At 27.8% G+C, this 72,089-nt stretch overlaps 3 protein-coding genes and 1 pseudogene across 4 annotated transcripts; 3 read left to right on the top strand and 1 right to left on the bottom strand.

Annotated features, from left to right (window-relative positions):
• Positions 1–20,378: 20,378 nt before the first annotated feature.
• Positions 20,379–22,073, top strand: LOC145841543 (sodium-dependent multivitamin transporter pseudogene; annotated as a pseudogene).
• Positions 22,074–30,880: 8,807 nt separating this feature from the next.
• On the top strand, positions 30,881–32,172 carry LOC145841019 (uncharacterized). 2 transcript variants are annotated; one of them, XM_082948378.1, is made up of 3 exons: positions 30,881–31,112; positions 31,639–31,783; positions 31,887–32,172. In XM_082948378.1, exons 1-3 carry the CDS (start codon positions 30,902–30,904, stop codon positions 31,990–31,992), a joined length of 462 nt encoding a protein of 153 aa, XP_082804504.1. In that variant the 5' UTR covers positions 30,881–30,901; the 3' UTR covers positions 31,993–32,172. The 2 variants fall into 2 exon arrangements, 1 of the variants encoding a protein (XP_082804504.1); XR_014370135.1 differs by lacking the exon at positions 30,881–31,112 and having other exon boundaries at positions 31,636–31,755.
• Positions 32,173–40,302: 8,130 nt separating this feature from the next.
• LOC145840842 (large ribosomal subunit protein bL9m-like) lies at positions 40,303–47,582 on the top strand. Its single transcript, XM_082948184.1, has 6 exons — positions 40,303–40,399; positions 41,368–41,521; positions 42,902–43,020; positions 43,285–43,419; positions 45,634–45,735; positions 46,959–47,582. Exons 1-6 carry the CDS (start codon positions 40,331–40,333, stop codon positions 47,010–47,012), a joined length of 633 nt encoding a protein of 210 aa, XP_082804310.1. The 5' UTR covers positions 40,303–40,330; the 3' UTR covers positions 47,013–47,582.
• Positions 47,583–53,767: 6,185 nt separating this feature from the next.
• LOC145841542 (uncharacterized) lies at positions 53,768–69,009 on the bottom strand. Its single transcript, XM_082948899.1, has 12 exons — positions 66,825–69,009; positions 64,179–65,019; positions 63,860–64,120; positions 62,536–62,810; positions 59,541–59,643; positions 58,581–58,633; positions 58,404–58,447; positions 58,012–58,220; positions 56,768–56,873; positions 56,316–56,489; positions 54,977–55,180; positions 53,768–54,477 (listed from the first exon to the last, which is right to left on the bottom strand). Exons 1-12 carry the CDS (start codon positions 69,007–69,009, stop codon positions 53,818–53,820), a joined length of 5,115 nt encoding a protein of 1,704 aa, XP_082805025.1. The 3' UTR covers positions 53,768–53,817.
• Positions 69,010–72,089: the final 3,080 nt, after the last annotated feature.

Below are 72,089 nucleotides of genomic sequence, written 5' to 3'. Positions count from 1 at the left end.
CGTATGTTTATTTATACTTTTCTGATGTTTACTTTTCTGAAATATTAGTTTTAGTTTTGTTTTTTTAAACAGATATTGAAAACGGCAAATAAACTTACTAGCGTAATGTTGTTTTAATCTAAAATACATACATGGTCGCTAAGCTAATTTTTTTTTCTTAAACTTAATAAAAAAGCTTTAAATTTTAAGTTTATAAAATTTTAACTTACTCGGCAGTACAAGTAAAATTATATAAAATCAAACAAAGCTTTATTTAAACCAAATGGTGATAATAATGTTTAACTTTTAGCACTGAAAGGTTTCGTAAAATAAACAACCTAGTTATATTTTTTAATAAGTCATGGTCAAATATTTTAACTTTAAATTCTTGTTTAGAAATAAGCGTACCAGAAGAGCAAGTTATTGAAAACTCGGTCCAGTGGTTGAAAAACCAGCTGTTTGGCCGAGTTTCTGCGATAAAAAAGTTCAGAACATACCTATCGCGCCACAATGATGCATACAAACTTTATCAATTTTGGATGGACATTGAACACACGTAAGCTGTTATTTCCCTGATACATCACTCAAAAAGATCTCACACAATACTTAAAAAAATGTGGCTGAACACTCAGTATAAAATACATTCAGTTTTTGTTAAAAGTATTGAAGTTGAGCTTTTGCGCTAAAGAACTTTTTTTCAATTTAAAGTCAACAACATTTTATGCAATATAATTTTCAAAGGTACCGTCAGGTGCTAGAAAACCCCGACTTGTTCGCCTGCAACTTCGATGAGATAAAGATGAAGTATTTCCACAGCAACGGAGAGCTCGCCTTCCCGCAGAACTTGCTGGATGCAGCTCACAAGATCATGGAAGATGAGCTGGATGCAGACAAACGCTCCAAGGAATACGATATTTGTTTTGCTTTTTTTATGCAGCAGGTTTTGTACTTTTGTTGGAGCTTTTTACTTTAGTTTACATTATATCAATCTTTTTAAACATATTTTAAAAAAATTTTGTAAAAGACTTTGAAATTTTATGTATGTTTTTAATTTGTTAAGTTAAAGATAAAAGCAAAAAAAAAGTTTCTCAATTAAAATACATATCATTAACGAATGAAAATACAAACTCTATAAAGAACTATTAAGATTGTTTATAAAAGTTTTATATAGTTTTAAACAAAATGGAAGAAAATCCGTTCTTTTTTTTTAGTTCTTAAATAAAGTATACATTTCAAATGTGTTCGTTCGTTTTTTTTAGTTCTTAAATAAAGTATACAGTTCAAATGTTATTTATGCAATGATTTTGATGTTTAAAGTTCATTCAGATGTATATTGAAAGTTTAAATGGGTCTTATTTTAACATAAAGTTTACAAAAAAAAATCAAATTTTAAAACTACCATAAATATTTGAAAGAGGTTAAGCAGAAATCATGCATAACTTTAAACTTGTCCTTTTTTCACAGCTTTGCATAAACCGGTTGTGCAGCTACTGGGTGGTTCATTACTTGCTTTCACAAGATCTACCCGTGGGAGACTCCATGCAACGAATGGACTACAACCTGGCCGTTAGCTTCCTGAGGGGTGAAAACACAGCAACTTTGAAAGAATTAGTTTCGACGTTCACCGAAACTCAGCATGAAGGTTTGTGTTTGTAAATAAGTATAAAGCAAGTAAAAATATATATGAAATGTTGTTATAGAGCTCAGCAATCAGCAAAAAAATGTTGTTTAAACACACTTACCGAATACTTAAAGTTTAACTATCCAGCGTGTAACTAAGTTTAAACCTCTAATGAAAGTGACATAGAATGTCAAGCTGGTCATTTTTGTGTAGGTTACTAACAACAAAAACTTTCGCAAAATACATCTTTGATTTGTAATCAACACAATAAAAAAGACTTAAAAGGGAACCAAAGCCCTCATCAACGTACATGCCTACACGATGTATGATGATGAGGGGTTTGGTTCCTTTTTAAGTCTTTTTTATTGTGTTGCCTAGTTGAGGTCTAAATAAAACAACTCTATAACTTTGACAAAATTGATGTTTAAATTGCATCAAGTGCATGTTTAAATAAAAACTTTATTAAGTAATTTTAAAAGAACAACCTCGAAAAGCTTTTTTACATTTTCAAAATCGTATAACAAAGTTTAAATAAGTAGCTTATCTTAGTTGTTAAGTTATTAACATTTTTTTTAGATTTTCATTTACTTTGGTTTTTAATTGTAATGCTTTTATTTTCAAACACTTTATTTAGAACTACACAAACTTAAATTTCTTTTGATTTCCTTTTAAAATATTGGTCGTAAAAAGAGTATAAAAATTAGAAGTTTTTAAAAACAGATCATTATATTGAGCAAGAAAAGAAAAGTAAACTTTATGGGTGTTTTTGAACTACTTAAGCCAAAATAAATTTGAAGCAGTACTTTAAATAAAACTTATACGTTTCTCAGGATTAAAACAAATTTACTGTCATAAAATTTCAAAATTAATGCAAAATACAAAACTAAACAGGTAATTTAAATAATATTTTTCTATGCCTTTGTTGTACAGTAATTAGTAGCTGTAGAATTTTGTACGGATGTAATTTAATTTTTATAACGCATTAAATCTAACCAAAACTAAATATTCTAAAAATAAAGTAGACTAGAAACAGTTTTATTTATAATATACAAAAACATTGCTATTAATAAATTTATCTTAAGTCTTTCTCAAACTTAGCATTTAAAAACTAAAACGGACTAGAAGCAGTATAACTTCAATAATGGAAGTCGACAAAACTTTTATGGATAACATAAAACACTTTTTTAATAGGATAACCTTACTACAGTTAGAAAATTCTTAACTGTTAACAGTTTAAAGTTTGTATAAGCAAACAACTTTACAGAAACCGAAGAAAAGCTGGATAGTGTGGTCGTCACTCAGTTCAACAGGTGGAACGATTCGGTGGCCGCCAAGATAAAAGTGATCAGCGACAACTTCCTGCGGTACAGGCATTACTTTGAAGATGGTTCCCAAGATGCGGGCAGCTCGGAAAACTTTGTCACCGTCATAAAAGCTAAAAGTGACATTTTCAATAATGGACCGGACAAAAGCGTGGTTTTGAACAATACGGAAGAGACTACTGATATCCTGAAAAGTGAATTTTTAAAAGCAAGCGAGGCGTTCAGCAATTGGAATTTTTTCTTGCCATTGGTCCATGAATTGAATGTAATTGAAAATAACAAATTAGAACGTCAAAATTCGATAAGGGCGGATAGCCTTATGAACTGCAGTATGCTAACATCCGTTATAAAAAGAAATAAGCAACTGGAAAGAAAAAAATCTAGACGGGTAAGTGATATTTTTGTATTTTGTAAATTTGCAAAAATTTTAAGTATAAAAGCATGTTTGTTATTTCAGAAAAAGTATAAGATACTCAAACCAAAAAATAAACAAGTTTATGAGAAAAGTTTAAAGAAATACAGTACTTATCTGCAGTTTTTTTCTTAATAATAGTTGCTTTAATTTAAATATTTTTTGTTTTTAATATTTTTGTACTAAATCATTTGAATTAAAAAAGCTTTGAACAGTATATCAGGAACGCAACTTTTAGTAGGGACGATTATTTAACGCTTCAACTTCTACTTCTTCTGACTTCTATTTGAAAAAGTATTACTTTAAGCTTTACATAGACTTAATACTCAAAGTCAAAAACACAAATAAAAAACACTATATTGAGAAGCTAAAGTGAAATTCTTCTAGATGTGCTCCTGCAACGTAGTAAGATATTAAAAATTCTCGTTTTTTACAACAGGAGCAAATAGAAATAGATGACTTGATTTTAGGAGCGAGTGCGCATAATTTTCTAAACAACTACAAAACTGATAAATATGACAAATACTTGAAAGAAAAAAGTGAACTAGAGCTGTCAAAAAATAGTAGAGTGAGATAAGCTTTATTAGTTATTTATAATGTGTTTATAAGCGCTAGTTATTAAAGTTATTCAATATAAAAATTTCATACGCTTTCCTTAAATACTTGTTAATATTTTGCGTATCGAAAGTTTAAATTTTAATCGTAATCATCGTTTATTATTTTTTTCTTTTTCAAACAAAGTTATTACTACAAAATTATGTTTGAACTTATTGAAAGTAAAATAATAAATTTAAACAATATGCTCGCAGGTTTTTTAACTGAGTTAATAATAACTTAGAATTAAAAGATAAAATGATGCAATAGAAGCAACTTATAAAACTTTATATTTTTAACTAAACTTTAAGATAAGCTTAGATGATAGAATTTCTGACAATCTAGTGACAGTTTCCGAAACCCATGATGAACTTACCAGGTATTTATTAACTTTTAGTAGCTTTTAAAAACACTCTATTGGATAATCTTTTGTTTTAAGATTTTGGTTACTGATAAGTTTATTTCTTAAAAAAAATTTGACGAATTCTATATTATACCCATGTCTTATTTGTGTTCTTCTTTACGCATCAAAAAAATTAATTATAAACGATTATACTTTAAATAAACTAAATTAGAAGTAACACTGTACTTGATATATAAAATAATTCTATATCTTAAAAAATATATAAACAAAAAATTAAAACAATTAAAAACTAGGTATAAAAGCTTTAGATGATATAGCTGTAATAGTGTTATAAATTTTAACTTTGTTAATTTTAAAGGATTAAAATAAAAAAAATTAATAAAAAAAACATATCCTGCATTTAGAGGACCCCAACTAGTAGTTCTTAGATAGTTTAGTATGGATTCAAAAATTAAATTTGTATTTTCAGGTCCAAGTTGTTTAAAGACATCAAGTTGAAAAATGCTAAAATGATTGAGAAATACATGGTGAAGAAAACTATTGTCTTAAAAAATGAGCAAGTTTGTTATTTAAACTTTTCTATAACTAAAATTTTTATTTCAAAACCTAGATTGTAATTTTAAAACACAAACAATCAGTCGTCAATGAAATTATTTGCTGAAAAATTATAAACTATCTCGTTCAAAAGCAATTTTATTCAAAAAGAAACGTAGTTTTTACATGAGTTTTATTTTACCAACGCTAAAGTGTGAGAAACAACCACAGAAGTGCGACGGTTTATAATTTTATATTTGTTCAAAAAGTGTGCAAAAATGGCTTACTCGATCGGGAGGGGCGTGAATGACGGGTGCAACTCGGAGCCTGGTAGGAAGCCCGTCCAGAGCAACCGGGTTTACAGGAACGAGCTGTCGGTTGCTAGGAGCAGGTACGTCAGGATGCAGATGAGGAAGGAGGAGCAAGAGGAGAAAGTAGCCAAGAGCAGGAAGAAGATGCTGCAGAAGGTGGTCGAGATCAACCAAAATTTGATTATAAACTAGGACACTTAATATTTCAGATAGGAATTTTTAGTTTTGTTATACTTTTTAATTCTTATTACAGTTTAATTTTTCGTTTTAATTTTTAAAATTTTTCTAAAGCTTCCTCATTTTTTGATTGATCAATTATTTTTATGAGTATTCTTTTTTTTGAAAAAGAAGTTAGTTAAATTTTGAAAGCATTGATCAATAAAGTTTTAAAATTGAAAAACTGTTGTTAATTGCAAAAAATTGGCATCTTAAAAGGTGATCAAGATCAACAACAGCCCGGTGAGGATCCAAGAAGAGTTCGGGAGCACGTCGGAGGAGGACGAGGCGGAGGAGGAAGTGCTGAATCGGGACGAGAAGTTGCGGAGGCGGGCGGAGAACAGGAGGATCATATCGGCGCTGCAGACCGACGAGGTGGCCGCCAACCCGTTCGAGAACTTTCTGATCGATTTCGCCGAGGACGATCAGATCCTGAAGATGTTCATGTTCTGGAGGGACGTGGAGAAGCTGCGGGAGAAATTTACCTACTGCATTAAAAGTTATGAATTTCACAACCAGTTTGTTAGTTTAAAGAAATATTTTATTCACTTACTAACAAAAAAATTAAGATTTTACTAATAACAAACTATGAACTTGTTTCACGGCAGATAAAATCTTGAACTTTGTCCCAATGACGTTGGTCAAAATTGTCATTTTAATCTTTCTTTATTAAAGTTTTTTTTTTGGAAAAAAAAAACTCAGTCTTTTACAGAAAAAAAGAATAGCGAATCGGTATCTTCACGAAAATGCAGAAAATTGGATAACAGGTCTGAAGTATGATGAAAACCTTTGGAAAAAAATCCTTTCCACCGAAAGCTCCTTGATTCCATACGAACTTATTTCGATACAAATGGAAGCTTTGGAAGAAATAAAACCTTACTTTTATGCTTACTGGCAGCAAGAAATGCAAATTTTCTACCTTAAATCGGTACTTCATTGTTTTTAAAAAATTAATATTTCATCAAATCATTTCGTACTCCAGCTTTAATTTAATTTGTCGTAATTAATTAAAAAGAAAAATGGTAAACGCAACATTAGTTAAGCATTTGTTTTTAATTTGCACAGTTTTGTTTTTTTATTTTATAAGACTTCACAATTTAATAATAAGTAATTTGAAAACATTTGAAATTCAATTAAAAGTTTCTGAATATCTTTGATTTAAAATTTTACCATCCACAGTCATTTTTGATAGAATTTACCCGAAATTTTATAAATTTAAGGTGAACAATTACGACGGTCAAGACGACAAGGCATTGAACGAAACTTTGCGAAGGCAACACAAAATGCAGGAAAATAAAATGAGAGTGCGAAAAGTAAGACTATTTTTAATGATTGTTTTGACATTGAATTAAACATAATTCTGGTCATTAAAATACCAAGTGTTTAGAATATTTAACAAAAGCAGTTACAGTTTTAACTGTTGTACTTTTCTTAGTAAACCTGTTTAAAAAATATTATACCTTTTTTAAAAATTAGAACGAATTATTATGCTTGTGCACAACCAAAGTGGTTTATTTCATAGACTAAGTAACTTTGCTTTTATACTTAAATTAGCACTGTGTTGGATAAGGCAGGTTAGAACAGTTGAATATGACTTTAATTTTTTTACTTTCGCTTTTTGCTACAAATTTGAGTTCATAAACAATGTAAGGTTGTACAGAGTGCGGCTTAAATTAAATATATTGTTTTTTTATTCTTAATGTTATACATTATTATACGAGCATATGTTAATTGTTCAGGCCTAAGTTGTATCTAATCTGTATACTTTATTAAAAAATAGTGTATAAAATATAATACTTGCAACCTCGATCAAACGCTAATAAAACTAAACTTCACTTTTTAAAATTCTAAAGTAGTATGTTTAATATAAATTAAGTTTAACCTGATTTAAAAGATTAATGCTAGTATACTAAATCTTACTCCAGATGCACCAAAACTTTTACAAAATTTTTCACGACAAGAACAAGCTAACAACGAAATTTGGGACTAGCACAGTGCACAGAAAACTGAAAAGATCGGAAAGAATGCAGATAAACCTGACGGACTGCGAAGGAAACCTGAGAAACATCGGATTTTTTCCTGAAAGCGACGAAGAAGAAGATTATAGCCTGGCCAGTAACAGAATTTCGAGCACGGCTAGTAACAGGATGTCGAGCATGACGAGCTCAGTGGAAGAAACGACAGAAAGGAACTCTTTCGCAATTCCTGAACTAAAAGCAAAACAGGATAACATTTTTGAAAAGCTTAAAGGAATAACTCCCAGAGACAAGGCGGTTTTTAAGCAGCTTTTGAAGTACTCGAAAAAACCGAGCGATTTTCACAACCACAGAAAAAGCGTGCTGCCCGCTTTGAAAGTGAAAAAAAAGCATCTGAAAAAACCTGGTAAAATTAAGCCTTCGACTGTTAGGTACAGCTTAACTCCATTAGAAGAAGACGTTAGCAATGTTGTTTTAAATGGAGTTAAAAAAACTTCTACTTTGAATACGGTCATTTCTAAAAAAATAAAAAATAAAAAAGCAAAAAGAATGGAAATTCCGAAGCCAGTCAAACCTTTCTCCCATAGGTTTGAAACCAAACTAAAATGCAAATTTATACCTGAAAAGTCTTCACAACACTTCGACGTTAGTAAGATTGTGGAAAGTTTGAATAAGAAAGCTACAAAAGAGAACTCTTTCAGAGCGTCTAACCTGTCAGCCATTTGCAATGTAAAAGAAAAGCTTCTAGCCAAGCTGAGAAAACGGCTTAATAAAGTTAAAAAAGATAAGCGCTTGGCAAAGAGTGGAAAGAAAACTAAAAAAGTCAAGTCCGGCGTAGAAAGCCTAACGGGATTCGAAGTGAGACACCTACCGGCTCTTCCCGCAAAATTCGTTGAACGAAGGAGCAGGCCGAACATCGCGGATAATTCGAAACGCAACGAAGAAAAAGCAAGAGTTATGGCTGAAAAATACGAAGCGGACCTAAGGAAAAAAAGAAGACAGGATGAGAGAATCAGACTGGAGAAGAGAAGAATCGAAGAAGCGATGAGAAAAGAACGAGAAAAGATGAAGTTTAAGGAAGTAAATGAAGACACTTCGCTGAAAGAAAAGCAGAAGAGAAAAATACCCAATGAGACAATAGAAGAGGATGAACTAGAAAGCTACAGCAGCTATGAGATGGAAGACGACAAGGAGTTAAAGAAAAACCAAATGGCGATGGAAAAAACTTACGAGAGGCTGCGCAGAGCCAACGGTGCGGAAAACGACGCCAACAGCAAAGACTCGAGGGAAGCCGTCGGCTTTCGAAGAACGTCGATCATCAGAGACGATTACAAGCCTCATGAGCCGCCACCGCCTCTGGTTGAAGTGGTCGTGCCGAAGGCGCCCAAGCCCGAGGTGAGCGACTCCCACAGCATGATGATCACACTGAACAAGGAAAACGTCAAGACGTACAAAGAAAACGACATCGACAGAGTGTCCGAGTTGAGCGGGGTAAGAGTTGACAGCAGCATTACATTTTTTAAAGTCGGAAAAAAGGTCGCTAGGCAGAGCCACTGGAAACCTAAACTCAAAAGGATCAGAAGGCAAAGTTTGAAACGCCAAAAGAGTTCTGCTAGCCATGAACCAGAGTTCGAACAAGACAATAACTTCGAGGCAAAACCATCTGAATTGTCTTCCGTGAGCAGGAAAAAACAAGAACTGAGAGTTAGTGATGAAGTGAAGCCAGTTGAGAAGAAACATCATTTTAGTCACCTGAGAGCAAGTGTGTTTACTAGAAAAAAGAATTCTATCACAAGTTATCCTAGTAGAAGAAACACCATAACATTGCGTAATTACCAGCTTAATCAGTACAACTTTAAACACGATAAACAATCAAAAATTTCAAAAAGCGTAAAAAAAGTAAAGTCTAAAGCTTCTCCACCGAACAGCAGGCACAAGTCTACCAGGCTAAAGAATTTATCCGGAATTTTCAGTTTGAGCATCCTCAACCAGCTTGAGCCTGGTTCTGAACATTTTCAGCGTAAATCTCCTACTGAAAACGAAGAAGATTTCAAGAGTAAGTTTAAACCGGAAGAACTGGCCGAAATTAAAAAAATGATACCGCAAGAATTCTCCAAACTTCCTGAGTTTTCTCCTGAAGCTCTGAGAAAAATAGCCAGTCCGCAGCCTAAAGAGCTTAACGCTGATGAGAAAAATATGATAAGCACAATGAAGAGGGCTCATGATTTGACCATGGAAAGCTTCTTTGCAAGTTAGTATTTGTTTAGCTTTATAAAAATATTGTGTTAAAAACAGTATAAATAGCTTTTAACTAGTAATTTTGTTTATATAAAATTTTGTTATTATAACTGTACTTTGAGAAATAAGTAAGATTAAATATTGTTTTCTCCGTTGCTAAAACTATTAAAACAACTGAAAGGTTTTTTCATGTTTATTATTTTAAGATAAAAAAGCTTAAAGGTTACTTTTTATTCAGAGCCAATGTGTTATTTAGGAACATTTAAAAAAAACAAAATACATATACTTAATTTGTTTTTACCGAGCTAAGTCTTATTTCAACCATGTGTTAAAACTCATGGTTTTTGAATAAATTAAAACAGTCTGTTTAACTTTTAAAATTTTCAAAGCAACGGAAAATACATACAAGCAACAAGGTAAAGTGAAACGAAATAATTTAATTCTTCCAGATGAAATTTTCAGCGATGAGGAAGGAATGGTAAAAGCTAAAACACCAATTAAACTAAGACTATTGCCAGGTATTAGTATTTAGTGGAATTATGTAATTAAAATTACTTTTTTTGTTTAACATCTAGATCAGGTACAATAGGCTAAGCTCGAAAAAGCTAGTAGAGAAAAACTTAAATGTCTATGTTTTTTCACAAAAAAGCTTATACTTTAACTGAAAGAAGAACAAAGTCAAATAACATGTCCAGAGCAGTTATTAATTTTGCTGTATAAATAAATCGAAAATTAAGTTATATAGTTTATATAAATTCTTGTAATTTTTTATCGAGTTTTAACAACTCTCACCTCAGTGAGAAAAAACTTTTTTATTTAAATAAATAGTTAATTTTAATGTAACTAAAATTGTTTTACATTGACCTAGGTATTAAAATTAAGAATTAAATGTAATACTAATACTTTTTATAATACAGTTAATATGCATTAAACAACCTCGCTAAAAGTCTACCCGATCCAAATGCGCAATTTATTTTTTAAGTAGGGGAATGTTTTTTTTGCTAATTAAAGAAACCTTCTCCTAGAGTTCTAGACCTTTTTAAATTGCAAGTTACTAGCTTCTATTGAAATAGATTTAGGCTTTAGCAATTTTGAAGCCTTTTATAAAATATTAATGCTTGTTTTATAACAACTGATGTATAAGTTTTAAGAGGTTTGGTAGATCAATGACACGAAAGTTTTTTTTTTAATTTAGAAAAGTTTACAAAAAACTGAAAAAAGCAACTATTTTGATTATGATTTGATAAGCAACAGTGGTTACAAAATAATAATAATTTATTAAGTTGATAAAATGCACAAACATCTGTATAACAAATATAGATAACAAGGAAGAAATCCGTAAAAAAGCCGCAAAAGCATCAAAAGAATATCCAAAAGAAAAACAAAACTTGATTCCGAAAAAAGTGGATTCTCTTAAAACAAAACAAAAAAATAAAGTTCCAAACATAAACGTTTCAAAAGCGCCAGAAATTTCTTTTGAGAAAACCATTAAAAAATTTAAAAAGCATAGACCGCATAATCAACCGGAGTTAGTCTATTTTCAATGAAAGTAATAGTAAATAAAGAGTAATGAAATTATAAAGAAGTAATCCAAGTAAGAAACAAAATATAAAAAAGTAAAACTTTTTGAATGTTAGCTTTAGAATATTTAATTTCCAGCAGTTCTACAATACTTTATGACTAAATAGTTTTGTGAAAACGTTAAAACTCACTTTAATACACAACGTTATACTTATCAACTGTTAAAATGTCCAGAACTTTTCGCGAGGCGATGCTCGACGAATCTCATTTTCAATTTTTCCACCGCTTCCTCAAGTCTCGCCACAACGAAGCACTGCTGGACTGCTGGAAGGCCGTCAGCGCTTTGAAGAAAGACCCGATCGCCGGACCGGCCAGAAAGAAGCTGATCAAATCGAACATACTCAAGCAGTACTTCACTAACGGCAAGGACAAAAAATCAAAGATGGACGTTTACACAAGATCGTGCATTTCAATGATCAAATCTCCGGAAATACAGTTTAATTTTACAATTCATTTATGACATATGATTAGATTAAATATAAGTAACTAAATATACTTCATGCACAATTTTTTGTTTTTAAATGACATTTTTTTTATCAGGAAGATATTTAACAACCAGGCCACTTGTACGTTGGAACAACTATACAGAGCAAAGGAAGCTATTGAACATGTTCTTGAAACCAAATGGTTTCCTCAGTACATCAAAGTGTTTACCGATGATGTTGTAGGAAACATTCACGTAATTAACATTAATTTTGTATAGATAAAGACTATAAAAAAATAATTTACTTAATTTCCGCACTTGAAATGAAGAATAGTTCAAAGTTTCTTTTTAGACATTTAGATGAGAACACAAAAACTTTGAATTACTAATTACTAAAATATTTGAATATCATTTTATTAAGTGTGCTTATATTTAAAAATCAGTTTTGTAGTATGTACTTAAACTTAATTAAATGTTTGCATTTTTCTATGCACCAGTACAAGCTATCATAATTTAACGTAGTATTGAAAACTTGTTTTTTTAATTTTTTTGACAAGTTTTTTTGATTGTCTTGTTGTAATAGTTGATATACTAATATTTTAGAAAAACTTTGCTCGCCTTAGTGTAAGAAGAAGAGGAATGAAAAATTCAAGCAAAAACTCAATCGGAACAGCTAAATATCAAACCATAATTTCTCATAGAATGTTTAAGTCTGCATCTGTTCGTTTTTTATCCATTTAAACAAAAACTAAAAACTTATTGAATGTCTTTACTAAAACTTAATTAGCGTTTGCTTACGTGATGTTCAATAGATACTTTGTTGATTTTTACAATATGCCAACACTTTTAAATTTTTTATAAATTAAAGCAAAGTCTTTTATTAGAAGTTAGTTAAGTATAAGATATATTTTAACTATATGTGTGTAACCCGCCAACGGTTTCGAAACTAAATGAAGTCAAAACTAACTGTCAATATAATTCTGACTGTAGTTAAAAATACTTACATAGCTACACAAACTGGATGTTTAAAGTATATAAAAACAATTAAGAGACGCGCGAGAGTGGCGTTTCGAACGTTTGTGATGAGCGCGACTAGGTTTGTCAATGAGATGCGCGTGAAGGAAAAAGCCAACGAGTTTCGTTCTTTTCTCATTAAAAAGTCCCTGGAAATAGATGAGGACGCGATACTTGAAAAAAAAGAATTGTTAACTGGTTAAACAATGTTCTGTTTTGAAATATAAAATATGCTTTGCCTGAAAACTTTCAATTTTTATTTATTGCCAATTGTAAACAGAATCAATAAAAATAGCTTCAAAAGCATCTATAAAAACTATGGTTTATCTACGCATGTCAACCAGGAAATAAAAATCATTTTTTGATAATAATTGAAATAAAGATGTTCAAATAATAAACTAATGTCCTTTTCAATTTAAATCTTTCTAAAGCATATGTTACTTTGAATTAATAACAAACACAACATAAAAGTTTTAAAGTATTCAGTTAGAATTAAAAACAGTTAAAGTTAAAACTCATTATCTAACGCAATTACAAAATAATAAGACGAACGAACAAAGACTGATAGCGTTGACGTGACGAAGAGCAAAAAAGAGTCGAAGCACGATCTTTTGAAGAGAGAGGGCAATGAAGAGCATTGGAAGAAGAAAGTGATCTGTAACAAGCTGGTCGTTTACAGGTTGCTCCCCAACGACTTCGATTACTGGCTCGAAATCGACTGGTTTGATTATTTGGTTTTAATTATCTTTTTTTATTTATAGAAACATACACTAAAGCACGGTGTTGAAGATTTAATTTAAAAAATAATAATGTATCTGTGAAATTTATAAGGAACTTGAGTAAAATAAGTAAAACTGTGAAACTTAAAAAAAATAGTGGTTGATTTAAAATTTAATTCATTAAAAATTAATTACCTTTATAAAATGAAACAGCTTCTCTGATCAACTATCACAATAACGACAAATTTACAACTAAGCTACTTAATTGATTATAGTTAACTTTAGAATTTACGAGATCTTTTTTAGCTACAAGCGAAACTCAGACATAGCAATTAAGGACCAATCAAGCATTCGGTGGATTATGAGAAAAGCGAGATTGATTTTTTTCAATTTTCTCAACTCAGCCATACGGCCATCACTGAGGGTATTTTTATTATTTGGAAATTTATTCCTTTTACTTACAATAAGAATGTATTGATTGAAAATGAAAATTAACATTTTTTTTAGTACTTAAGTTAAAATAATACTATCTTCAAAACATTTTGAATATTTCTTTATGCTCGATATATTCATAAAAGAAAGTACTTTGAATTGTCGTAAAAGTTGTCGTTTTATTTTCCAGAATTTTTTATTTATTTAAGCAGCATAATAAAGTAGTTTAGTTCAATTAAACAAGTGTTAATTTTAATGAAAAAACTTTTAAAAATAACAATAACTAATTTTTAAAAATACAAACAGCATAGAAACTTTAATTCAGGTGAATGTACCAGCAGAAATGATTGAAAGAGTTCGCAAAGCCACCAACCTTGGAGTTATTTGGAGATCTATATTTCACGAAACATTTTTGCATCTGTTTCCAGTTTTACTTCATTTTTGGAAAGAGTAAGTTCAACTTTATATTTACCGCCAAATATTTTATCGATTATTAACCTAAGCACACAATTTTTTTATCATCACCAGCATCACAAAAGTTTTATTTTTCAGGTTTCGCAAAGCCAAGTTTTCGTATTGGAAAGTAAAGAGCTTGATGACGGTGCAGCAGCAAGAAGCCAATTACAAGGTTAAAAAATTCAACTCCGGACTCGCCCTGCCAATATTTTCCGTAACCAACCTGTGCAACCGAAAACCCGCCGAGAATTACAGGATGGCGTTGGAGAGGAAAAAGAAGGAAAAAATTGAAAAAGAAGCCTTTCTTCATTTGAAGTCCAAAGACATGTCGCGAGTGCAGAACTACATTTCTAAAGGTTTGAAACGACTTCAATTTATTCTCGACTTTTAAAATCTTGTTGTACTTTACAAACATAGTTTGCACTTTGTTTCCTTAAAAAGACTGGTAAAACTTGAAGTTATTAACTTTTTATAGATGAACCAGAGACGCGAATAGACTTTTCATTGACAAAAGGGCCAGTCGTTATAAACTCAGTTGTAAGAAAATCGAGTCCGAAACGTCGTTTACCCTCCATGTTAGTTTTATTTTATTTAACAGAATAATCATTATGATAAAGTATCGAGCTAGTAAGTAGTGTGTGCAGCTTTCAAAAGATTAAATGTTTTTTTATTTATTGGAATGTTGAGAAATTGACTAACCAAGTAAAAAAGCATATAGCTAAACTATATTTTAAGCTACAGTTAAAATTTTAGTTTTACGAGGTTTTTGAATAAACTGTGTTGACTGTTGGTTTCACTTAAAAAACACTGTGATTAAAAAAGATATATGGTCTACTAATAGCATTGTAAATTTAAGACTATAATTATAAACCTTTATGTAAGTTTAAAGAAAATCGAAAAAAAAAACTTTATAGTTTAATCTTTTAGCGAGAAAGTTACAAAAGCTCACAAATTGTCACAAAAACGCTTAATCAACTTTATTCTATTTCCACTTAAGAAGTTTATTCACTTTAAGTTAAAATGTAGCTACAAGTATTAAACAAATAAATGCTAACTAATAACGTAATATTTAAAACAATAAATTATTTTGTTGAGTGCGAAACTTGTTATATATTACAGTTTATGCAGCAACACACCAAACTACCAATCATTTTTCAAATTATTTTTTTTGGGTAAGGAGATTTGTTCACATACAATAAAATCTGTGTGAAATGTTTTTAATCAGTGGTAATAAATTCACTTTTGTAAACAATTAGATATCATTCAAACACTTTTTTTTCTATTAAAAGCGCCACTAATTCTAGTTTGATGTTTTTAACTGCATGCTTTTTTATATTAAAGTTTTCTTCATTGCTAGTAGTTTTTAAACTATTTTACTTATAGATTATTACGTTTTTATAAAAGCTTTTTTAACACTTCAAAATGATACTTTGTTTTTGTTTATCAACGTTAGCTTACTCGCAGAACTAAATAAAAGAAGTATTTAGTTAAGCACGAAGTATTTTTACTACTATATCACAATATTTACATTAAAATGTTTTTTAGCTAGTTTATTGCCACTAAACTTTATTACATACAGTAAGCAAACTTCTATAAATATAATTTTAGTTTTTAAATTTATTCACGCAAAAACTTATTAATACACAGTGGACAGCATACAAACATAGAGAGTAGTAAGATGAGGATAAAAATGCGAACAAGTTTGCTTCACCACGTCAAACCTAACAACAACAGCAACAACAACAACAATAACAACAAGCAACAAGAGTTGGAAGAACTCACCTATGAAGACAACCCGGACACAGAAATTCCCAAGGAAGAATTTATAGCCAGATTCAACAAGGTGTACAGGGATCATATACCCAGTGTGTAAATAATAATACACTTTATTGAAAATTATGAGCGAAAACTTGTAGTGTGTTTTACGGTAGATTATAATTTTGTACTGAAACCAATATGAAAAATAATACAGTTGTTTATACAAAGTCTAAATGAAAGTTGTAGCATAAAGTTTTATTGAAACGTTATTTTTTATTGTTAGTTTTAAAAGCTTAGCTGATTTTTTAAAGTCGATTTTACAACTTAATAAAAGTTATATTTCGCGTATTATTAGTAAAAATTAATGGAAACCTAAAATAAAATAGGCATTTAAAAGTGTTCAAAATTTAGATTTTGACTTTTTTCCAATTTAAATTATAGTAGTTTAAACTACTATTTATACAAAGTTTTCAATAAGCTTTTTGTTTTTTATTGACATCAAAATATGAGAAAACAGTATAAAAGTTCATACCAATCATACATACTAATTTATTGGAAGAAGTATATAAACTAAAAATATATATAATCTATTTTCATGGTAACTATCTAACGAAGTCATGCTATGTTTTACTACGATAGGGATGATAATTTCAAGTTAGTGGTAGTTAATGTAATTAATATAAAAGCAAAAGCATTTATGAAGAAAATTTTAATGGGGCGTAGAAATGCTAAATGATACTCTATACTTTATAAGTAAAGTATGAAAAGGTTTTAAATAAATTTACGATCAGAATCGTTTATACCTGAAATTCTCACGCAATAAGCAACAAAATTAAAATAACTTTAAACATCTGATCTGATTATACTAAAATTAAATAAACAACAAAACAATATTATTTTATTATACTTATATTTGTGCAAAACGGTGAGCACAAAAAAAAACTTTTGGTTAAAGTTAAAACTTAAAGCAGGGTTTCCCAAAGTGGGCGATATCGCCCCCTGGGGGCGATTTTAGTATGTCGGGGGGCAATAACTAGTATGGGAGCAAAAGTTTTAAAATTTTGGTCAGTCATAAAAGTTTTACTTTTTGTCTTGCTATTTTACTAATTTTAGCTTGCTATTAAATATTTGACCCTGAGGTAAAACATATTCAAAACAATTTATAAAATATCTTTTATTTTGACCAAAAATTTGTCAACTTTTAAATTTGATTCGAACTGAAGGTCTAACTGTATCTTATTTGTTTTTAGCTTGTTCTTCTAATTTTAAACTTTATTTTTTTCATTTTATTTGTTTTGTCGACATTAATTGATAAAACAAAACAAGACTCACTTTACAAAGTTTATTTTTGATTAAAGCAAAATAAAGAGAGTTATTTATGTTTAAAACCTTTTAAATTGTTTAATTTTAGATTATATCCGACTCGATAAACGAAAAGTTTTTCGTACGGTTACATGACAATCCAAATTCGGACAACTCAAATTCCGATAATTCAAATTTTTGAAAAAATATTTAAAACATTATCTTTCAAAAATTAATATAAATTTGATAAAAAAACCTTATAAAAACCTACAAACCACTTGTTCTTTTTTGCAAAATTCTAAATATTTTTTAAAATATTTTAAAACTACTAAAAATAACTATATTTTTTACATTATTTAAGCCATACTTAATGTTTTACAAAAAGAAAAAAACGGCTTGTAGATATTAATAGGACCTACATATGTATTTTTTTGTTATTTGCAAATATAAATATTACTTTTTTGTTGTGGCCCTTCCAATTTTTATAAAAGAATTTGAATAGTCATGCACCCTTTTCGTACACCAGGTCCTTAGACCAAGCGTTTTGAGAATTTTTTTATCGTTCAATAAACAACAATATATATATGTCAAAAACAATAACCAATTTTCTATTAGTTATCACATTCTTAATAATTTCATTGTTATTTATTCCACTTGACCATTTCTTAAATTATTAATTGGTGATGGTTCATAAGACCTGTTAAGACCTGACTCTAAAAAAAGACTGTTTCACTATAATTTATCTTCTCCTTAATCTTTTAACTAGTCTTTTTGAAACTTTTACAATAAGTCCATTACAAGTTCTTTATTTATCTAGAAATTATTTTTTTAATATACTTAAAATTCTAGCGTTGAAAGTCTTTCAAACTATGAAATATCTTTTTCTGAAAGTTTGAGGTGTCTAGTTCCAAAAATGAAGGAGATGAATTGATAGATTTTTAATAAATTTTCGGAAAAAATTGCAGTTAATTGAATACCAAGCTCACATAAAACTGAAAGTGGCCTTTTTAACTAATTGTGTGTCAAACGCTTTGTATATTCCTAATAAATTATTTTTTCATGTACAAAAATTCTAAAACGAGTTATTTCAAACTTACCTAATTTGATTTTAAAGAAGGTTTACACTTTTCTCTAAGCTGTACAATATTGAAACTTTGAAGGTTGAAAATATTGTAAAATCTTTTTCTTAAAAAATAATTAATGTACTGTGAAAAAGCTTTTCATTAATGTTTAAATGCAACGCAACATAACTAAAAAACAAGTATAATAATACAAGCATAATTTTTTTGTACTTTTTAAGTGTTAGCACACAAAATTAGTTAAAAGATCATATGTTTTGAAATATCTTTAATTGTTTTTGCTACAAAAACTAACACCAGTACAACTTTGTTATGTAAGCACCATTTAGACTATAAAATAGTTCAATATCCTGTATACTAAACCTTAATTTGAAAACTTTTTAAAATATGAGTAAAAAACCGGTTTTAAACCTTTTTAAAAAAGATTGACTGCACCATGAAGATTTTAAGGAATGGTTACTAGAAGATGTTGTTAAAGAAAAATTTAAATTTAAGTGTTGTGGTGATAATACAGCAATTTCATTACCAAGCATGGGTATCAGAGCATTGAAGTCTCAGAGTGTATCAAAAAAACTTCAGTTGAAAGACTCTAAATTCAAAAATAATGCAATCACTTCATACTGTGGTGGGGCTAGTAGTCTAACAAGTTTTTGGCTACAGCTTCTTCTACAGCTGCTGAAATTGATTAGGCTCTGAAGTGGACTAAAAAAAGCTGGTCAGGAATTTCTTGTGAAAATAATAACACCTTACTCACTACCATGTTTCCTGACAGTGAAATTTCCAAAAAGTTTTGTATGAATAGATCCAAGTATACATACATAACAAACTTTGGCATAGCACCCTTTAATTAAGATGTTTTGAAAAAAAAACAGTTTTGTGCTCATCTTTTTATTCAATATCATTTTGTGAGTGTTTCAATAAAGTTTTGCAAAAAAAACTTAATTAGATCTTGTAGTACGAAGCATAAAGAAAAAAAAAAGTATACTGCCAATATTTTCATTCAGCATTTTTAGGGCACTGTACTGCCGATAAATTGAAAAAAGCCCTATTGACCGAGATTCAAGACTTAAACCTAAAAAATTTGATCCAAATTTCAATTGATGGACCAAATTCCTTTTATTATTAAAGAAGAAAAATGAGCATGAGGTATTAGTAATTTAGGCCAGAAGCAAAAAAAATTAAGGATTTAAAAAAACTCAGGGAAATTCAGGGAAGTTTCTAGTCACTCAGGGCAGATTTTTTGACTCAAAGAGTGGCAAACCTGCTGTATTATTGTTACCCTTAACCCTTGCCCTCGGCCATTATTTTTTTTTTCCTCTTTTTTTTGATTTTTTCTTGTTTTTTGTTGACAGTAATTGTTAGTATTAGATTTATTTCTACTATCACTGTTACCCCTAACCCTTACCCTCGGTCGATTACTTATTTATATATATTTTTTTTCATTATATGTATTTATTATTAAAAATTAATCCTTCGTGCAAAAGAGTCCCTTTACGCATGTTTGATCCCTCGTTTAAAATTGACCTATCTTGCAAAAGTGTCCCTTCGTCCATGTTTGACACCTACCCATAAAACACGCCCAATAAATCATATAACTGGCATATTAAGCCAGAAGAAGGATGTACATTGTACACTGAATAAGTTTTATTTTGAAAGATGCAATTTTAAAAACTGCTTTATTAAAATTCTAACATCTAAAGTTATTATGCTTTTTCTTCAATTTTTTTTAAATTATTGTTCACTTATATAAAAATTATCCAAGCATAGAAAATATGATACTGAAAAAAAAATATCTTTTAAAAATAATCACTCTTTTCATAAACTTGTTACACTGTCAAAAATTTATTTGTTAAAGTTCTCTACAGTTCTACATTAATGAAGTAGATTTTTAGTAAACTTTAATTGTCTAAGAAAATCGTTATGGAAAGGAGCTCTTTGAAAAAAAAAAAAAAATTTATTTGCTATATTAGTTGTTATTTTAGTTTTCACCTGATCGGTTATTTCTATAGAGTTATAAACTTTAGTTTTATAAAACACAAACAGAATATGGACCAAGTCCGATTGAAGCCTTTCGACGTCGTCATCTTCTGTCTCACCATTCTCATCTCCCTTGGCATCGGCGTCTTCCACGCGTTCAGGGGCCAGCGGACCACCAACGAGTTCCTGATGGCCAACAGGAGGATGGGCTTCGTCCCCGTTTCCATGTCCCTGCTGGTCACCATCATGTCGGCCGTCACCATCCTGGGCGTCCCCTCCATGATCTACCAGTTCGGCACCGGCTACTGCGGGTTCACCCTCGCCTACTTTGTCTTCATACCGGCGCTGGCCCACTTCATAATGCCCGTCCTGTACGACCTGCGGCTGACTTCGGCGTACGAGTTTTTGGAGATGCGATTCTCCTCGACGCTGAAGCTGTGCGGGACGGTGTCCTACATTCTGATGATGACCGTCTACATGGGCGTAGTTCTGTATGCGCCCGCCCTGGCCTACAGCGTGGTGACGGGGGTGAACGCGTGGGCCTCGGTCATCACCCTGTGCGTGGTCTGCTGCGTTTACACTTGCATCGGAGGCATGAAAGCGGTCATTTGGACCGACGTGTTCCAGGCCAGTGTCATGTTCCTGTCCCAGGTGCTCGTTTTGTTTCTGGGAGTCGGCAAGCTCGGGGGGTTCGGGAACGTTTTCGAGATAGCGGCGAAAAACAGCAAAATAACTCCTATGAGCTTTGACCCCTCGCCGCTGACAACGCACTCGTTCTGGGCGGTGACGATCGGGGGAACATTTCTGTGCTTGAACATCTACGGCACGAACCAGTCGGCAGTGCAGAGGTTCCTCTGCTGCAAGTCGAAGAAGGAGGCGAAGATAATGATCTACCTGAACCTGCCTTTCCTCATACTCGTCATGTTCCTGGGCTGCTCCATCAGGCTGGTCATTTTCGCCCAGTTCAAGTGCGACAACCCGCTTTCAGACGGAGTGAAAGCTGACCAGCTCCTGCTTCACTACGTCGTCATAGTGATGAGGGACTTCACCGGGTTGGCCAGCCTCTTCACGGGGTGCCTGTTCGCCGCCTCCCTATCAACCATCTCCTCCTGCTTCAACTCCCTGGCGACGGTGACTCTGCAGGACTTCGTCAAGCCCCGCTTCAGGGCGATGACGGACGAGAGGGCGACGGTGGTGGCCAAGTTCCTCGTGTGCGTCTACGCCCTCTTGTGCTTGTTCGTGACTGTTCTCGTCTCGCAGGTGGACAGCATCCTGAAGGCGGCCTTGAGCATCCTGGGCATCATGGGAGGTCCGTTGCTGAGCATGTTCCTCATCGGCATGTGCTCCCGGCACGTCAACTCCAAGGGCATGCTGGCAGGCTTTCTCGTTTCCATGGCCACCACCTTTTTCATTGGCTACAGGGCCCTGGCGTACAGAATGACGCTGCCGCCGGGGCCAAGTCCCCCAGTTCAATTGTCAAAAGATTGTCCGATGTTGAACAACACGATTTCAACTGGTCCGCCAAAAAATTACTACACTGGTTTCTACTTGCTGTTCAGGGTGTCCTACATGTGGTACAGCTTCATCAGCTGCCTGGTTTCCTTTGTCGTCTCCAGCGTTGTTAGCTTCGTGTGCAAGAGCGACGAGATCGTCGACGACTCGTGCTTAATTTACTGCATGCGGAAGAAGTTGCGACCCTCCGACAGCGTCAAGCTTTCCAAGAGCAACTGCGAGAGCGAAACGAAGGAAAACCTTATTCTTTAAAAATTGTTGGACATTTTATTAATTAATGTATTAGTTTTGCTGCTCTTCCGTTTTCCTTTCATATTTTGTTTTGTACGACCTAAACTCAGTAATAGTGTAGACTTTTTATGTAAGTTTTGTTTGTAATTGGTAATCAAGTTATTGCTTACACAAGCGTGTGTTTTAATATTGCACCGACAACAGATGTAGCTTTTCACAGTTTCAATTTATGCACGTTTTAAGTTTTAGTGTCTTCAAACCATTCTATACAAAGAAGTTTTTTTTTGCTTTGTCGAGCTGTATAAAATCTACCTAGTTTATTAACTATTTTTCATAATAGTACATAACACACTAGAGGAGTTAAATGGATAATAAAGTCGATATACTTAGTTAAAGACGATATACTTATTTTTTCGTATTAGAATAACTTAATTTTATTGAAACAAACTTAATTGTGTATAGAAAGTTTTCAAACTTTATTGACTATTTTTTTTTTATGTGTTCTTTTGGTTTTACCTATAAATAATTTTATCGCTAAAGGTACTTCATTTCAAATTCTGTGATTTCGTTCTGACTGTTTGTTGCATGGCTATTCATAAATATTTCTGTACTAAAATGTTTAAATACATTACTGATTCTGTTGATTACACATTTAACTAGCTTTTGTTTTACTGGTTATGAACTGATTTTCTTTTAATTTAATTCTCGTGTTTTTTTGAATATAATTCTAATCTTTTCCGCCCAAGTTAATTTTAGTTTTTGTAGAGAATTTTTGAACTTCTTAATTTATTTTTGTTTTCATTGTATGTTAAAGTATGTTGTAGCTAGTATTTTTGATTAAACCTTCAGTATTAAAGTAGTAATTTATTTTACTTTTTTATGGTTATATTTTACCAAAATAGTCCTAAGTTACTTTTGTTTATGCTGTTTTATAACTTTGTGTTATGTTCAATACAAAGTTGTTTACATATTTTGTCAGATAAATAACCATTAAATACATTTTAAAACTATCTATTTTAAATACTATTGGTAGTGAACATAAATAAGTTTATAAGCAATAAGACTCTAAAAACTGTAAGGTTAATTAAGGGTTTTGCCTTAATTTATTAATTTTCAAAATTTTATTTTACTAAATGTCTTCTTTATTAATAATTCATTAGCGTTTTGTCTACAAAATTTGGAGCAAATAAGTTATATGATAAAATAGAACTAATAAGTATTTTTAAATAATATAAAATTGACAATTACGATTGTAGTAGGTCTGTTTCAAGTATAATTAACATTTTTTAAATTAATTAAGGATAAACTGGTGTATAAAATATACTTATAATTGGTTTTACTATATTCTGTATCTCAATTTTAGTATACAAGATATATTATGTATTGTATTTAAGTTTCTTTTACAAAAAAATTCATATTTCACATGTTAAGTACAAAGCTATTAACGTTAAACTTTTGGAAAATACAGACTTAACTATTTTATTTTGAATTATGCACCTGAAAAAGAACAGTTACGTATTCTTAAACATTGAAATTTTTACTGTAATAATACGTTGGTTTCTTAGAAATATGGGAGTTTGACTATAAATGACTCGTTTGAATTATAAATGGTAGTATTTTTTTTCAAAAAACAAGAAAAAAAAATGTAAGATTAAAATCTAATAATACATTTATTGAAAAAATCTAACTAATTATACAAATATGCTAATACTTAGTATAAAAAGTAATGTTTTTTAAATAAGAAAATTCAAAAAAACTTAAGTACAAAATAAAAGTTGTTTATAGAGAACTTTTCATAATTAGCATACTCATTAAAAAAATAAAAAAAACATGAGTTGTTTAGTTTGCTTATTATAAAAAAATATAACAAGTTTATATGTGCCAATTTATACTTTTAAATGCTTGTTAGCTTGTTAAATTAAAATTTTTATATAAAACTAGTATTGTCGTATTTAGTTTTGTTAATTTTATATTAAACAAAGTTTATCTTTAATGTTTAAGTATTGTATTGTTAAAAAATATTTTACTGTACCTCAATAGCCAAAAAATATTTTTCTAGACCATTTAATTATGACCGTCGATTTTATTAAATACTTATTTAGACTGTTCTGTGTTAAATTAACTTTGAACAAGCAGCGTGATTTATGACTAAGTATTCTTCTTTATCAATATTTTCATAATTCATTAGCCATCCATTGGTTTATTTTAATAATATTGTCATGCAAAAGGATACCGACCTCTTAAAAAGTTTTACTAAATATTTTATTTGATTAAAGGTGATTTAATTAGCTAAGTTACTCTAAATTTTTTTTTTAATTTATAACTTTTGGAACAAGGTGTAGACCATATGTTAGGAAGTCAGAATAATAAATACGAAAACATTATTGAGCCTAAAAAAATCTCAGAAATGATTATTAACATATACTAAATTTAACTAATGTTTTACATAGAGTATGTTTCACATAAAGTTTTACATCATTAAGAATGCTTAATTATTCAATTAAATAAATTCACTCTTTCAGAGCTCAGATAAAAAACACCTGTTCTGTATTAAAGTTTTTGTTTTAGCTGAACGTTTTCAAAGTACTTCAGTTTACCTTTAATTTTTATCAATGAGTTGTAAATAATAATTGTTGTTTTAGCTTGTGGTTGTAAACGAAATAATATTCTTCTGTTTTAAATAAAATTCCTTTTTATTAATATTTTAAGCCAGGGTTTCCTAAAATTGCAGTTTTTACAGCTCAATGGGTAATTTGTTGTAAATTTTCAAAATAGAGGGACTTTTTAAGTTGCTGATTAATTTTTAAATTCATTATTGTTACCAAAATCTAAGCTGGTTAATTTTAAGAGCTCATGCAATGTTAATGCTCAGTTATTAGTTTATTAAACGACAAAAAATACGCTCAAAATATTTGGTCCTAGGAGCTGGTGCACGAAGAATGTTTCGGTTATCGTAAACCACGGATACCTTTTAACGTCTTGTCCAGGACGTTGTTGACTTAACTTCATGATGTAGAGTAAAAATAAAAAGAAATCTTAGTTTTACTGAAATAAACTAAAATATATATAAGTTAAGTTCAATAAGTTAAATTTGTAAGTATAATATTTATATAAAGTTTTTGGAAAACAAAACTGATACTTTAATTAAAGATATTAATGAAACTACTAATAAAATTCCAGCTAATTTAAGTTCTAAATTCTTATGGAAGGTGTTTAACTTATCGTAACATCTTTAAAACAAATTAAATTTACAGCTACGCTAAGTTTTTTAGTGTTTACTTTAATATTTTCTTAATAATTATTTTTACTTATAGATACTATTATTTTGCTATCTAGATTGTAACTAGTTCTTGCTGTTTGTTTTATTACCTTGTGTTATTAGGTCATAGTTAGGATATAATAGTATAGCTTAACAAGATATTACTTTAAAAAGTTTAGATTAAAATATAATAGGTTGATTTTATTTTTTAAGATGAAAATTGGGGATATTGGTAGATTAGTTTAAAAAACTTTCTTTTAACCAAGCAACTTTAAAGTATTCACTTACTTTTAAAACAACATACATGTTTTCCAAGTTTTTTATTTTAGTGTACATGTTGCGATATTTTATATAAAATAACTACTTGTTGTTTTAAAGTAATATTTACTACTATTGAATACAAAAAAAGAACTGACGAGAGTCACAAAATATTCCACAATCTTTTTTTAATACGAGCTAGATTGTTTTAACGTTTGTCTACTTTTAACTTAAATTTATTTTGAACAGCTAAAAAGTGAAAATTAAGTTATTAATACAAGCTAATAAATTAAATAATAAAAACTTCCAAAAAAAAAAACTTCTCAAAAGATAACAACAATTACAATATTTAAAATAATAGATCAAAAAACATCGTATGGTACAACATAGATTATAAACCTCACCTTGCTTTTATTATACTTATAGTTGCATACCTAATTAATTAGTCCTGCTAAAAGGAGAGAAACACTCTAGTTTTTTAAGTGGATTACTTTTAATTTAGAACAAAAGCAGAGGTATGTTTAACTAAATAGATTTATTCGATGGTTAAGATTTGCCTTAAGTATACAGCTGGCCTGTTTACTGTTTATATTTTTTTAGGTGAAAAGTAAACACAGCGAAGTCAAAAACTAAGTTCATTTATTAATTGAAGTACATTTAGTTAAGGTTATAGGTAAAATAAGAGATCAGAAGAAATGTTTTTAAAGTTAACGAACTAGGAAGTAAACAATCTTGTTCACAAAACTAATAGAGGTATAAATGCTGTTAAAATGGATATACAAGTAGTTAAAATTTAGTATAAGGTTTAGTTTTTTGATTGAAAATACTAACCAACAATTTAATGATATTGTTAGTCAAAACTTCTGTTTTTAACTTAAGTTGTAAGGAAAAAACGTTATTAGAAATAAACTTTGATTTTTGAGTGTTATAACTGTTAAAAACAAATAAAAATATAGTAAAGGAAGGATACATTTTGATATTGTACGTTTATATTAAGTCTTAAGAAAATTGGGTATGACCTTGTCAACTAAATTGTTGTTTTAACTTAATTTTAATTTTACTTCTCTCTTTGTTTTTGTTTTTTTATAACTTAGGTTTTGTTTGTTGGAAATATTTTATAATATTACAGTAAGAAGTTGGTACTGCTCTTATTTAAAACTTCCAATTAGTTTATTTGTATACACAGTAATTTAATCAAATAATAGAACTTTTTGTTTTTAGACTTCGAAAAAATTACTTTAATATTTGTTTACTAACATGTAACTGGTTTTTTGTTTTCTTGAAATTTAGCCAAAAAACGAATGTTTCCCTAAAATTTCCTCTTTATAAAACAGTTGTTGTAGTAAAATAAGAAAAACACTAAAGATTCTATATGTTATTAAAACTATTTTGAGCAAAGGCGTCTTTTTTTTACTACATACGGAGAGTGACTAAATTTCGTATACTTTCATAGATAAACTATTGTCTAAGAGTTTTTTGATAAAAAAAATAATAATATAAAAAAGAAAGAATAACTATAAGTGTTTGTTTTGTTTTTAGTAATCACTAAGGGAAAAATAGTAAAAATAATAATTTTTAAGACTAAAATTGCTTTTTGTAGTTCCAATCAAAACAAAAGTCGGAAGTATTTCTATACAAACCTTCAAAATAAATTTTAGAAACTGTTAAATTTTCAAATTTAAGCATATATTAAAAATACATTAAAGGAAATTGCTATAAACGTTTATGTGAAATCCTCTAAAAAACTATATTCTTGTCTGAACGATTTGGATAAGAGAAAAAAAAAACTTTTAACACGATTAATAAAACTGTAGCTATAAACTTTGGTATATATATATATATATATATATATATAGAATTAAGATATTTAACTTGATAAATTAAATCTTTTACACTGAGCCCACCTTAAATGAAGTTTTATGAATTTTTGCCAGTTTAATGTCGATTGGTAAATTAATTTTTGCACAAGCCGTTTTGCATGATTTTTAATAGTTCCAAAATTACGTCATAATCTATTTATGCTAAAATTTTTAACATTCATTTGTGTGTTTTGTTTTGTGCTTTATTTTAAACTTGTTTTGGAGCTGATGAGTGCATAGGCACAAAACTCGAGTCCTTTGAGTTTTACATCTTTAAATAAACCTTTATATATATATATATAACTTATTAAGAAGTTCTTTGTAGTGTATGCACTTTAGCTTATTATTTTTATTTTTTTATATATAAATTACAGTTTTTCTCCAGTTTTTTAATAGCTTACTTAAAACTACTACTTTTGATTTATTGTATAAATAATTTTTTCTATAACCAAAACAGTTACAAAATTGTTAATTACATATATATTCAAATTCACTTATCTGGGCCCCAAATAAAAATTTAATTTAAAATAATTAAAAATTTGTATTTTTGTTAACTTATGAATGTTTTATAAAAACTAGTGTAAGGTGCTCGTTTAATAAACTCCTGTACTTATTTGTTTTTATGAAATATGACTATTCGATTTAGATTGGGATAAAACTAATTATTTGCAAAGTTTTAGTTAACTTTATAAATTTTACTGTTGTTTAAAATCGTTGTAACAAATTTTCGAGGTATGTAGATGTAGAAAATATTTGCTATTAATTTAAAGTATTAAGCTTAATTATATCTAATAGTTTTAAGTTTCTAATAGAGATTTAACTATGGGTGTAATTTTTGTAAAAGTTGGTTTTATTAGTAAAAACGTAAATTTTAAAACAACTAAACCGTCTAGGTATAAAATAGGTTACAAAAAGAAAAGCTTTTATTTACTTGTATTTTCATTTCGTTAAATACAATGTTGCTTAACAAGGTTACAAAAAAATTGTTTTTGAGATTTAATAATTTTATGCTACAAAACTATGATTTAGTGAGCTGTTTTTAAGCTAGCAATCAGTTTTGAAAAACAAAATCAATTCAACTAAAATTTAATTTCCCATCATATGTCTGTTTTTACAGTCAAATTCCGTATCGAAATTATAAAATTAAATACTTGTTTGCATTTAATTTTAAGTAAACGTTGAGTGCATACTAAATATAAAAAGAACATGACTTTTTATTATTATTAATCAGCACGTAGAACAATATTTCATCAAAAGTAGTAATTTTGGAGTAAAATAGTTTCTTCAAAGTACTTTTCAAATTATAAAAAACTTTAAAACTGTAATTAATGGATTTTTAATTGAGAAAGTTTACCGAAAATGTTATATGAAGAATAAAGTTAATATGAACAATAAGTTATATGACAAACTCAAAGAGTTTTTTAAAATTTATAGTTGTAAAAATAAAGTAAGCAAAAAGTTACTAAAAGTTTTAATTAATCTTTGCAACTTATGCTGCCACTTTTTTGCAAAGAAGAGAATATTACTATATTTTTTATAAGCTTTGTTAAAGTGATATTTTTATTACATCTAAAATTCTTAAAAATAAAATTCCAAAACAAAGTCAACTAAAATGAAAATCGATAAACTAAAAAAAACATAATTTCGTTTAAAATATAAGCTGAAACATAAATATAGGTCAATAATTGGACTGCGAACTGAATCCGGCCTACCGGGAAAAATTCTGAAGTACGACGTACTGTTTAGATTAAAAACATCTTGTGCAAATGAAATATATATATGTTATAACAAATGTATTCAGTATTTTGGTTTTATAATATTTCTTTAAAAAACTTGGCCCGCGAAAGACTTATCTGATAAATCTGACACTCTATTACTATAGGTAAAATGTTATGAGTAGTGAAATAATTATTTTTAAAGTGCAATATAGCAATAATAAATTTTCAAGCTTCAATTAAACTAAACCTAGTTCCAGCTGGTCTTGATTAAAGAAATATCCTGTTTAGTAGATCACTTCAAGCAACATAGTATAAAGTTTAGTTTAAGTTTAGTTATATTTTTACAACTTAAAAAAAAAACTAATAACGCATGACAGATATATTCCATGACAGTGATGAGAATACTCGGTGTTCAAAACCAGACACCATAAAGTAGTTTATATTTAGAGAAGTAAAAAAAAACGAAAAAATGACTATGTAAACTTAAAGCATACTGTTTTATTGATACAACCATTGATATACAATTTATTTTTAAAATTATTAGTTCTCGTTTTATCAGCTAACTTATAAGTTAAACAACAAAAGCAATCTATTTTTTTAAATCTAGACTTTAATGTTTAATACTATAATTTTCTTTTACGAGTTTTTATGAATATTTTTTAGTAGTTTTGTTTAGTTATCTGGTTTCTGAGGCTTATTTTTAACTTTGGTACTTTAAAAAGTTTAGTTAAAGTTTTAAAAATATAAATGTCAATAATGTAAAGATAGAATATACAGAAACTTTTTGAAAATTTGTTTTTGCTTAATTCATTATAATATAGTGATTTACTGCTTTATGTTCTTTTAAAACTGTAGAAAACACATAGGAATTTTATCTTTGATTGTAATTTTTGATAATATTTTTTATAAGAATAAGCTTTATAACTTTGTTTAAAAAAACTTAAATAAGAGACTAGCGTTAACTTCATGTTAAATTACACATAAATTTCTGAAAAAACAAATACAGATTGTTATTTATTTAGTGTCTGAAACATATCGGATTACTAGAGTAGGTGTTGCTTTTAATTTAAGCTTTTATAATAGCTGAGCTTTCAGTGAAAATTTGCATTATAAAAATCTTTTGAATAAAACTTTATTTCTATTTGGAATGAAAAATCTATAAATACTAAAAGCACTAATAGCTGATAGTTTGTTTTTTACTGAGGTAGGTTTATTTTATACCTTTTTGATACATTTTACATAAGTTTGTACATCTTTATGATTTATTTACTTTTTAATGAAAGCTTTAGTATTAATTATCAACAAACAAATATTTAGCTTTTTATACGCTTGAATAAAGGACGATTTAGTTTTTAAGACATAAAATAAAACAAGGTTTTTTGAATGACAAAGTCTCTATGAAGCTCGAGTATAAATAAACTTCAATTTTACTGAAATTTATTTTCTATAATAAAAAAAAAAAATTATTATTTATTTATTGTCATCTAACTGAATTTGAAATAAGTATATTTGTTGATCTTAGCTATAAAAAATATTTCAATGTTTTTCATTTATTAGTGTAATTTTTGTTAACTTGTATAATAACTTTAAAGTTTATTGCATTTCCTTTTGTTTAGTTTTTATTAGTTGTAATTTTGTAGTGCTTTTTCGTTTTTGTTTAATTAACTTATCAATAAATAGTTGTAGTACATAGAGAAAGTTTTACAACCTAAATTTGTTTTTAGATACGAAAAAGCAAAACAAAATAATAAAGCAATGAAAAGTTTAAAGTTTTATTTTTTATGCGGCTTCCTCTATTTAAATGTGATGAGATCGGAAAGTTTAAATTGCTACAGTGGAGTATCGAGCAACGCTTTTGTTAAAGCAACACTACCGCAAATACTAGAAGTTACTAACAAAACGTGCGGTAAAAATTTTAACAGATGCATGTATTTCACGGGATTTCTAACTAGCCATTTATCAAGAAGTTGGTTTATTTATATCAACAAGTTGTTTTTAGTCCTACCTGTACAAACATACTACTTAAATTGATAAATTTTCAAGCAACACTTTTTAAAATTATTAAAAATATTACAAAAAACTCGTAATTAAAATATAACAGAGCAAAATAACTATTTCAAAAAAGTTGTAGTGTTTAATTAAGTATAATAAAAACAAATAAAGATTATAAATAAATAAAAGATCCATACATATAAAGTCTAATACACACTAAAAGTTTATTTTTAGAGTTCTTTAATAGTTTTACCTTTTTTAACTGATATAGAGCAAGTTTTAAATGCACGACAACAAAAGCCTTTTTTTTGTTCATTGAAGGTTTAAATAATATGAAGGTTTTTTCAACTTTTTGTTAGTGTCAATTATAAAATATCTCGGTAGAAATTGCTTTTCTTTAGTTTTTTGTTAATGTGAGAGGGAATGTAAAAGCATCAAAGATAAAAATAAATGTAAAAAACGTTTCAATAAGCTTATCAAAATTATAATTTTGTTAGCAGGAAGTTTCTTCTCAAAAATAACATTAGGAGGTTTGTGTTCATCTGAAATTCCTTGCAAAGATGTAACAAATTGTGAAGAACTTATAGAGTATGACAAGAAAAGTACCTTTGCACTTGGTAAGTTTACAAGATTCTACGTATTCAGGTAACTTTCGTGTACTATATACTTATGTGTGTGTGTTAAAATACATATATTTACGATTTAAATCTAAAAATTTATTTTACATATGAAGATGTTGTTTTAACAGAAGTTGCACAATATACTGCTGTGACACCGACCTATGCAACTACCCGGATTCAAGGCATTTACGCAGGTCGGCCAGTGACTTACTCTATTCAAAATTTCTTTTTTGAGCTCAATTGTATTCATTTTATACATGTTATAATAACCTTTATACTATAATTTCATTAAAAAAAATTATAATGTAAAAAAACATTTAGTTTTTTGCAGTTTTTTAAACTTTTTATCTCTTTTTTTATATGCTTTTATTTCAGAGTGTTTCTTTTAGATAGTTTAAGTTTTTATAATTTTAATTCGGAAAAATTTTTGTTGCTAAAAAAAACAAAGCTTATTTGCTTACAATCAAGCAGTTTAAAAACAACTTTTCTACAAGAATCCATATTATTCAAAATTAGATGCATTTAAATGCCAATATTGTATGTATTTCTTTAAGTAGTAAGAAAATATTAAACAGAAATCAGACAAATTAACAAAAAAGCTAAAAAAATAGCATATGCTCTTTATTTTTATTTTTTAATTATAAAAAAAACAATTTACAATTTTTAAAACTGCAGCGTTGTAAAAATTACTTATTATTAAGTTTATTCTATAACCGTTCAGTTTAATTATGTTTTGAAATCTCTTAGTCCATTATTTTCAGATTTTTTTTATAAATTTTTTGATTGAACTTCTACGTTAAAAATTTGTTATGTAAAAAGTAAATACAGCAAATTTATAAGATCTTTGTCAGTTTTTTATTAATAAACTCAATTTATTTCACGATTGTTTCAGGTTTATTTGACTTGTATAAGATTATTTTATCTCATTATGAAAAAGTACAATTTTTATTTCGAAAATATGATACTGTTTACACATTATAAAGTATAAAATTCATTTTTTTGATTATAACTAAAAAAAATTATTAAGTTTATAATGTAATGTAATCTTTTAGCGTAATCAATAAATTATTTTTCTCTTAAAAAGATGACTTACAAATTATAAAACATTGCTTATAGTTGTTTAAATAAGTTGTTTCATTAAGTATATTTTTTAAAGTGAGCATACAAGTAGAAAAAGAAATATGATCAAATAGCTTTTATAATAATAACTTACAATACGTATTAGCATGTGGGTTTTTTAATTTAATTATAAATCATAAAACACTTTGTTGCTTGAATGTTAAATTATTTGGACTTCATTTAGGTCAATAACAAAAGATATTAAATATTTGGTTTATAAAACTCTTTTTAAATTATAGTTATTAGTTTGTTTTCTTATATAACAGCAATTTTTTCAAAAACTCAAAGTATTACTAACCGATAAAACATCCTGCATTAACGTTAAAGTTAATTCATTATTAAAATTTGAATTAACGTTCATGATTAAATAAACATCTTGATGATATCATTAAAGTTGAAAATTTTTTAAACAACTTTACCTTTAGATCAGGGTTTCCCATACTTTTTTATAAAAGGCCCTCTTAATGAAAATAAATAAGCTATGGCCCCCTCCATACTAAAAAACTACGATTAAGAACGCGAAAGACCTTTTTTTTTTTGCTTTTATCATCAACTCCAGAATATCTAGTGCAAGTTTTGAAACTACCGTTAAAAACAGCTAAGACCTTCTTTTTTTAAGTTTCAGATTATGAACTCATGTCCCCCCTGTGGCCCCTTTACTGCTCATGTTTTTGGGGCACCTTAAAATTCTAAAACTTTGTGTACACTGGTGAAGACCAATGGTCTAGTTTTATATGTTAAAAATGTTAAAATATGTTAAAGAAATGTTAAAACAAATAATAAATTAAACAAGAACCTTCTAACTTTTTAAAATCTGTGAAAACTAAAATACTGGTTAAAAATTATATGTACACTAGACTATGAAGTTAAAAAGTTATTTCTCAAACTGATTATTTTTTGCATTAGGTATGCTAATATAAAGAAGCGTGTTAGTTTAGTAGTAATAAAAGGTCTTTCAAAACATTTTTCCACTTTAAAAATTTATTATGCACAGTTGAATATTTTTTAAGTACACTATGAAGACCACTGAGTTGAAATAAATATAATATTCCACGACAATTTAATTACATTAACACGTTAACTGTTTATTCAAAAAAATATATATTTGAAGTTTAAAATATAATCTTTATATTTTTTATGTAAAATGTGTTGGTTTTTTTTTCAGTTTTCTTTTAAAGTTTCTCAAACTTCATGTTTTCCAGGACTTTTTACCTAAATTGTCAAATGGTAAATTGTTTTTATAGAAATAGAGGTACAAATGTTAATATAAAAAACAGAACACTTTGATTCGAGCTTTATTTTTTACTAGCAAAAAAAAAAAAACTATATAAATATCTATCATTAAATGTATATATCAAACTAAACAAAAAGTTTTAAAAAAACTGTAGTAATAAATTTTAAATGAATTAAGTTTCAGATCATTTACGTACTACTTTTTATTTGTTACTTCTAATTCTTATGTACATGATACAGATTTAAACAAAATAGTTTTAAGATTTTTTATACATCCTGTTTAAAGAATTTAGTACTGTATGTAAAAGTGATGTATATAAGTATTTTTGATTAAGTCAAGTTTAAATCTTATGAATAGATCTTGTAATATTTTTATAAAAACTTTCCTGATGAAAAAATATTTTTTCAAAAGGCTTTTAGGTTGTTTCAATTTTTGAAACTTATATTTTTATACTATGTTAAACTAACCTCCGAAATAACCGAAAGTTTATGTTGGGTAGCTTAAAAAAACCTGCAAATAATTTTGAAAAAAAGAAACTAGAAGTGCCGAGTCACCAATTTTTATAATTTTTTACCTATAATATTAATTCTAACAAGCCTTACCTAAACATAAAAATTAATAAAATAAAAAGTAAAAATAGCATGAAATAAATTTAAAAATTGCTGACTCAGCATATGTAAGGTAATGTAAATTATTTGCAAGTTATTCCAGCTACCGGTTTTTCATACCATTTTCTTAGACTTTTTGAACGCTTTTTTGGTTGTATAACAATCAAGAAGCATAGCACAGATTAACAGTTCCTTACTCTTATATTTAGACTTTTTTCAGCAACATATGACTTAAGAAAAATTCCATTTAAACTAATAAGTTTAACTTATTCATGAAATTTATCAAGCTTCAAGGCTTAACAATTTGAAGTATTTTACATTTTTTTTGTTAGGATCTAAATTTCAAGTTGACCAGATAAAATAAATAACTTTCTACTTAGGTTCTTTTATAAGATACCCAATTTTTGTGAAAGAAAAGTCTTTGAAGATAGTTTTAATGAAAATAAATAAAATTTGACTCTTTTCAGATAATTAGTTTTATTCAGAAGGTAGTGATTTTTTTGTTATTCTACTAGAAGTAACAATGTAGCAAGTCAAGGAACAAATCTTGAAAATCTCTGGTCTTCATGTTAAAGAAAATAGATTTTTAGTGAGTTTTTCAATTTCCAAAAAATTTGACTGATGAAAAGGTTTTTTTTTTATTAAGTTTATATAGGTAAAATTTTACAAAGACTGCCGTCTATAATTTAAAATTTTATTTTAGTTTATAATTTCTATTAAACATTACTTACAGTTCATACTTGAAACTTTTTTAATCAATCTTAATTTTAGTAAAAGAGAAAGAAAAATGTCAAAGCTCACAACTACGGTCAATGGAATGGTTTGGGAAAAACCTTCCGGTCATCAAGCTCCACACCATTTGCTTGTAATAATTACTTTGAGCTAACTTTAAAACCATAATGAAATAAAATTAAAAAATATTAAAATTATTAAAAGTAATTAAATTTACATTAATGAAAATAAACTAGTTAAGTAATAAGATTAAGTTGAAAATGGCAAGCACCCTTCTTTAATTCATTAATACCATTATTGATCATTGAAACCATAGGCTTCACACAGTCTCCTCCCTTTGATTTCAATTTTTATGATCATTTATGGTCAAGTTTTTTTGTTGTCCTTTTTAAAAGAGCAACCACAAAAATGCCACAAACAACTCAAAATGGCAAGAGAGAAGAAGTCTAATGTCACTATAAATAACATATTTAGTATAATGAAATTACTGCAAAATCACAGCACCATGTATTTTTAAATAATGTCTATAAGTTGTTAGAATATTTGCATTTAGGTAGTGTAATACAGTTTTTGACTTTAATTGCCATAATTATATGACAGTTGATGAATTTTTGAAGTATTAGTCAAAATTCTACCTCTTTTTTAAAATAGATATTCCAAACGCTTATGATCTATTTCAGCAATTCTTTAACAAGGGTAAATTTCCTTGTTTTAGGTAGTAAACTTTATTTGTTTAAAGTTATAGAAATTAATGTTTATTAATTGACTTTTTAATTTATAAGTTAATATTTTAACTGTATTTTTTTGATATATTAATAAACTGTTAAATTTTATAATAATATTTTATATTTAATAAGTTTTAACATCAAAAAATCAATTATATTTTTTTTCAATGTTTTCTAAAATAAAAAGTCAGACAGTCTTTATTTTGAATAAACAATAAAGTTTTTAGGTTTTCCTGCTTTTAAAATAAAAGCAAGCACATGCAAACCTTAAATGATACATATAAGTAGTGATTTAGTTATGAAGTTGGAATTTGAACTCTGGGATTGCCCAGATGATATTCCTTGTTTTTTAACAATTTTAAAACAACATTGCAAAAATTTCACAAATGCAGATAAGAAAATAGTGGAAAAATTACAGGAAATTTTGGAAAATTTCTTAACAAGAAGTTAGTATTCTTTTGTAGAAGAAGTCCAATTAAGTTTCTTTGATGTCCTAAGTGAACAAAATGTCCTAATCATCAACAACTTGAACAAAAATTTGAAAACCCTAAAGCTTGTCTTTTTTCAACAAATTAGTTTTGTTTCTATATTGGTGCAAGACTAAAAAATTTGTAGACTTTAGATGTTTGGTATATTAGCAAAAAGTTCTATGTGTGTGTCTGCCCTTACGAGCACTCTGTCAAACAGTGTTGATATTTTGATAATTTTAACAATGAGAGTTTAGTTGCCTTAAAAAGTTTGAAGTTTTTCTAAATAAGTGTCTGTAATCACGAAAGAAAGTAAGAAAAATGTGAACGCTCACAACTATGGTCAATGGATTGGTGTTGAGAAATACCTTTCGGTCATCAAGCGTCACACCATACATTTTATAACATTTTTTGAGCAGTTTTAATTAAAACAATAAAAAAGAAACTTAAAATCAATGAAAAATAAATTTATTATTATTATTTTTTTCTTTTTTGTTTTTAAAGTATTATTATTTAAATTAAATCAAAACAGATTGTTTTAAAAAAAGAAAAAAAATAGTGTACACTCTTTTTTCTACCCATTTCTGCCAATATTGACTATGAAAACCATAGTCTACCATGGGCACCACACCGTCTCCTCCCCTTAGATTTCAATTTTTATGATCATGTAGGTTCACATTTTTCTTGTTGCTCTTTTTACAAAAACAACCACAAAAAATTCAATATAAAGTTCCACAATAACATAAAAAGGGAGGAGTGGTGAATATGCTGTGAAAAATTAAAACATATATTTCTTTAAATATAAACATAAAAATAAACATGAGTATTAAACAAAAACTGTAAATCATGCTAATTTAACCTATTGCTGTTAAAAACTATTTTGACTGTGTTGAAATGTTCTCAAAAAACTCTTAACTAGTTTTCACTTGGATGATTATGAATTTGATAATGTTAACAAAATAATTGATTTTGTATGCTCAGAAAACATGTCACTTAAATTTGGAAATTTCAAAGAGGTTAAATTTTTATCTGAAAAAGACATAATGAAGATAGCCAAAGTTGTGAATAGCAGTGATCTGACTATGAAAACTAAATTAACTGATGGTGGTGTAGTGAAGTTTGCTAAATTGAAAAAAATTGGAACTGGTTATAAAAATTGAAGGCTGCAGTCAAGTTACACCTCAAGGGTAGAAAGCTGTTTTGTATAATATTAATTTGTAAAAAGCTAGAAAATTTTTAGTACATTATAATGATATTTTTATATATAAGGGTAAATTTAAACGAATTGAAAATAAAAACAAAAACAAATAGTTTACATCAAACAGTTCCTTACTAAGATAGTTATTTAGGTTTATATCTGAAAAGTTTTTGTTTTTATTTTCATTTCATTTATTTTACTTATACATACAAAAATATCATTATAATGTACTAAAAATCTTCCAGCTTTTAGAAAATTTATATTATACACAGTTATGAATTACTATGTCATTATATATTTTTTCACTATTTTTTTTACTTGGTTGCATAAATGTGTTTTAGTTCTACTAGTTTATTGAAAGTTTATTGAGGACGTATTGTAAATATGAAAACATTTTAAACTAATGGGATGTGCAATAAAAAATTGTAGATTTTTCAAAACTATCATTTGAATTTTTATAAGTAGTTTTGAAAAATTAAAATTTTATTGATAAAAAAATATCTTAAAACTTTGCTTTGATAGTTCTGGAGTTTTTTTTTAACTCAGAGAAAATTTGATGTTTGGTTGAAAACATGTATGAACTTTGATTTAGTACAAAGTTTTTCTAGTTTTTTCTAAAAGTTTTACAAACAGAATACAACTTTATAAACACAGATTTTTAAAAGTTTGCTAGAACCATGTTATTGACAATGATGCTACTTGTTCTCTTTTAAATGAAAAACTTACTATATAAGCTTTAAATTAATAAAAAAATTGCACTAAAAACTTTGTTTTTTTGATATGTTTTCTGTGAAACTTAGTTTGACTCTTTATGTTTTTTGATTTTACATATTATAACATAATTTTTAATGTAATCAAACAAAACTTTAAACAAAATTATTTTAAGTCATTTTGTCAAGACAAACTCCTTAGAGCATTTTATTTTATAATGCTGTAGTTGCTTTTCAAAGTATAAATATGATAAAAGAATATTAGGTTTATGCATTAGTTTGTTTGGATTAGAAATGTAGATTTTTGTATAAAAGACTACCTTTAAAGTGATTCAAAAAATTATGCTTACCTATAAAATAACATAAATGAGTGTATTTTATTTAGCTCGTTGCAATTAATTAGGTAACAAAATTTATTTATTGTACTTGATAATTTATTTGAGGTCAACATTTCAATAAAACTTGAAAAAACTATAAATTGTGTGATTACCAATTTAAATTTCGATCTGAAACTAAAACAATAAGCAATTAATTAAATACAGCAGTATATAGTCAAGAGTGGTTTATCTACTAGGGTACAATTTTTTTTACAGTTTTTTTACTAATAAAGAGGAACAGTCTTTATTTTTATTTTTTTATCAAGTTATTAGTTAATCCTGATTTTAAGTGTAAAACATAAAAACATTTTGTGAGGCTGGTTCATCAGACTTATGCTTTAATTATAAAACTCTCAAACTATCTATATATGAATAGCCCTTGTTTTCAAAGAGTTGTAAAATATATTATTAACAGTTCTAAAAATTTAGATCAGCAAAAAAAGAAGCTTGAGGATTCTTGGCAAAACTTTTCAGTGTACTTATGTTGAAATTTTTTTGTACAAAGCAAACAAAAAGTTTAAATTTTTATTACTAAGAATAAAAAAAAAGTAAGTTGTATAAACATGTTTTAGCGTCTTTAATTTTATTTAAACTGAGTTGTCACAAACTCGTAATTCAGGCTAGTTTAAAACTTAGAAAATACTCAGGCTAATTTTGATTATTTAAAAAAAACAGGCTGACTCTAGATTGTTTGAACATTTTTTTCTTTAACTGAAGCTAGTTAAAAAAATGTTTTTATTAAAGCTTGAGGGGGATTAGTTTTTTTTTAAGTAAGTTTTTTCTTTAATTAAAAACAAAATTACCATTTTTTATGTTTAAAGAATTTAAAAGTAACTTTTGAGATACAAGCGTTCAAAGTTTAAGGTTTCAATAACTTCTTTAATGGTTGCCACTCTTTGAGTCAAAAAAACTGTTCTAAGCAACCTAAACTGTCCTGAGACATCCTGATCTTTTTCAAATCCTTTTTTTTTTATAAAAATCAAGTTTTTCAACAAAATTGTTTATTCAATTACAAAATGTTGAAACTAATCAACTGAATCTCATTAAAAAAAAAATTGGCCTAAGATAATCAGAAATCTTAAAACTAACCTGAGTTAAAAATAATCTGGCTTAAGTTTTATAAAAATAAATGAAGATGCTTCAACTGACTTTTTTTTATTGCTTATCTAATTAAACTAAACTGTTTTGGCATACTAAATCTTTAGATTGCATTTAACGTTCATTAAATTAAGTCAGTTTTAATTAACTGTAATCAACTTATACTTAAAGTTTTAACTACTTAGTTTTTCAAAAATATTAATTTTTTTAAGAAGTGTGAATTAAAGCTGTAAATGTACTATAATTTTTAATTCAGTATGACCAAAAATTATTAGTTTACAGTTGTATTGTAAAAACTTATGAGATGAACTGTAATAAACTACTGGTGAAATCAAATTTTTTTAGAAATGTTTTAGCAACAAGCAGATGCCAGGTTAGTTTTAACTTAGTAAATTTTGAATTTAAATGATACCAGAAATCAACTAAATAATTCTAGTCCCTTTATATATAATTTTGTATATATTATATATTTGTTTTGTCTATTTTTTATGAACTTACTTAAGACATAAAGTTGAAATTTTATGGTTTGTTCAGTAAAAATATTTTCTTTTAATCATCATTAACAGCTTTATAAATATCATAATTTTTTTTTGTTTTTGATAAATGTATAGTAGTAAGTATGCATTAGCAAAACTGTATTTTAGCTTTGTACTTTCTTGTTCAAAAAAACATTAAGAAAATTATTTAGCAAAAAAGTTTATGGTAAAATTTGCTAAAGTAATCGAAAAAAACGTTTTACTATTAGGCGTTTTATTGTTTGTGATAAAACTTTAGTATTTAATTAACATGAAAACCCATTTTGAAAATCTTAGTGTTGAAAATTGGTAAAATGTTTAAAGAAATTATGAAAAAATTAGCTTTTTACATGTCTTGAAATTTATTTTGTTTGTTTCTGATGCTGTCGAAAGTTTCCACCACCTATAACATTATCAATATTTATTTAGTTCTCTGTAATAGATCTATAGTATATATTAAGTTCATGTCTAAACTTTTTGTCATTTGCGTTTATTTGTATTTAATTTTATTTTTTTTGTTATCTTAACTTATATGTTTTTAAAGAAAACACTAAAATATAAATGATTGTAATAGTTAAAAAAAGCTATTTGTTTATTTATGCATGGCAAGTCAAGAACTCAACACTTTTTATTTCAAATTAAAATGAAAATATGTCTTTAGTTTTTAAGTATATAATCATAAATAAGTAGTTATAAAAACTTATTTTAAAAGATAGTAAGTTTATTTAAAAATCTCAATTCATATTAGAATGTTTTAAATGTTTGAAATTATTATTAGTATTAACAGTCGTAATAAATATGAATACTAAAAGATTATTTTTTAAAGGCACATACATTGATTTTCGAAAGAGTATATGAACCAAATCTTCCAAAAGTAGGAGAAAAAGCTAAGCTTAAACGAAGGCATAACATTTTGAAAGTCAAAAGATTTGAAAATGGTCCTAAGGAACTTAAAGTTGTACTTACTGAAAGCTCTAAATGTAAGTTAGTTTTGTGTATACTTTATCAGGGAAGGGTCAAATATACACGAAGACTCTTTTGCTCAAAGACACTTTTGCATGGGTTAAACGTTCTATTATTATTATTTTTCTTTTATTAACTTTAATTTATTGTTTTTTTATGTTACTATCACTGTTACTCCTAACCTTTACCCTTGTTGGTTTTTTTTAATATATTTTTTTTTAATCAGTTTTTTATTTTCTCGTTTTTTTTTTTGATTAACTATTTTTATTAGGTAAATTTTATTATATTTTTTTTCTATCACTGTTACCCCTAACCCTATGTCGGTAACTTTTTTGTTTTTTATTAGTTTTTTTTTCAAAATTTTATATTTAATATATTTCTTTGTTTTTTCTTATTTTTACTATTACTGTTTCTCTCGGCCGGTAACTTGTTTTTTGTTTTTTTCTATAAATTATAGTTTTTTTACTCTTGTGCAAAAAAGTCTTTGTGCATATTTGACCCGTTCCCTGTTTGTCATGAATTGTGTATGATTTTGTGTATGAAATTATGATATTTGTTTTAGTATTTTATCAGTATATTTAACTGTTTGTTATTGCTAGGTAACTAATTTCGTTGAATACTTAACAAAACTTAAAGTAAAATATGAGGTATAGTGTATAAAAGTCGCATAGTTGTATAATTTTCTCATGGAAGGAACAAATTTAAATCGTAAAAAAACAAGTATCTCATTCAAAATATATCTTCTTCTACAGTTTTCAAACAGTATTTTCAACCTTTAAACTCTTATCTGCTTATATAATAATAACTTTATTATAAATATAATAATCTTATTTTAATTATATTTTATATCCGAAATAACTTTTTATCTTTAAATTAAAAAACTATACACATTATGGTAAATTTTTGTCATGTAGTGCTGCTTATCTTTATTTTTTTTTCAATACGCTTCATGCAAGGGACATTTTCTGAAAGTTTTTAGGAACTTAGCATAAAAAAACCTAGGAAAAGATTTATTTATAATTGGTATTTATAATTTGCAAAAAATTTGGCCATCCAAATTTTCTTTTCGCACAATGAAAAAAAATTAATTAACTATAAACTTTTTTAAATGTTGTTATTATTTTCTAAAAAAAATGTTTTGTTCGTGTATTTTATTGGAAAACAACATTAAATTGTATTTCAAGCACTTATATGCCAGAAAAGTTAATGTTAATATTTATAATATAGAAGTATTTGATAGGTTTGAAATACTTCAGTTCAATACTTCTTGCTTTTGCTAAGTGTTAATATTCCTTATGATAATTTTCGCACAGTTCACCGATGAATTTTTGGTAAAACTATAGGTTTTTATAATTGTTAGTTTTTGCTACTGATGTTTATTAAAATGTTTATTTTAGTGTATGGAGTAAAAGGGGAGGTTGTGGAGCTTCCCAAGATGTTCGCAAGAAAACTTCTGGAACAAAAAGAAGCGGTCTACGCTTCCCCGGAAAACATTGAGGAGTTTGCGCTCGATCCGGTAATTCAAAAATACTATTAAGTAACTCAACTTATTAATACTTATATATTTTATAACTATGAATATAATATTTGAGTAGTTTGCAATCGATCCGGTTATTAAAAAATGTTAATAAATAACTCAACTTAAAAACAACATCTTAAGTACTCTATATTCGTATAATTTAGTAAGTTGTATGTTCAATTTTTTTTTTCTTTAAGTAGTCAAATATTTATTATTCTTTTTCGATAATCATTTTGTTTTAAATATAAATAATATTGTTAGGAATCAGACAAACAAACACTGACTGGCAGAAGAACCGCTTTCTGGCTGAGTTCCCACGAAGTTTTCGATTGTCAATTTCCCAGTGACAAAACGTGGACCTTGGACGCTGAAAATTTGTCCCGTTGTTTGCAGAGAGTATGTTTTTTTCTTTTAGCTGTTTTGTTTTAAATTTGTTTTCATGAGATTAAACCCATGATATGATTTTACAACAAGTTAGAAACCTTTAAGATATGAGAGTGTATTTTTATAAAAGAATTGTTAAGAGTTAATTAGCTTAGTTTTTTTCTTAAACTCATTGAAAATTTAGATACTTTTTTGTAACAGGCTAAACTTTAATTTAACTGTTTTCTTTGTGCAGGGTCACACTCGGTCAGGAAAGGCAGGAAATCAGGAAAAGTCAGGAAAAATTTTAAAAAATGACAAAAGTCAGGAAAAGTCTGGAAAAATGGGGGATTTTGAAAAAAAGTCAGGAAAAGTCAGCAAATTTGATAAAATTTAAAAAAAAGTCAGATTTTTAAATTTATAAAATTCCTTGTTTTCAAAAGCCTTCAAATGGTAAAAATTAATTAAAAGTTCTTTAAAGTCAGAAAAAAAATCCAAAATTTTCCTAGAAGTTTACAAAAATATTTAATTTTATTTCCAATGCCTTCATCTGGTATAAATTAGTAAAAAATCCTTTACAAAACTGCAAAAATTTTCTATTAACATGTTTAACAAGTACCCTACTTGAACAAGCAGATTTTGTAAGCTTTTTAGTATTGATGATCTTAGCAAGGACACTTCCATAGTGAAACTGATATATACACAAAAGTTTATCTAGCATAATTTTAGAATCAAAGTGTTTTTTGTTTAAGTAAATAATTGAGTTCTTTATAACTAAGCAGTTAGTTTAGTATTTTATGTAACAAGTTAATGTGTATACTTTACCTCTTTATAATTTTTTCAAAGTTGTTTAAATTTATAAAATAAGTTATAAGAGAGGTATATGCCAAGATTAAGTTTACTTATTATTTGTATTTTTTGTAGAGTAACTTAAGTTTTTAAAGTAAATAAGAGTATATTTATTTGTTACAAGTTTTATACTAAATGATATGAAGAAATATTTTATAAATGAAAGTAAAAATAAATGAGTGCCAAAAGAAAAGAAATGAAGCCCACAAGTTGTGGCTTGATTTAAAGAAAAGATTCTCTTCAACAAGTGTAGGGGCAGCAGATGAGAGCGATTTTAACTGCCAAGAAAATGAAACGGAATGCAGTTCAGATGAAGGAAACCATATATTTATTAGATGAAGAGGTTGAAGTGCTAATAAAAAAACGGAGAAAATAAATTTTAGTACATACATTTAAAAAAAAAAGGAATTGACTAAGTTCTTTATTGTTTTAATGTTTTAACTGTAAAAGTTCGTTATTGTTTAAAGGTTTGAGTTGTGAAAGTTCCTTATTGATTTAAGGTTTTAATTGTAAAAGTTCCTTATATGTAGTTTTGTTTATTTAGATACATTTATGCCAGGAAATTCTAAGAAATTGTGTACTTTATTGTAAAAGTTACTTATATGTCGTTTCGTTTATTTAGATACATGTATGCTAGGTAATGCTAAAAAATTGTGTCTTTTTTTAGACAAGCTGTGTTTATAAGGTAATATATTATTATTTGATGTATTTTGCTGATAGAGCGGATTATTGTAAATACATCAATCATACACATATGGTTCAAGAGATGTAATGGAAGTTTGATGATTGAATGCAGCAAAAAAAAAAAAACTGTTGTTTTAACCTGTATTTAAATTAGGTTGAAAGCTTTATACAGTTTCAAGTGTTAGACCATACATTTTAGAATAAGTTGAAATTAAGAGTTTGATTTAGAAAAGTCAGGAAAATTTTGGTAAAAAGTCGGGAAAAATTAGGAACTTTTTTTCAGCTTAATCTGTGGCAACCATTCGTGTACTTCTTGGAAATCATTTACCTAGTAAATGGTTGTTTTTATTTTGTAATGTATCTCTCTTAATTTTATATGATGATTCATATTAGTACCTAATTAATATTTTACTCATACAATTTAAATATTAATAATTTGACATTCAGATATCTTTAGAAAACATAAATCATCTTGATATTTTAATGGAAAATTTGAATTTGATGAGGCATTTATATTTTCTTTTTAATTATGCTTGTCTCTTCGAATTTTATAACTTTAACTGTTAAATTTAAATACTGTTGAAAGCTAATTTTAAGCTATTTGAAATATTTTTATTGGTTTTAAGATGCAACTTTTATACATAGTGAAAGACAACTTCCATTATTACTTTGTAAAGGAAAACAATTTAAAATTTCTAATTAAGTATGTTTTAGGATTATGATGTACTTATTCCCCCGTCAGCAATAGAAATACCTGCGTATGAAATTAACAATGAAAATGCTTTTGACGAGAAAATTCACGATGCTACTGTGGCAGTTAGTTTAAACGATATATGTTAGATAGAATAATCAGTTTTTTGCATTTACATATTGACTATGTATTATGGTAGTTTCGTTTTTTATTTATATGTTTAAATTTAAATTACAAGATTTCGATTTAAATAAAAGTAAATATATTAAGTTAAAAATAAAGTTTGAGAATGGTTAGATATAGTTTAACGCCTATTATAGAATGTATCAGTTAGTTGAGACATGTTATTCAAAATATATTTTTTTCTGCGTCGGATGTATGCCTAACTACTGTTTGCCATGCAATAGTCATTAATCTAATTCCACGCATTTAATTTTAATGTAACTACTGTTGTTAAAATTGTACTCAACTATTATTAGTTCCTAAAATGATGTTGGTAGTTTGATAACTTAAAAACTTACAATTAAAAAAAAAACCTTTTTGAATGACGACAAATTAAGTCGAAAATGTTTTCATCGTAAAACAGTTTCATTTGTATCCGTATAAAATGACTCATTTGTATCCGTATGCGAAGTTTTATAAGTTAAGTTATCATTGAATACACTTCATTTTATTTTAAGCTAGAACTTTATAAAAAATAAAAGTCTGTCTTTATAAGCTGTTCTTTATATTTTATCTTAAAAAAGTTAGTAACATTTTAACAATAAAGTGTTAAATAAAATATAATTTAAAAGTAAAAAATGTAACTTTTTTATATTTAATTACCTACTAAGACTCTTTGGTTTCTAAAATATTTTGTACGCTTGTACACCTTTATGATTTACAAAAGTTAGAAAAAAAAATAATTGTCAATTGTTTAATGTACGTAATGTACAGTAATCGCCTTTACTTGTTACAATGTAAAAAATCATTAAAAATTTAGTTCTCTCATGGATATCTAAAACGTATTAATTCCAGCAAACACAAAAGTTTGATTTGTTATAAAATCAAGAGTAGCGAAATTGTATTTAGAAAAAGCCAAAAAAAGTTTATTGCATATAACTTTATGATAATTGTTTTTTTTTTGAAACTTTAAGGTTTGCATAACACAACAAATATTCAAAGCTCAAAAAATAATAATTTGCAGCCCTTCTTGTTTTCTATCTGTTGAGAGAATTTTTTTTTTTATAATATGCCTTATCTGAAAATAGTCTAGCATTTAGATTCTAAATACGTTTTCATTTAATTCAATAATTAAAATTAGCACAAAATTACTAAATTTAATAATTATAAATAATAATTTTTTCAGGTAAACGGAGTTGAGAAAGTCACTATACAGTTGAAGTTTGAGCAAAAAAGCTGATAATGTAATAATTTTTAATTGTGTTTAGGTTATTATTTTAAAGTCAATGTATGATAAAATTAGATATTAGTGAACATTTTCTTTATAGTACTAATAGTTTTTATGAGTGTGGAATAGTTTTTAATATATAAAAAAAGTTAGTAAAATTGTTTCGGATAATGCTACTTGAAAAGTAAACATTTATCTCACTTAACTTTATGCTAAACTACGTTTAATTTCAATAGCTTTTAGGCCTTTATTTTCAGTTGTTTATTAAATTTTTCAAAACTTTATTTTAAATCAGAAAGTTTATTTTTATAAATTAAGTTTATATTGGTAAGAGCAAAACACCTAGATATGTATCATTTTTCTGAAATCGTCTTGGTTAGCTTTAAATGTTCTCGAATATCAGAATAAAATTAACATAATCTAAGTTTTTAACATACTAAAGTTTGAAAGCTATAAAAAGTATAAAGTAGAGATTTGTTAGAATTTCATAATGTTGGTACACTTTTGAATTTTTATTTCATGTTCTTCTTTATTTTTGAATTAATCGAATACCTGAGAACTTTTGTATAAATTGTAAGCACTCTAAAAGTTGTTTAACTAATGCTATAATGAAAAAAAATATTAAGATTCTCTTTTATAGTATTTAAAACTTATATATTTTAAGTATTAGTTAAATATTTAGTTTGTTATCCAGTATACTGATATATTTTTATTGAAACTTTGAAAAAATTACAAAGACTAAGCAATGTTTAGATTACAAATGGATAGTTTTTAGTAAAAAAACAGTTATAGAAAGACTAATACAAAACATCCTATTTTTTGAAAAACTTGTAGGCAAATTTTAAAGTATACAAACTAGATTTTTTTAAAGCATATTTTTAACTTATTGGTAAATTAGTAGTATTGTTGACGTATACCTTTATCATTTTTAATATCTATGTTGAATACGACTAAACATATCCAGCTATTAAGATTAAAACTATTTTTTAATTCGAAATTACTTTTCAAATTTTTTAAAAGTTGAGATTAAAAACTAGTTTTTCAAAATAAAATGTAACAATAACTTTTTGTTTTCTAAATTAAAATTTCTACTAAATGTTCAAATAAAGCATATAACATTATTTAAGCAAGTTTGTGAAATTATGAACTGATTAATTATATTTTTTAAAATATGTCAGTAAGCTTTCTTTATTAGTTTTATCAAGTTCAAAAATCTTCTAATTTTAAAGAAGTTTAATGTTGAAACAGTGCGTTTTTGTTCGGAATCGCTAAATGGGTATTAAGCATTTAAAACTTTATTTATTTAAAATTAAAGCAATGGAAAAAATAGATAAATAAGACACTTAATAAAAAGAAAGTCTTACTTTTATTAACATTCATATCGCCATTATTTGTTTGTACCCTAATGCAGTGTTAAATCTGCTACTCTTTGTTGCTTGTATGGTATTTTCTACTTGTCAGAATTTTTTAAACAACTACAAGAGCTTATACTAAATAATTAAGGTGATAGTTTAATGAAAACGATAAAGAAATCGACGTTCAAAATATGATGAAATGATCTGATTTATAGAAAGCTCTTTCGGCTATTGAACTAAACACCACTAAATAGATAGTAATAGAGGTGGTCTTGCCTGTATTTATTCTTTTAATTAAATTGTTCTGCAAATTAAGTGTTATGACAGCAAATGTATTGATCTGGACAAGACTTAAAAAGGTGTTTGTGGTGTACGACTCGATAAGCAAAATGTTCTTCGTTCACCAGGCTCGAGGACCAAATATTTTGAGCGTCTTTTTTTTCGTTCAATAAACCATGATAATCTAGCTTGAGATTATGTTTAGGTAAAAAAAGCTCATAGACTTTTTTGAGAAATACAAACATTCTATCTGAACGATTTTTAGTAAAAAAACCTTTCATTTAGTTATAGGCCAACATTTATTATGGCACAAATTTACTTATGTTCCCAGCGAGAAAAGTTTAACAGATTTGAGCAATAAGGTAAGTCTTCTCGCACACTAAACAAACTTTCATCTGCTTGCATTTCAACCCAGAGTTCTTTGTTATGGACGAGCACACTTATACAAGAACTAAAGACAACTTCTTACTCTGAATATCTGAGTTTGTTGCTTCTTAGCATAGTTTAAGCTAGAAATGGGCAACTAATCTTGTCAACAGGCCGGTATTTTATGTGAAAAACTTTTTTCTGGCCGCGTAACTTTGAATAAATGTGTTATAGAGTATAAAAAAGATTTTAAAATCTAAATTTAATAACGTACTCATTTAATAAACACTCTTTCTACTAAAAAATAAATTGAAAGCCAAATTTAAGTGTTTTTAAAGAAGGCTCAATTTTACTTCTTCTGCACTAACTTTTTTAAGTTAAATACTACGTGAAAATCGCCGATCAGAATTCTGTTGATGGGTTAGATCCGGCCGGTAGGCTGTATGTCGCCTACCTTTAATTTAGGCTTATAGAAAAAGATATTTAATCATTTAGAGGTACAGTATTAAAAAAAAACAATGTTACTAAAAATTTTCAAACTGTTAGAAAAGTAGTTTTTAAAACATTGTCTTTAAGAAATCCTTGAAAATAATTAATCTAAATTATTACGCATGTGAGCCAAAATTAAAGTCTAAAATTTCCTAGTTAACCATGGAATACTAGAAAAAAATCTTTAAGAGAAAGAAATTTAAACTTGTAATTAAATAAAAAATGCCTATTAAAAGTAGTTTAGTATAAATAGTTTTGTCAATTCTGTATTATAGAGATCATTATTTGTGATTGTCAGGTGTGTGTTTTATTAAATTATAAATATAAAATTCTACTGTGTTATTCTTTGTAAAATAATACTAACAATGTGTTTGTATTTTTGCCATATTATAACAGTATATTTATGAAAAAATAGTAACTTAATTAATGTCGTATTTCTAGTTTTTCATAAAAAACTTATACAAGTTTCTTTGTTTACTTTTATTTTTTGTCATTAGTTTTTTACCGAAAATGATTTCTACGAGTAAGTTTTATATTTCCTACTCGTGTTATATGACTAAGTTCATAAATAACAGATCACATTTAAAAAGTAATAATTTAGTTACTATTATCACATTTATAAGTTAGTGGTGTGCAACTTGTGACCAACTTTACTTGCCCCGTTAAGCAGAAACCTCTGGTGTAAGAGTTATATTTTAATTAAAAAAACGTGCAATACAACTGTCATGAATTTTTTTCTAAGAAATATGCATATCGTTGTGTTGATTTTCTGTACACACTAGTACTTTAAAATACTTATTTCAATACAACAATAACCTTTTAAAGTTTGAAAAAAGGATTACATTAAAATTTCCCAAAAAGATGCTGCTAGCCTACATATATTTTCTAAATTGTTTTACCCGCAAAAGCTTTTTCTGGTGATTCTGAACTCTTGACTAGAAACCCTCCTATTATGAGTGACATACGAATAAAAAACTTAAACTCGAAGTGTACCTTAATATTATAAGTTACAAAGTTTTTAGATAAAGTAGATTCGGTTTGGTATCCGGCTGGATCTTGATTTGAAAAACAAGGATCTAAATCCTTCTTTTTCTTAATTAGAAAAAGATCTAGACTTTATACTCACTTAAAACGCCATGATAACAATTAAAATTTCTCATTTATATTAAAATTATTATAACCTTGTTTACAGCTCGTTGATAATGACAAATACCGAAAAAATAATTAATTTATTCAGAAAATCATGAAACATAATTTTCAACACAACTTTAATGAAAGTTAAAAAGAGAAAAACAGAAAAACGCTTTAAATTTTGTAGTTTGTTCGACAAATAAATAAAAAGAAAATAGTTAAATAACCTTTAAAGTTTTACACAACTAATTAAATATTTCTTAACTTTTTTATCTTAAAAATAAAAAATTGTGGTTTTAGTTTTTGACTAAACAATTTTCTACTTGAGGTCTCACCAGAATTCTAAACAAATACTGTTTATTTTTTCTGATGAGCTTATCGAGCAAAACTCTATCTACGTTATAACTTTCTTAAAATACAATATCAATATAGTACAAAAGTAACAGTCTACAACTTAACATAATCTAAAACTGTATAAACTATTACAATTACGGCTTGTATACGAGTTTCGTATTATTTTTGTAAGAAGTATCAATGCTTTAACTAAATTTTGAAGGTATTTACTATTTTTAAAAGCTAAATATAATAGTAATAAGAAAATACAATTTTTTTTTCTTCTACTACAGCTTCAAAAATATCTTAAAAAAGGTTAAAATACAATCCGTTTTGTCTACAAAAAATCTAATTTTTAGAAATAAAGCTTTTATAAAACAAATTTTAAGATAACACTTTGCGAAAAAAAAAATCCCTAAATCTTTAAATTATAAGCGATTTCAACAGTAGATACTTTGTGTAAAACTGCTTATTGATATTTGTAAGTTTTTTTCATATAAGTTGTTACATAATAAAACAATTGATTAGCAGAAAATAAATAAGTTCTCCATTTTAAGTCGATAGTAGAAGATTTAAGTTTCTTGTAAAAGAGAAAAAAAAGATTTTTTTGTTACTTGTAAAAAGATGTAGTAAAAGTCATTGATAAGTTTTAAATTTGTCCTGGACAAAACGTTAAAAGGTATCCGTTTTCGACGGTGTGCAACTCGATAACCGCAACGAAAGGTACTTCGTGCACCAGGTCCTAAAACCAAATACTTTAAGCGTCTTTTTTTGTCGTTCAACAAACTATAATAATAAATGAATAATGTATGGACAAGGAAAAATTTAGTACTGTAAAAAATAATTAAATGAAATAGTATATAATGTTTTTGCAGTAATATTTATTTAATACCATTTACACATTTTCTATTTTACTAAGTCAAAAAGCACTTTATTTAAGCTAATTTCGACTTAACTGTAAAGAAAATTCATCCTAACCATTAATTAAACATAAACTTCTTTTTGTACCAAGTTTACAGCCATAAAAAAATTCTGATATTTTTAACACAACTAAAAGGTTTGTTGGAAATCATCTTTTGTAATATTTATGCTAAGTTGTTGAAATAAAATTGAAGTTGTTAAATACGATTTTTTCTGATTCAATTGTTAAATATTTATAGATGATTTTATTTTAAACTTAAAATCAAAGTTTGAAGTATACTAAAAGTCAAAGTGGTGTACGACTCGATAACCGAAAGGTTTTTTCGTACACCAGGTCTTTATACCAAACTTTTTGAGCCCTTTTTTTGTCGTTTAATAAACAATATATATATATATGTATCCACAGTTGTGTTTGACTTAATTTATAAAAAAGAGAAACAATAAACTATCTAACAGAACTATATAAAAAAATTAACTTTAAAAAAAACGTGTATGTTAATTTATTCAATCTACTTTTAAGCTAGCGAGAATCTAGTTTCTGCAAAAAAAATCACATATTTTTTGATTTTATTGCTGTTATGTTTGTTCTATTCTATCATTTAGGAAATTTGGTCGTTTCGACTAATTTAAGCAATTATGGTTGAATCCATTTAATTATTGTGTTATTTTTAGATTGCACAAATTTAAAAAGTACTTTTTTTAGAACGTACTTTTATACATAAAACTAAAAAGACACTTTTGGGTTTTATTTGATAGTCAAAGTAGAGGAATTTAAGATAAATGTTTAAAAAAGTTTCTGTAAAAACTTAATTCTCATCTCAAATTGTTGTGCAATTATTCAAACCATACTTTAAGTCTTTAGTTAGGCTGTTATCAACAAGTGTAAATTACTAATTCGAGAAAAACGTTCAGCTATATTTTGATTAATTGGACAACAATTGTAATCACAAGTATTATTAATTTTTCAAAAATTAAAAAAGAATTACAAACAATTTTATGATAATAAATTTAGTCACATGGTTATAATTTACAGTTTTGTTAAAAAGATTCAAGTTCAATAACGTTTTTGTAAAAAACTTAATAATGAGTTATTGTTTGTGGCTAAAAAATAACATACGCAATGAATAGAATGTAAATCAAATTTAATCAGTTGTTCGTGACATTTTCAAGTAATGTATAGTTTTACCTTGTATTGTATGTATTTGAAAAATAGAAACAGTTTTCTCAGTTTGTTTAACCATGCATGAACTAAAAATAATATTTTTCCACTTTAACAAAAGAAAATTGAATGCAAGTCTTTTTATAATTTTGCAACAAGTTGCATAACAGCTGCAAGATTCTATGGGTTGCTTTTTAGTAATTCACTGATCAACTATGTAAATTGCAATTCATGACCTTTATTACTTGTTTTACATCAAGTTTTTTCAAAATGTTGCAAATCAACGCAGCCAGTAGTTATTCATTTTTTGAAAATTATAACTTATGTATTAAATAGACGAAAAGTTTTTTTTATTAAAGCCAAGTGTAAAGCAGCCTCTGTACTACAATTTTTTAAACTTTATTGTTTGCATCAAATACTTTAAGTAATTATTGAGTTCGGAGAAACTATGTATATTAGGTTTTTATGTAGATAAAACTGAAATGAAAATTGTTCTTAAAGTAGCTTAACAAACAACAATTTTTACAGTAAATTTTACTAGATACAGAAAAAAACAACGTGATAAATACAATACATGATTTCTAAAAACGTTATGACTTCATAAAAGTTAAAAACTATAAGCTAAAAAAATAAATGCTAAATAAATTCCTTTGAATAGATAACCTAAAGTCAGAACAAAAATATAATGTCTGTAGCTTATTTTGAACACTAAGGATTGTATCATACGTTATAACAACTAATAGCATAAAATCGTACGTAGAAACCCAGTTCTTGTTCAATTTTCTCAATCTCTGTTCAATATCCTCATCGCGTCCATTATCATGACCGGGGTTGCCAGGGAGAAAAACTTGTGCTTCATCGTGATAACCGTACCAAACGATTTGGTCTCGTTGTGGGAAAGCACCGCCAGGGAGTTCACCAGCTTCCCCTGCTCCACCTCCAGCCACATCTTGAGCGCGTTCAGCTTCGTCACCCCCTCCAACTCCACGTCGCTGAAGTCCTCCGGTCCCCACAACGCGCACTGCACGACCGATGCCGCTTGGTCGAGGGCCTTGAGGCTGGTCACCGACCGCTGCAGGTACTGGATGAAGTGCTTGATGGCGGCCGAGTACTTGGTACCGGGGACGACGACCCGTGCCCCCGCCGTCCTGGAGACCACCGCTCCCTTCTGCAATAATCTCTTGATCAACTGCGCCAACTGCTGGCAGTGACCCGAGTTCGAGTCCTTGAGTGCGGCGCCGTCGCATCTGGCCACGTGGGGAAGAATCTGAGGGGTCTGATCTTCCAAGGAGACGACTAATTGCTCGCTCGTGATTGGTGGAAGGTCAAACCCGTTCCGCATGACGTGCCGCATCCCGTTGATGAGCTGCAGGACGGTGAGGAGAATTTTCCGGTGGTACTCGGTCGGATCGCGCCCCTGGCGAGCGAACTCCTCTAAGTTTTCCTAAAATATTAAAGATTAGGTTATATTTTAAGTTAATAAATTATATCTAATGAAAAGTTCTTTACTACTGTTTTGTTTACAGCTTATTTTTCAGTTCGTCCAAATTTAAATATTTATTTTGTAATATTCCAAACTAGTTGTAACTGTTACTTTTGAAATATTAATGTAAAAAAGTCTTCGGAAACTAAAACTAATAGTAACATTATTAAAACAAGAAAATAAGTAACAAATTTTTATTATAAGATTGTATTACATTAAGATAAAATAAGTATATTGTTTTTTCAAATACAGTCGGCTAATAGCTTTAGTTAATCAAACCATAACTACGAATTTTTTTTGAAAGTTTGTAGTTAGAGTATAAGACATGCGGTTTTTATTTAGTGCTTCAAAAACTATATATAATTTGTATATATAAATATATAAATTGTTAAGTTAGTGCCAGTTTTCGTCTAGAAACTTTATACAAAAATACACTTTCAATTTAGCACTTTCACCGAACCTCCACATTCTCTGAAGGTCTTGTTGCTAAGACGACGCAAACGACGTCGGCGGCTCCCCCTCTCGAGGAGCGGGAAAGGAGGGACCTGGGGAGGCGACAGGAGAAATTGCTGCAAACTCCTCCGACGTTGGGGTGCGGAGGCAGTGACGTCACATTGGCCAGGTGAAGCTCCGTATCATCCTCCAATGCGCTCCTCTCGTATAGCTGTTTCGAAACAAATTAACTAAAAAAAAGTAATTGAATCTTGTATACAAGTGATTTAGGAACATAATGTTCAAGAAGACTGATAAAAGATCAACAAACATTGTTTACTTACGTTTCGTAGAGCTGTTGTTGTCTTGTTGAATAAATTGTAAACAAAAACTGCTATATAAGTGCATTAGTACATTTTTAAGAAGACTTATGAAAGATCAAAAAATTACTTCGATAACTTTATTCATCTACAAGAATTAACTTAAGTAAAAAAAATATATAGCTTGTCTGTGCTAATAAACACTAGTTAAATAAAAAATGTTTAAAAATCTTCAAAATTATGTTAAGCTTCAAACAAAGCTTTAAATTACTTTAGAAAAAACGGTCAATTTTATAATAAAACATTTTAATTTTTTTATATATATTTCTTTATCACTTGCACAAAGTTTGGTTATTTTGAACCAAAATTTAGTTAAATAGATTTTATTTGTTATAAGTGTGTGTGAAATTTCTTAGAAATGCGTTTGTGCATGCTAATTTGTTAACAAACAAAGTTTTAGGTCGCCTCAGTACAATAATTTTTTATCACACGCACATACAACGAATTATTCAATTATCTGCGCGTTTTAAATATTTACGCTAAGGAAAACTTCTACTAGTACATTCTTGCGTACTTATATCAGTTTTTTTATTTATCTCTTTTTTATTAAACTTCAACAGTATGCTTGTCTCTGCTAATAAACAAAAACTAACAAAACATGCTTTGTTTATTTCTAACTAAAATTATCTATCATAGTTTATCTGTCCACATACCACTTGAAAACTGTAAAATGTTAAAAAATTATATTTCAAAATATCTGGATCAACTTCATACAGAAAAAAAAAAGTTTTACACATATTTTTTAGTAGAGTTCATTGACTTATAGAACATATTGGATAAGTATGTAAAATTTTATCTAAAGCTTCTGAGAAACACATCGACTAATAGTTTTTTTTTAGTACACATGACTTCTGTTACTAAAGCTCTTCAAAATACACAGCACACAGTACTTAACTTCTTGAAAGTTTTTATCATAAACGAAATTATTAAAAGTCTAATTTACTAATTTTAACAGCTAGTTCCGTAATCTACTTTTTCACGACCCACCTGACAGGCCAGCTTGAACTTGTTGTTTCCGCTCGACACAGCCTCGTACACCACTCCCTTGCCGATCTTACACAGTGGCTGGTGGCTGGTGAGAGCGATATCCGACCAGGAGGTTATCAGGAAGCCTCCCACGGGAAGCTTGTTCTTCCACTCAGCTTGTCTTCGTTCAGTTATCTGTACAGTAGTTTAGATTATGTTTATAGATGTTTAAAAAAAATTATTTGTTAATTATTTTTAATCTTGTTATATGAATGAAAAGTTATATTGATAGAAAAACTACATTTAAGTTTTTGCAAAAAATGTTTAAGATTTCACAAGTGAAGATTATTAATTGTACTATAGACTTTTAGCTATTTTAAGACTTAAGTAAAGTTTATTTCTTTAAGAAAATTTATGAAAATTATGTTTCTTAACTACGCTTAAACTATGATTTAATTTAAACCCATAAAAACCTTTCTTAGAGTCAGAGCGTTCAATGAAGTGATCGTTTTGTAACTTTTTATTTGCGCTGCCGACAATGCCGTTTCTAAACTTTCTTTGTTCGGCACTTCGTTAGTACTAAAAAAAAACATCTCAATATGTTGGTAAAATTATTTCTGTACTTTTTATATTCAAGGATGTAACCAAAATAATAAGTACAATGAATTTTCTATTAAAACTATAAGGATGACTTCAATTAAAAGTTAACAGAATTTAGAAGTTTATCAAGCTATATGGATAAGTAGATTTCAAACAAAATAAAAATATAAAGAAGGAATTAATTTATTATATCTAGTAGTAGCCTTGACAGTTCGTGTTATGCCTTTTAGTCTGTATTTAAGTACAATAATAATAGTAATGATTTTTTTTTTGAGTTTAAGAGGTTAAATTTTGATTGTATCTAAAGTAAAACAAATTTCAAGATAGAAATTAGGTCCAACAGCTGGTTTTTATAGTAAAAACTAATCAGTAATGTAAACCGATTAAAAATTTTAAGAAACAGAAACAAACACTATTTTAGTTTCGTGTCGTATTAAACAATCGTTTTTTTATTACAAATTGAAAAATAACTACTTCTACAAATATGCATAAAAACTATAACCACAAAAATTAATAAAAATACATCTAGAAAAAGTACATCTTACTTAATACAAAAAGTTTTTAAGTAGAATTAAGTTTTTCTTTAATTTTCTAGAAAATAATTGTATAAAGCTATACTTGACCTTATTTGTCGTATAACAATTTGTTTTAAATTAAAATATTCTTTTCGAATTACAGGCATTGATAAACTTTTATAATTGATAGCTCTAAAATAGCTTAGAAAATAAAAACTTAACTTAAAGTATTATTGATTTCGCTTATTTATATCTTTCTTCAGATTCTTACAAGTCATATAATCAGTACTTTATATTATAGATATAATTAGTTTAACAAACTTAATCAAAAAAACTGTTTATTTACTTGTGTTTTACAAAGAAAATTCGATTAGTACTTTCAGAATTTTTTTTAAATCTTAAAATAATGTTTTAAAGTCTGAAAGTTTAGTTAGTATTCTACCTGATATATAACTAATTTGGATGAGTTAATAATTTATTTAATCAGTCAACCTATTCTAATTAAAAACTTTAATGTGAAAATTTTATGTGCTATATCTTTAAAAATTTATTGATCAAACTTATCAAAAATACCTTTTAGTAAAAAGTAACATTTAACTAACTTAAAAGTTTTTTTATTATTTGAATTATTATCATTTCTAAGCTCTGATCTTGTTTTGGGTTTAATTTGACTTTTTGCACAACATTTTATTGAAGGTTCTGACTTCCATTGTTTGCTCCGACTTTGATGCAAGGTTTCATTTATTGTCAGTAAACAATTTTCAGATGCATATCCACGCACAATAGATACTTTTCTTGAGCTTTTTGAGTTCTAAAGTTAAAAAGTTTTTAATTTTATAGTTCTACTCTACAAAAAAAAACTACTGCTTTATTTTTTATTCAAGTTCAGTTTAATTAATTTTACAAAAATATATTTTATAAGTAAGCAGTTAGTTTAAGGTAAACATTTTATCATATTTTTAAATTTATAATTAAAATAAAACGATTAACTTACGTTTCTAAGCAAGAAGCTGTCAAATTGATTTTTCGAAGTAGTACCTGTTTGAAGTGTATACAAATATTACAAATTTTATTAAAAAATTAGGTAGAAAAAGAGAGTTAAAATTTTAAAAATTACGGTTTTGAAGTAAAATATTAGAAAAACTGCGACTTAATTCAGAATAAGACAAACCTTTATTTGGTGACTTGGAAAAGTTTGTTGAACTGTTAGTACCAGTAAAACTTCTGAAAATTTTATGAACAAAGTGTTAATTTATGTAAAACACAATATGTTTTTTTTAACAATAAGTTATTTTAGAATACCAGTTTCTTTTATCTTCAACAAAATATTGATTAAATTTGTGCATTTTTCATTAGACAAGTTTTTTTAAAACTAAAACTTTAAGAATTGATTGTAATTTATATAAAAAAATTAAAAATCTCTAGCTAAGTTTGAGATATACGTGTAACGTATTAGAATAATAAGGATTGTAACTAAAGTTTAAAATGAAAAAATATCCTCTTTTTAAGACTTACATTTGTTGAATTGATTTAAATTAAACAAAAACACAAACTAAGAAATAATTTTTATTCCCAATAAACAACTTTGTATATAACAAGTTGTTAGTAATATAAACACCCTTTAGTAGTTAAGTAACAAAAAGTTTTACCAAAAAATGCCTAAACTATTCTTTTAAATAAGTTATGTTCATTAAAAAAAAAAGATTATTAAAATACTTTGAAAACTTTTTTTGTCGTGCTATTGCTTAAGGGCGTAAGTTTATACTACATTAAAATTTAAATTATCGTGAATTCAAATTTAGTTTAGCGTATCAGTTCAAACTTTAGCATGCTTATCGAAAATTTTTACGATAATGCCTCTAAACAATTTCTACTTAACACTGCAGAGTTTTAAAGAAAAAGTAATAGTTTTGCTGTAAAATTTTGTATGACCATATCATATGTATTGAATTAAAAAAATAGCTCGTAAATTATCTTTTGTAGCTTTTTTAGGCGCATTAAGAAAACATAGTAGCTTTTGTAATGCTTTTAAGAAAACATTAGATAATAACAAAACTGCTAGGTTTAAACTTGTTACATGTTATGTTATTTACATTGAATTATTTAAACTTTTTACTTTATTCATTTTTACCTTTTAGTGTTCTTTTGATATTTTTTGCCATTAGAAAAACTGTTTTGCTTTGTTTCAGTGGTTGTGTTTTTTTCGCTTGCTGACAAAACATCAGTTTTATTTTCTGAAATATAAATAGTTCTTCAAACTAGATTTTGAAACCAAAAACAAACATAAAAAAAACTTGCTTAAAGTTTTTATACTATTTAGTTTAAACTATGTACACACAAACTTTTGTAAACACTTTTTAAAAGACGTGCTACATTTATAAAAAACATTAAAGTTGGAGTAATTCAAAACCACATGCTTCAATTATACAAACTAGTACGAATTTTAACATTAAATAAAAATAATGATAATAAAAGCCATAAGATTATGAACTTATAAAGATTGCTTTGTTCGAGTGGTTTGTAAGCCGGCGAACCAGCCAAGCATAAATTATCAGTAACTTTTGCCCACAAAATTTCAACTACTAACTATCAGCTTGTTTAACTTGGAACACATTACTGTTATGATTAAGTATACAGTGTATTGTGTTGTTTACTATCTATTATGTTGTATTTATAAGAAGTTTAATGTAATAACTTTCTCTTCGTAGGCTTGTGTAAACATAAAAGCACATACTGCTTACACGTATACGTTTTAAAAAACAGAACTTTCTTTCAAAGTTTTTAAGTTTTTAAAGTTTACTTTTTAATCGTGCAACTAATTTGGTTTACAAGATTAATTACATTGAATATATAAACTTTAAGCTGAAATTCATAATAGCATTTTTCATTTCAATTGAAATTTTAACAAGTTTTATGTTCTATCTTTATATAACTTCTTCAAAATTTTCATTCAATTGAAATACATTTACAAATAAATATAATACTTTAACTTTGAAGTAGTATATTATTATTTACATACATTTAACTTTATTTATTTTAATTACGTAGCTTGGAAAAAGCAGTATGACCTCCAAATAAGCTTTAATTTTAGAGAGAATTTTATTTTAAAAGAACAAATTTAAAAATACAACAACAGTAATAATCAAAACTAGAAAAACAAACAGAGAAAAAATTTCAAAGCGAATATTTCATGAATTTTTCAACGTTTGTTTTGCAAACTACCTAACTTAAAACATTGATAATAGTCTTAGTCTGGTTAATAAGTGATTATATTAGTTTAGTACGATTTAACAAGTATTAGCATTCATAACATTTTATAAAGGAATAAGTATACAAAATTTGTTATAAGTACTTAAAATGCATTTAACAAACTTACAAACTTTTGAAAATTATTCAGAACTTATATAGATGTAGCATTGAAAAAAATCGTTACAGATTAATTATTACTACTTGTTTAAAAAATACTAAAAAAATGACTATTTATAAAAATTTAAAACAGATGTAAACTATTTTTGTTTTAAAAGTTTTTCTACTTCTAAAGAAATATTCTGTGTACAATGCATATGCGCACAATACGAGGATATAAATGTAATAACTTAAACTTTAATATAAAGTAGATTTGTGTTTTATATTTTACAAAGTTGAAAATGCACTATTGAGTTTTTTGTTTAAGGTAGAAGTAATACACAATGTTATTATAGTATATACAAGTTAAGGATATGTATCTTTTGAAGTAAAATATTATGAAGATAGTAAAATTACAAAGCCATTGTATCCTTATAAAGTTTATGTATATTACATGTATAGCTAATCAATATACATTTATTCATATTTTTTATACAAAAATAAGTAAATTTAGTTGTTGATTTTTTATAAATAAAAATATATAAGTATGAATTAGCTAAAATAAAATCAATTAAAGATAAAAAAAGAAAAATTACAGCATAATAAAAAGAAACAGAAGTTTCTATTATAATAATATATTTTTTTATAAATCTAAATACAGTTGATTAAATTACTATACACAAATATACTACTATATATAGTAAATGATCAGTTTTGAACTTTACATACAGACTATTAAAATTGTACAACAACTGTCGAAAACAGATCAATAAATAGACTTATTGTTTAATGAAAAGTATGTGCTTTTGTTCAATTTCATTATGAACAATTATTCAAATTAATGTTTTGATCAATTAGAAATTTAGATTAAAACTTACTGGTACTTTAGAACTTTGTACACATTTATTATTTATTACAGAGTAATAACTTTTATCTAGAAAAACTATTGTTTGTCAAAAGAAAAAGGAATGTTTAACTTCATAAAAACAACTTAATAAATTTTGTCATAACCCAAAAACAAATCATTAAGGTAAAAATAAATATTTTCAAATAAGTGTAATTAACAGTTATAAAAATATTTTTATATCAAACTTAAAAGTTAATTTTTAGCCTCAAAAGTTTTTAAATTGTCAAATAAGCACAGTTGTATTTGAAAGGTAAACTTTTTATTTAATTTGAAATGGGTTTACATTTGATTCTTGGTGTTTAATGGTAGTTTAAAATAAAAACATATATGGTCTGTTTATTTTAGTTGGTTCTTAAAAATAACTATCTAAAAGAATTATGGTGTTTTGATGATATTCAAAGCTACGAGTAAAGTTAAAAAACTATCATCGCAAGCTAAATAAAAAAAATTTAAAAGTTAATCTCCAATTTTGAATAAAGACATGGTTTATTCATTTAAAATACAGAATATTGTTTTGAGTTAGGTCTTTAATTTAATAGTCAAACATGATTTTTTAAAGACTATTTCCTAGTTTTATGCAGTATATTTGCTTAGCTAAGGTAGTTCAAATGTGGTTTACTGTATTTAAGGTTTTAATTAATTTATTTTTTAAAATATACACTTATTACTTTTATAAATACAAGTTATTAATCCATCAGTTTTAAAGCGCTCCAAAAAATTAAATATTTAAGTAATATCTAATACAATCTATATTTAAAACAAAAAAAACATTAAACCGAAGTAAATTAAATTTATCTGGTTCTTCAACTCAAACCTAAAAATTCGCTGAGTTGATTTACTATATTTAAAATCATTAATTAACATGGCTGATTACCTTGTTCTGTGCTCTCAGCTTCATCGTCAGTCGAGTCTCTCTTCTTCAGCAAGTTGCGGAAGAACCTCACCGGATTCCTGCCTCGTGATTGGTCCCTTCCGCCACGCTCCGACGATTTCGCGCGATCTCTCTTCCTCGAGCCGCTCCTGCTCCTCCTGAAAAACGATCCGCGGTTCGATCTTCCTCTCTCGAAATTGTCTTCTTTTCTATCTTCACTTGACGGCTTCTTGTTTTGTTTGTCGTCTTTTTGGAGTCTTTCGGAAGATTTGGACCTTCTGTAAGTTTTATATGTGATGAAGCGTAAGTAGTTAATAAAGATATATTAAAGTACATAACATAAGACTATCAATTAGTTTTTTCTGTCAGAGTTTATCAATCTTAAACACTTGTTGTTTACTGGTAATGAAAATATAAAACAAAATAAGATTGCATAATTTTTTTGAAATAGCAAGTCTTTTGCAAAGTTTAGAGTTTACTATGAAATTACTATGCAAAATGATTCAGCACCGTTAGTGAAGTTAATACAAAGTTTCACTAATTGATTGGAAAAACAAATAGTTTAAGGATTACCAAAAACTAAATAACTTAAAATATAATATAAAGTACAAAAAGATAAAAAAAGGTAGAAACATGATTTTTTTGTTATAAAACTATACTCTAAGGTATTTTGTTAAATTTTCCAACTGTTGCAACTTTTTTTGTAATACCCTTATAAGAACAACTGTGTGTATGGTTTTTCCTAGACTATCAAATGTTAACTTTAAAAAGTAAATGACCAAATAAAGATTTGTTTACAGTTACAAGTTTTAAAATTTCGAAATAAATTAAGATTTTTTTTGTAAGTGAAACAACTAAAAAAGTAGAAATTAAAAATTTTAAACTTTCCAACATAAAAGGTGTTAGTTAGGCTTAAACAGCTTTAAAGTTTTATTTTTGCAAAAATTTATTCATTTCATCACGTAAAAAAATGAATTTTAAAGTAGGTAATTTATAAGATTTAAAATAGTTTACTTGTAATTTATCTAACGTGAGGAATAAAAAAATGTTAAGGATTTTAATTGAGCAAAGCAAAACAAAATTTATATTAATCGGTATAACTTTTTTCGAAAAATACAATTCATACATTGAATTACTTTTACCATGAAAGTTTTAGTTCTTACTTGATCGATTTACTAAACTGAAACTGTTATTTTTGTGTTTCAAAACTTAAAACTTAACTTAAATTTGTATATTTTGTAAACGTTGCCTAAACTAACGAACAAAAGTGTTCTGTATTTAAAATGAAGTCACTGAAAAGTAAAAGAAGTTAAAAAGTTAAACTAACAAAGATTTTTTATCATCGCTGTTTGACAAGGGCCGGTCCTGAGACTTGGACCGCATCCAGCTCAGACTTGATCTTTTCTTGCTCTTATCGTTTTTGCCGTCCGCTTCGAAATCTCCGCTTTTGCTCCTCCTGAAAGACTTGCTCCGCCCCTTCCTGTCAACCAGACGCTGAGATGCGCTTCTTTGGAACTCTCTCGGTTTTTCATCAGCATATTTGTGCTGCACGGTTTCTGATTGATCTTCATTTCGATCCGTCGGAGAACTAAATTAAAAAAAAAAAATACTTTAAAACTTACGATGATCAAACAAACAAAACTTACTTTTCACAGTTGTTTTTTGTCAAGAGTTTACTTTGCAACGCGTGTTCATTTTGTGGGGAGTCTACCTTTCTATGTGTTTTTTCTTTCGGTGGTGTCTTTGATCTTTTGATGCTACCTCCTGGCGACTTTGATCTTTTCAGAAGAGACCTCTTTCTCCTCAAACTCGGCGACATGAACTTGTTTTCAGAGTTCCCGCTTAAAAACTTCCGCAGCTGCGTGCCCAAAGACATTGAGTTCTGATCCGAGCTCTTATGGTGCCGGTCTTTGTGGTGCGAGGATCGCGAAACGGCGGAATTCGTGCTCGTGATCGATGAAGACAGCGAGGAGGAGCTCCCCGTTCTTTTTACCGAATCGTCGTGACTGTGCTTCCTCGTCAAACGCTCGGACGTGACGGAGCAGTTTTCAAAAGCTTCTTCGCTCTTGTTCATCTTGTCGAGGTCTACTTCTTCGTACGGATGCTCGTCCTCGACGCTCTTCATCACTTGCTGCGCTTTCCTGTTCTCGTTGGAAAAGTCTGACAACGAAGAGGTGACGGAGCACTGCCTGCTCACGTGACTCGCCGACTTCACCTCGAACTCCCGGTTGTCGGAGTAGCTCGTGGAGATGTCGCTCGACGAGGGCGAGCTCTGGATGCGGTGCTTCCCCTCTTCCGGGGTTCTGGGCGCCCCGTTGCTACGCTTCATGTTGTTGCTGTGGCGGTCCAGGGTGGTCACGGCTGAGCTGTGCCTGGCCAAGCGTGACGCGGTGACTTTCGATATCTCGCTGGGTGGCGCATCGGAGGAAGTTTCTTTCAAGCTTTTGGATCTGGTGATCGTCGCTCCGTTTGAAGTTGGGCTGTTTGCTGAATGTTGTAAATAGTTATGTGTCGATAAAATGTTTTAATGAAAAAAATATTTAGATTTTGAGTTATGCTTGTTTTGTTATTTGTTAACATGTTTTCACTATATTATAATACCAGTTGTAGACTATTATGTAATAGTATTTTTTAATATAGTTGAGGCAGTTTGTGTTTGTAAGTATATAAAACTGAAATAATAACTAACTACTTAAAATAAGTTTAGAAAAACCTTACAAAGACATAAAATAAAAATTTATAGCTATAAAATACACAGTGTAATAAAAATAAGTTTTATCATTAATCATTTTCAAAATGAATATTTTAGGTGTTTTTGTCAGTATAAATTTAAGACTTCAAACTATACATAATATAGTGCGGTTTAACAAGTTCAAAGCTAAGAAAATCTGGAATGATTTATCACTTTAACCTGTTTTTAATAAATAATTTGAATTGATTAACTACTTTTCTGACACCTGTTTTTTTTATCAAAAAGTCTTATGTAAAAGTTAAAAAAACATTAGTGAAAGACAATGCTTTTAAAAGATTTAAATTTTATTCGGACCTTTATTTTAATTTGAACAAGAAAATATAAATTTATTTGAGTCAAACAACTGTTTACGATTATAAAAAGTTTTTATTAAATTCACTTAAGTTCAGCTTAACTAACTTGAACAAAATCAATAGTATTAAGCTGTAGTGTTATCTTAGAACAAAAATAATATTATAAAACTTTCAGATTTGTTAATGAAAATAAAAGAACTAGCCTTTAAAATATACATTAAAACTTCTAACAAAGTGACACACTCTTTAAATGTAACTTTTAAATACAAAGTTTATAAAAAATGCTTGTAGCTTTTACAAGTTTAAATTTTTGTTTAAATAAATATATTAACCACGACGTAAAATATTTAAAAAATTTACAGTGTATTTATAAACATGAATTACAGAAAACTCTTTAGTAAAACCAAAACAGGACAAACTTTTGATAGCTTTTCTTGTAAATTTTTCCTTTCATTGCTACTTTCCAAAAAAGTAGTTTAAAGCTTAGAATGTTTTGAACATGTGCTTTTTTATCAAAAACATATCTATACCAAACTAGTTTGTTGTCCATAAACAATATTAAAAAGTTTTGTTAAAACGAAGTTTAAAACTTTTAAAAACTTTTTTTTGTTATAAAAAACACTTAAATAAAGTATGTTTTAATAGTGTTTTTGATAAATTAAAGTATTATTTTTGAATTAATTGTAATTAAAGAAAAATTGTTGAATGCTATAGAACAAAGTGTGAATAAAAACTTTAGGGATTAAAAACTGTAAAATTTTAATAGCTTAAAAACTTAAAAATTAGTTAACATATACAAATAGTTCAGTGATACACGTATTAGGGTTAAACGTTTAGAATTTTTTTTCAAAACAGTTTAAATAGTAAACTGCTAGCCCTTACAAAATTAATCGTATTTTAGTAGTTGTTTCTGTAGCATATTTATTTTGAAAACTAGCATTTTGATGTATTTTTCAAATTTTAATATAGTTTTGACAAGAAGATATCTGTAAACAACAAACTATGTTTTATATAGCTGAAAAACAAGAAAAACTTCAAGAATAAGTAGTAACTTAGTGTGTTTTTGTTCATTTTAAGTCAAATAAATAAAGTTTTTACTGTAAATATTTATAGCTTAGATTAAAAAAATGTTGTTCTCTTTAAAGTTTTGAAAAATCTAATAAAGTTTAAAAAGCTGTTAACAACAAGCAGTATCACTAAAAAAGACATATAAGCTTTAAAACATACTTTTAACAAACCGAACTAACCTGCATATTTTTCTAAATTGTCGTAGCCAACTTGGTCTTCGTGAAAAGTGCTGACACTGTGGTTCTTTTTAATCTTGTTCCTCCTTATAGTCTTGTTCCATTCACTCGGTGAGCCGTTTTTTATTTGCAACGGGAAGCTGGGCAATTCTAATTCGTCTGAGTTGCTTGAAGTTTTCGATTGTTTGTTGCGTTTCAGAGTGGTGTTGAACTCATGAACTGACGAAAGAATCGATCTTGGAGTCAACTCTTCTGTGAATTTTGGTGCCTCCTCCTTAAAAACTTGCTCAAACTTGGTCAGGTCTACCATTCCGTACGGAGCAACGTCTGGTACTTTTTGGTTTTCTATCAAACTGTTTTCTACTTTCGGTTTTTCACTAGAAATTGTATTTATTGCCATACTTTGGTCTGGTTTATTCTGTTGTTTTGATTCTTCTGTTTGTTTTACTTTTTTCTTACTTAATACAAGATCGTTTGCTTTCTCATTAAACGAAACTTTTTTAACTCTGGTGTGTTGAAGTGGCTTTGAAGTATCATTTTTAACTAGTGTTTTGCTTATAACTTTTTCGTCGACACAAAGGTCTTGCTCACCGTTAACAATGAATTCTTTTATAATATTCTCGTTGGCTTGTGAAAAATCTCTACTCAAAGACGATATTGTACTCGATGAGCTGTCAAAAACAGAATCTTCTTCCAAAATTGGAGCTAATGGCTCATCTACTAATGACCTGGATCTAAACGAATCATTGCTTATAGGTTCTGGGTTTGGAGATTTCAAAGTTTGGTTTTCTTTTGTAACTTCGTTATTGTTTGATAATAAACCATTTTCTTTAGGCTCAGCAGATTCGATTTTGACTAAAGCGTTATTATTTTCTTTATGAACTTTTTCAACCGTCTTGCCTTTGTCAGCCTTTATTTTTTCTTCAGGCTGCTTAAGTGAAGATTTTAAAAACTGCTCTTCTCTTTTGTTTGGTTCCGTGTTGTAAGTTACTTTCGGGTATTCACCTGAAGAATTTCTTTTCAACTTGTGTTGTTTTGGCGGTAGTTTAGGAGGGTTTTGACCTGTATTTTTTACCAACACATGATTGTTATTGTTCTTTTCCAAACTAAAGTTTCCATTTTTAGAAGAACCACCATTCAGCGCGTGGCTTGCAGCAGTAGATTTGTTGCTGTGAAGTTGAACTTTTTCAGGCGAGCGTTCGTCACTCGTTGATTTCTGTTTTGTTTTCAGCGGTATGGGTGGAAGGTACGGTTGTTGTTGTTGCAGGCTCGCAGCCGTCACGCCTGACTGGTTTCGAGGAACGCGCTTCTCCGTCACACTCGAGTGATTTTGCGTTTTAATGCAGCTCTGCATGTTCGGACGATTTTCTGTTGAATCGGCTTGAGACGAAAACGCTTGAGGGGGCAGCGGGATGTGCTTGAACCATTCCTCCTCGCTTTCTGCGTTGGTCTTGTTCGAAGGAAAAGTCTGCTGGTCTTGCTGTACTGAAATTGCTTGAGCGCAGCCGTTTATGTTATCTAGACTTTTCATTTCCATGATGTCTTTAAACAACTTTTGCGTCACCTGACTCGCAATGGAGGAGTTTTCCATTTCAGCGTAAGGCTCCAGGTTTGAATCGATCGTAAATTTAGCTAAAGTTTTGTTGCACACTTCTTTGATAGCTGCAAAGTTTTCGTCTTTCAAAGTACCTGTGTTCTGACAAATGTTGTTTTGAAACGAAAGAAACTTTTTTTGCTTGCTCTTATCTCCTTGCAATCTGCTGTCACTCCTACTTCTTTCTTCGTGACAAAAAACACTCGCAACCGGTTTGACCGTGGGCTGGCCGCGAGACGAGCTCCAAAACGGTTTTGGACCTAAAATCAAAGGCTTTTTGCGATCGAAAACAATATTCTTTCTGCCCAGTTGTAACAAATCCTCGCCTTTGTAACCTGCGCTTTCTTCTGTTTTGTTTGTATCGCGCAGCGTTTCTGTTTTGTTATCTTTAGTGCTGCGGGTGTGCGTCGTTTCGTGTTCTTTTTCTCGCCGCTGGTGCCTTCCTTTTTCCTTTTCTCTGATTTTATCTCCGTCCAGAGCCGCTCCGCTTTCGTCGTAATCCGGCGCGCAGCTTGCTATTTTGTTCGAAACGAGCTCGTCGCCCGCCAGCAAATTGTTTTCCTCCGCCGTTGCACTTCTCCGGTGCAAGTACATATCAAGCGATGCTTTATTTTTATTGAATGAAATACGCTGTCACTTCTGGCTGCTGCAGCTCAAGCTTTTTGTGATTGTGACGTAGTAGAGCAAGTTGTTGTGATTATGACGTAGCAATGCAAGCTTTCGTTTCCAGACATTTATGTTAGAAACTAAGAGTTCACTTGGATATTAGCAACCCGTTCTTTTAAAAGCAGCACTTTTCTTTTACTAAATTGAAATCTGTAGTAGCAATAGAATTAAACTTGAAACCAGTTTTTTAACAACTTTAATGTCAATATTACAATTAATTATGTTATTTAGGTAGTTTTTTTTATGTTTAAAGTGAAAATGACCTTTAGGACGGCTGAGTGTATGAGTTTATCAGCTTACACTTAACAAAAATAGTTATTAATCAACGAGAAAAAAAATCTTTGTAATATAATAATTTTTTACGAGTAAGCTAGTATTTTAGTATATTAACTTGTAGAACAAGTTTTTAGATATTTAAACTTTAAGTTTAAGCACGTAAACGGTTAGTATATTATTTTACAGTGATTAAAACGTAATAAAATTTAATTTTAAAGTTTATTGTATGTAAATTATATAATAAAAAATTTGCTTATTAATGCGTTTTTATAAGCTGTATAGGTTATATTAACTTGGTCTTATGATCGTGACAAGAGTTCTAGTAAACATATTGTAGTGAATTAGTTTTATTAAAACTGTAAATATAGAATTATGCGCTTTTATAAAACGTTCGAAGTATTTTTAAACTTTTCAATATTAAAACTTATTAGGTTTAGAAATTTATTAAATAAAAAGCAAACTTTTAACATCGTAATTAAGTAAATAATTCACTTTCCAAACTGCAAATAAAGTGTTTTATAAAACAATAGAAACAATTTTTTTTAACTCGATTGTCCTTCAAAACAATATAAAACTTGTAAACAAAAAAATCGACAATAAGATAAACAAAAACTAACACAGAATGTACGAGTCTAAAAAATTTGATTTTTTTTTTAAGTTATGTAATTGTTTTGACTTAAAAATTTTTTACTTAGTAGAACTTTTTACCTTGTAAAGTAATATAATTTTAAATTTTAGAAATAGGATTTTTTTGAACGTGAACTTTTTAGTATACCAAGACATTAATATTTTGATAAAAAAAAGTTGTTTTGCTGATAATTTTCTTTCTGTCAGATATGTTTTAAAAACTTTATGCACTGTGCATAAGTTTGTGTTCTATCAATGTACAGGATTTTTTCATTCAAAACGTTTGTAGATAAACAGAGGTAAATAAACTAAATACACAATTTTTTTTTTCATTTTTAGTTCTTTAAGTATGTTTATTCAAATACTTGTGGCTATTGATAAAAAAACCAAATGTTATTCCAAGCATATGTTTAAACATCAAAAAAATTTGGTTTTACGAAAATGCTATTTAAAAATAAGTTTACCTAAAAAAACTAAACCAGTGAGCATGAAGAGAAAATTTTTATTGTTTTCAGACTTTACAATCAACAAAACTATAAATCTGGCTTTTTTTTATAGTGCTCTTACATACATATTTCTAAAATGTACTTCTAATCTAAAAAAGTCTACAAGTGTACATGTTTTGTTTATGGTGTTTGTGAAGACTTTTTTCAAATAAATATGCCATAAAGAAAAAAAAAAACTAAAACAATGTATCGCTACAAAAATTCAAACCAACAACCTTAACCAAATAAACAAAAGCAGCAAACTTTCAGTACTGCATGCGACTTGGCTGCGCGGCAAGTATAAAAAACTTGAACAATAGCAAAAAAAAAAGAGAAATCTGGGGAGAAAAACAAAAATAGAACACTTTTCAAACAGAGATTAAGTTTACCTTTGCGGCGAAAGACGAGTCATACCATAATTTTCAGTCGCTGCAAGGTTTAATTTGATTCTTTGCAGATAAACGCGCTGTCCATTACCTTATTACGAAGTCGTCAACGTTGAATTACCGAGCTGTCAAATAAAAAGATACCCAGAGATTAAAGAAACTCGATATTCGAAATTAAGTCGTAAAAAAACGTTTTCGTATTTGGAATTCGGTTTTATTTGCACATGCGCTGATATTTAGTCAGTAACTTTTTTTTAAGCTAATTAAACATCATGGAGCCTTTTGTTTGGATAGAGGACTGAAGCTTTACAATAAAACTTTGTTTTAGTTTTGTCATCAATAATCATTCAAACAATTATAATTGAGATTTATTTAAATGGTTTATGTAAAACTATTTAAAAAAAGCTTAATGTTTTAAAACAATATGTATCTATTAGAATTCCTTAAGATAAAGAACAATTAGGCATAAATACCAAGAATAAAAGTAATGATAATTTATATTTGAATTAGTGTTTAAAACTAAAAAAATACAACTGCACCTGTAATTCAAAAGACGTTTGTAAAACTGTGTACTTTTAAATTGATTTCAACTAAATCATAAATTTTTGTATTATTTTTTATATTATCTAGTACTCTAAGCCACTAAGTTTTCAAATAAAGTCGAAAAAACCAAAGTTTTGCAAGCCCTATAACATTACAAACATGGGGCAAAACTGGACGAAAACTATATATTTTTTGTTGTATTTAGTTTACAACTTATTTTAGGTAGACATCGAACATCAAAACATAGTAAAAGTTGTAAAAAAAGTTTATAGCAAAATTATAATTTATTTTTTGAAAATAAAACATGAAAAAATAAAATGTTTACTATACTTTAATAAAAATTAAGTCTGAATAACTTTTAACTGTTAGGTCTATTTAATACATTAGTATTGTAAGAACATATTAAGAATGTTTTACAAATACAAAAATAAGTTCTATAAAAGTAAAGTTATTAAAAGGTTAGTTGTTTAATGTATTTTTGAAGGCTTTTTGATTTTGTTTAAGCTTAATTGTATATAATGTCATAGCGTAGTGAGTAAACAGTTTACTAGATAGTTGTTTTAATTTAAATAAAAGTTTTTATAAGAGAAAAACATGGTATAAGTTAATTCAATAAACTTAGTACTTGACAGAAATTGTAATTTTTTAAGTGGTTTGAACTGCTTTTATGTTTCTTGACTTCAAAAATGAA

This window comes from Thalia democratica, chromosome 7, assembly GCF_965202585.1.
Source record: "Thalia democratica chromosome 7, ktThaDemo2.hap1.1, whole genome shotgun sequence".
Classification (NCBI taxonomy): domain Eukaryota; kingdom Metazoa; phylum Chordata; class Thaliacea; order Salpida; family Salpidae; genus Thalia; species Thalia democratica.
Note: the sequence above shows the minus strand (reverse complement) of the source record. Positions and strands in the feature narration are given on the sequence as shown.

Bases quoted from the DNA above. Each gene is read 5' to 3' on its own strand.
- LOC145841019 (XM_082948378.1), top strand. From the start codon at position 30,902: ATGAAAAGTTTAAAGTTTTATTTTTTATGCGGCTTCCTCTATTTAAAT. The intron at 31,113-31,638 runs GTTGGTTTATTT...TTTTGTTAGCAG, and splicing joins AACTAGCCATTTATCAAGAA to GAAGTTTCTTCTCAAAAATA. The intron at 31,784-31,886 runs GTAACTTTCGTG...TTGTTTTAACAG, and splicing joins ACAAGATTCTACGTATTCAG to AAGTTGCACAATATACTGCT.
- LOC145840842 (XM_082948184.1), top strand. From the start codon at position 40,331: ATGAACTGTAATAAACTACTGGTGAAATCAAATTTTTTTAGAAATGTT. The intron at 40,400-41,367 runs GTTAGTTTTAAC...TATTTTTTAAAG, and splicing joins TAGCAACAAGCAGATGCCAG to GCACATACATTGATTTTCGA. The intron at 43,021-43,284 runs GTAATTCAAAAA...TAATATTGTTAG, and splicing joins AGGAGTTTGCGCTCGATCCG to GAATCAGACAAACAAACACT.
- LOC145841542 (XM_082948899.1), bottom strand. From the start codon at position 69,009: ATGTACTTGCACCGGAGAAGTGCAACGGCGGAGGAAAACAATTTGCTG. The intron at 64,121-64,178 runs GTAAGTTTTGTT...TTTTTAATTTAG, and splicing joins ACAAAAAACAACTGTGAAAA to TTCTCCGACGGATCGAAATG. The intron at 58,221-58,403 runs GTAAGTTAATCG...TTTTAACTTTAG, and splicing joins ACAGCTTCTTGCTTAGAAAC to AACTCAAAAAGCTCAAGAAA.